Source organism: Bombyx mori, chromosome 10 (genome assembly GCF_030269925.1).
Source record: "Bombyx mori chromosome 10, ASM3026992v2".
NCBI classification, from domain to species: domain Eukaryota; kingdom Metazoa; phylum Arthropoda; class Insecta; order Lepidoptera; family Bombycidae; genus Bombyx; species Bombyx mori.
In genome coordinates this window covers 17,523,916-17,596,004 of record NC_085116.1, presented here as the reverse complement: position 1 = coordinate 17,596,004, position 72,089 = coordinate 17,523,916, and the positions used below count along the sequence as shown (strand labels likewise).

The 72,089-nt window shown below is 40.0% G+C and overlaps 1 long non-coding RNA gene across 1 annotated transcript; it reads right to left on the bottom strand.

Annotated features, from left to right (window-relative positions):
* Positions 1–31,381: 31,381 nt before the first annotated feature.
* On the bottom strand, positions 31,382–55,358 carry LOC134199573 (uncharacterized). The gene is made up of 3 exons (XR_009974126.1): positions 55,118–55,358; positions 51,142–51,284; positions 31,382–31,500 (listed from the first exon to the last, which is right to left on the bottom strand). It is a non-coding gene; the product is annotated as an uncharacterized LOC134199573 (long non-coding RNA).
* Between the last annotated feature and the right edge of the window lie 16,731 nt (positions 55,359–72,089).

Below are 72,089 nucleotides of genomic sequence, written 5' to 3'. Positions count from 1 at the left end.
TTAAACGTCGGAGGCCTTGCTAGTAAAAGAATCGTTCTCATTGAAATGTTTACATTCAGTCGAGCAGTTGTTATGAGACGAGCCAGTTGGTTCAGCCCTTGGTACCGCGGAGGAGGCATTGATCGCAGGATCACGTACAGCGCTAGGATTCGACTGGTTTAAGCGTTATTATCCCGATTTAAATCCTGCACGCGCCGGCCGGCGGCCCGGGGCGACATTCCGCCGGAGTCAGGAGATCGCTGAGCTGTGTGTGCTGCAAATGCATAGATTCTTATAGTCTGTCTACAGCATTATTAATACGTAGATAAACGAACTGACGGAGTAGACACTACACTAAGCGGTACTGGTACTCGTGCCATGAGAATCAATCGTGCCGCTCAATAAAAAAACTTGAGATCAAATTGTACATCTTTTTTTTTTTTATTGCCTTTGTAGGCAGACGAGCATACGGCCCACCTGATGGTGAGTGGCTACCGTCGTCCATGGACATCAGAAATGCCAAGGGCAGAGCCAAGCCGCTGCCTACCGCTTTATACTCTCCACAAGCCTCGTTTGAAGAAGGACATGTCATAGCGCTCGGGAAACACCGTGGAGGGGAGCTCATTCCATAGCCGGATGGTACGTGGCAAAAAAGATCTCTGGAAACGCACTGTGGATGACCGCAGTGGCTCCAGGTAGTATGGATGAACTCTACTCGGGTGGCGGGCGGTGCGATGGTAAAAACGAGACGTTGGTATCATCTCGAATAATTCCTCAGAGCACTCCCCATGGAACATGCGGTACAGAATACAGAGGGAACCGAAGTCCCTCCGCAGACCCAGAGGCTCCAAACGATCCGTGAGAATGGGATTATCGACAATCCGACAATCTGCCTAAGTCTGTAAAGAAGTCACGTGCACACGTAGGTGTTGGTCCGTCGCTTACTCTCGTCGTAACTGTAGCTAAACCTAGTGATAATACTGACACACGAACTACGAAGGCAAGCAAGATTTCCTCTTGCTAGTAAGTAATGAAAAAAAAAAGTGATATATTTTAAAATTAATATTACAGTGACAGTTTGTTGAGTCTTCCCATTAAGATTATTAGATTACTCTAATATATACTTGTGGTGGAAATTACTCGCCACTTCCCTTAACTACTAAATTTTAATTTTTCAATTTACACAAGCAATTACAGAAGAAACTATGAAGCCAGAAGTATTTAATAAATCACTTTACAGCGATGTAACGATAACGGATGTAACTAAGTACAGATAATTAAAACTGTGGTGCTACTTCGTACTGAGTGATCTAATTTGAGTGCTCATAGAGTGTACCCTCTCGTCAAATATGGCTCAACATTATTGAGGAGTTTATAAAACAGCATATGAAGTCGTCGTGGCCTAAAGGATACGATGTCTGGTGCATTCGTGTTGAGCGATGCGCCGGTGTTCGAATCCTGCAGGCGGATACCTATTTTTCTAATGAAATACCGTACTCATCAAATGTTCTCGAATGACTTCCACGGTAAAGGAATAACATCGTGTAATAAAAATCAAACCCGCAAATTTATAATTTGCGTAATTACTGGTGGTAGGACCTCTTGTGAGTCCGCGCGGGTGGGTATCACCTCTCTGCCTATTTCTGCCGTGAAGCAGTATGCGTTTCGGTTTGAAGGGTAGGGCAGCCGTTATAACTATACTTGAGACCTTAGAACTTATATCTCAAGGTGGGTGGCGCATTTACGTTGTGGATGTCTATGGGCTCCAGTAATCACTTAACACCAGGTGGGTGTCTTCCAATTCAAACGGTGAGTGGCGGCATTCACGTTGTCATGTGAAGTAAGCTCGGTTAACCACTCAACATCAGGTAGGTCGTGAGCTCGTTCACACAATTAGGCAATAAAATGAAATGAGACTGTCGTTTTCATCTTTAACGTCTTATCTGAATATTGTCTTTGTCACTTTGCAATTTTTAATAAGCTCCTGGTGCACCGTAGCGCGTGCTCAGAAACGGACCGAGTTGCAGATGAGCAAGCTTTCAGCAGGGCTTCCTTTGTTTGCAGACCGAGGTGTGGAGTGTGTAGTGGGACTCCAAGACTTCGAAATCGCGTACTTGTATCTACTGATTAATAGTCGACCACCTTTGGCCTGAATTTCTGCTTTCAAATTGAGTTTACGAAATACTCGTTTGATGTTGATCAGCTCACATCAACCAAACAGCACACAACTCCCTTTGAAGCAGTCACTAACCACTTACCGTTTATTGCGTGGCACGTACAGAGCGCACACAGAGCGCGTAGAGTGGGACCGCGTGTTACGATTCATAAACGATATGCAGCAATCAAAGCGAGTTGTAAATCATGGAGTATATGTGCAGTGCCGCAACTTACTGTGTTGCCAGATTCTCAAATGTGTAAATCAAATTTTTCGGGACGTGTCGCTCATATTATACATACAAAAACATATTACCATCGACAGGTTTGATGTCGAGTATGTCACTTAAGCCAATATCATTACTAAGATAGACAAATCCTATGGTCGACGTGATACCAGGTGATTAGTACGTGTTATTTAAAACGGCAACCCAAGAGCTTGTGACCGATTTTTTTATAATACTTCATTCCAACCGGCGGTATAACCACAAGGAGGGCCTGTGAAGCTACTTGACTAAACATTTTTTTTTTGATGCCGTAGAAATTTTATTTCCAGTCTTCATTGTATATATGAGTAAATTATAATACATATTACTTACATGAGTCAGCTCAACACTTCCGAGTATTATTTTTCTAATATATTATACTGCAGATATTTTTCAGTGCATGACAACACACGAATTGTCGATTAAAGAGTGTGAAGATATGAGTTGTGGGTATTCAGACAGAGCTGTTTAGTGTTATCTGCAGCGTCGGTGGGAGCCGCTTTCTCCAGTCACTGCTTCATGTATAAAGGTCGGGTCTTAGTGTTGAGTAGTAGCGATAAAAAATCAAATTATTAAATGTGAATTTATGTACTCGTATTACAGGTGTTCCGTATATCCGACGTCTCACTGCATCGTTTGAAACATTTTGTTAGTTTTATCGAAAAATCGAAATGATGGTGCTACATACATAGCGAATCCTGTATAACTCTTGATTTAGTTAGAGGCATTTGTCATCGAGTCTTATATATACCTATAATACGTACTAATTATTCGGAAATATTTTAAAGTTTTTTGGAGCACGCATTACGTAATTAGTAAACCGCTCCTCTCGTCGCCAACACAGAGCGCTAAGTGTTAGTATCTGCGTCTGTTCTCGTAAAACTTTAACAGCGAAGATAAACACAGGCCTCGTACATCTTCCTTCATTTAAATGTGTTTAATAGATTAGATTATTTTATAATGATTAGTTTTCGTGTTCTAATACGTGGAGATGGATCGTTCACATGACTCGTGACACACAAAACAAATGAACATTGACATTGACAGGCGACAAGAATCACAACATTTCCTACTAAGTATATTAAATGAGTAAAAGATATATTTGAGTCGTCTATTATCAAAGGAGGCAATCTGTGCATTGGGACAAAAAAAAATTATTGATATGTCAATACAGATTGATTTGAATATAATCGTCTCCTTCAAAGAATACGGTTCAAAACCTGCATTAAATAAAGGTTAATAGTTAACCTGTTATTTATCTAAGATGTCGTTCCGAAGAGTTTTGTGACTGCCAATGGAATACAAAGTCAATAATTTGTTTTTCTGATTTACCAATCATTGTCCAAAAGTCAGATTGCCAGCTTTGATAATAGTCGACTCATTTGGTAATAAAAATGGTTTTTATCCACAAAAAGTTTCGCAACTGATTTAATGTTTATGTTTAATTTTAGTGCAGCCCATAAACTTGTACAAGTCTTTCAAACAATCAGCGCGAACCGCGCCCGCGATCGTTGGCACTTCATAGAGCTTATGCTTACTTATTCAATATGCTGGCAGTCTATATTTTAACGGTTGAGATACCAATATTGAACAAAAATCCCGTACACATGAACTCAAATTTAATTTAAAAATTTTTATTTTACTTTTATTTTCTTTAGGTAAATGAATGGCCATGGTACTGGTGGCTAAAGGTATGGCGAAAAATGCTAGGAATTCCCAGGACAGCACATCGCACCAACGTGTCGATCCTCCAAGAACTCCAGATAAAGACTAGGCTTTCTACCATCTGTCTACGTAGAGTTCTGGAATACTTTGGCCACATTGCAAGAAAGGATCACGGCAGCTTAGAGAAGCTAATGGTGACTGGCAAGGTGAACGGAAGAAGACCACGAGGTAGAGGCCCGACACGTTGGACTGACCAGACCCGCACTACCCTCGACACCACAGTTCACGATACTCTACACTCGGCGGCAGATAGAGGCAAATGGCGTAGAATGGTCCGCAATAAACTCTTGTTGCGAGGAGGTGGTCACGACCCTCAGTATTGAGGAAACCGAAGCAAGAAGGTATATGAAGTTCTAACACTAATGAGGAATGAACTCATGACATCAATATATACAATAAAGTAGCAGAGGCAGATGTGTCTGTAGATTGAAGAGTTCCAAACCTAGAGAGGAGTTAAATTAACAACAACTTTAAACCATTTTAAGAATACAATTTTGTCTGTTAGTTTTGTTGGTTTGCGTGCATCTCAGAAACTTTTCTTTTACTACTATTTATTTATTTCATGTAATTTTCACAAGTAGAGAGACAGAGAGAGAGAGAGATTAGATGAAAGTTACTCTAATTGTTACGTTTTCACTTCCAAGCCTCTGAACTTATTTTGAGAAATTTCGTCCCAGGAACAGTATGAACCTTGGGAATGAATGTAGGCTACTGTTGATTTCATTATTAAGCACGGATCTGAGACCACGCCATATAACCAAGGTGAAGCTGCGGAGGAAAAGATTCGTAAAAATTTTACAATGACAGAAATAATTAAAATGAAGTGGCTACCTAGTTGTACTTGTAGTTAAATTTTTTGTATAATATTCACAACAGATCCGACGTGAAGCAGTGCACGGAAGATAAGCAACGACGAGGTTATATTACTTGTATTGATTCAGGACAATTTTACAAAGCACACTGAATGAAATTTTTTTCCTCCCTATACTGGTAGCCGTGAGAGGCTATGCCAGCGTAACCGAATGAGTAGGTGGGCTCACGGGACTCTAACCTGAGGACGTTTCTAACACTAGTCCTAACAAGAGCAGTGTTTCTGTATCCTCCTTATGATTATTGTTCAATACTTTTGTATATAGCGCGCTGTAAAAGGATTTTTTAAGTTTATGTAAGTTTGCATAGGTGATGATAGATTGTATACATATGATAGTGTTTTAAAACTAACTCTTTTTCTAGAATCGTCTTTAGATAATAGAAGACCTGATGATAGACTGCAACAACGTAGGCCAGGACTCTTCTGCTCTGTTCAAAAGCCATAGTCTAATCTTCATATTGATTATATCCGAAATGTAATTACAAAAGTATTCATACAATACTCTCGGTTGTAGGCTGTGGTTCCTTGCAGTTCGGAGTCTACTGGGCATATTGTTTTAATCAAGAAAATCCATGAATATTATTGTTCACGATTTGATAAATTATTCAGAGTGTGATAACTTTGCCATCTCGTGCGTAAAGTATTTAGAGAGCTTAAAGCCTACGTGTTATAGCGATGTATTGTGGTCTTTCAGCGTCTACACATGTGTGAAATCCCAGCAACCTAATCGAGTATATTCATACAGTATTCATTGTTTAATTAGTGAGCACACAGGCGGCGGTAAGCTAAGACGTCACAAACATGCACGTAATCTTGTCGTGTATTACATATAGTGTTCTACAATACTGTCTACAACACTAATAACAACAGTAACATGCAACAAGAACTACTACTAAAACAACATTTTTATAAAAACATGCGATATCTTATCGATAAGAATATGTCATTGTGCACTTACGTATTGCGAATATCGTGCTGTCTCTGTCTTACACGTCTGCGTTAAATTCTTGGTGACGTCATGATCCATTATAGATCCTTTTTTTTTGTAACTTTATTTTTGCTGTCGCCTCCAGTATTTAATGGACTGACGAGCTTACTGCACACCCGATGTTAAGTAATTACCGGAGCTAGCAGAGAGTTAAGGTCGTCCCGCTGCTTGAGACATGAGCATGAATGGCCAGTCCCCAGCCGAGCTGGCCTGTGAGAGCCACAGGGAGCCTACTGCCCGCCAGTGCATAATCTCTGTTGAACAACAACAAGCGGCTAACTCCTCGTCAGGTTTGAGCCCCGTTTGCTCACCTACTATCCCGGTGACGCTGCATGGTCTCTCTAGAGCTAGACCATCAGCTTAGGTAGGAAAAAAAAGGTTAATCTATTCGTGTACATTGCTTTGGTTAAAACGTCTGTTTAAAATATATTGTAGATGAAATGATCTAGAGCGCGTAGTGAATTTATTTAGTTTAGAATCGATCTTCGTTCGTTGTATTTACGCTTGCAGTAAGTAGACTGCGCGTATGAGAGAATGCTATCTCTCAATTTGTTTTACAGTTTTCGACATTCAGTTAATGATTTTGTGTTGCAAATTACACTGCCCAGATTAATTTAAGTTATCTGGAGATTTTACCAGATTTTAAAATGACTTCGATCACAAGATGAAGGAGAGTTCCTTAGTCACAGGTATGTTGCCAACATCAATCCTACTGGATAATTTCTCGCCTAGTGATTCGGTGGGGCCTTCTTTTGTTAGCCTTGATGAAGTGACAAGCTCGTCTCCGGTGTTAGCGAATATGAACACCTGTGAAGGCTACACCTCGAGACACGAAGCCGGAGCCTTAACTTGGGTAAATGTAACGATGAGGTCACATGATGACTATGTCTCACTGTCGGGTAAAGTTAATGAGACGCGGTGGTCAGTTAAGTGACTAAAGCATATTCTGATTATAACGATTATAATTAAAACGCAATTTTTTTATTTATTATTAGATGTGTGGACGAGCTCACAATCCAAATCAAATCAAATCAAATCAAATCAAAAAAGTTTTATTCAACATAAATGAAAGTACATGCTTGTTGAACGTCAAAAGAACTACCGCCAATTCACAAGAACTAGCCTCCGTCCTGAGAAGAATTGGCAAGAAACTCAGCGGGCATGTTTTTTTTTTTTTTTTTTTTTTTTTTTTAATATTAGATTTTTATTTTTATTTTAAATATTATTTTTTTAAATATTCATATTACAATAAGTAATTATAACATAATAATTTCCTGGTGTTATGTGGTTACTTAGGTAAGGCAGAAATGCCTGTAGCATCGCTGTAATATAATACTCGCTTATACTCGTATGTACAATATACACTGGTGGGTAATATGCGCACATAAATGTAGTCTTTGCTAGTGTGCTACTACTCCTAGATCGCTTTATGCACACAAAGGAACGCTTCGATAGAAAAGTAGTTGTATGAGTTCAGGCGACGGATTAAATTAATTTCTAAATGTTCTTGAAATAGATTCATAGACTTCATTCACAGAGCCAGACTAATGCTAAACAAAACAACCATAATATCACTTTTTATTTATAGTTTACCATATATCTGACAAGGGGCGGAGAAGCGTAAGTTTTTTAACGCCAACAGACAGTTTAATCTGCCTCGTGATGGGCGCTAGTTGCAGATCTTCCACTAAATATGAACGGTGCAGCCACGTGTACTTAAAGTCGTCATTTATTTAAAAACGGAGTGTCTAAATCTAACAGATTATAAAAGAGAAAAAAAATTACCAGTTCAGGCACGTGCGTAGTCTGCCATTTTAATACTGAAATAATAATGTGTTTCTTCGAGTATGTATTCTCTTTAAGGTCAACTTTGAAAGATATCCAATGGAAAGCATCTTCCTGATGATAATTGAAATCTTTTAAATTACAAAAGCTAAGACCGGAGCATGCCGGCAGTGGTCGGAGAAATAATCATTGACTTTCTCCATCCAAATGAAACACGTTGCCACCGAACTCAGTTTCCTATTGTAAAATCGCCAGCAAATTCTGTGCAGGCATTAAAAAATGTCTATTCAAAATACCCCTAACAAAAGAATGAATTTGAAGGGGGTTTTATGAGTGCCGAATACACCAAAGAGCTTAGTAGTCACGCTTGTTGATTTGCAGAACCCAGCCGGGGTGCGCCCGTGTGTGGGGAGCAGTGTGCACACGGGCCGGAGAGCACGTGTTAGATGCAGATTACACTAATCTAGAATGCTCCACGCCTTCATTATTCTCTTTCCTTCCTACTGTTCGCTTGTGGGCACGTGCCATTTCGAACTTTTATATTTTCGTAGTGGAAATAAACAATTACACAATATTTTATAAGTGTCTCTAAGGATGTTGGAAGTTGTTCCCGTTAGTCTACGCAACAAGCGCAACCGTACAAGTATTATTTACTAGTGTAATTAGTACAAACCTTCAAAAAAAACAGCAAATTCTACATTAATGGCCTGGTTCTTCGCCGCGACCCATATATGTTTTTAAATTCGCACAAACGTACATTAACTATTGTCAAAATTATTTAATAAGAAATTTACTAGGGCATTGTGAAACTACGCTGGAACATACAGCCTCCGTCACAATAATTGAGATCGATCCACATAAATTGATTCACAGAAATATGACATCATTATAACTCTTAAATGGATATAACGACGCAAGCATATTTTGATTTATAACTTCTTTATCGTCAATTCTAATATCGGATGCCATATTTTAAACAACGACAGGAGTTTATCAGAAGTGCGTCTTCACTGGAGGTTCAAAGTGGAACTTATCTTGAGTTCATTGTACTGTGGACACACACATCTGCATTTAAATTGAAATAATTTAAACATATGCAGTTTCACACCCCCCGGCTGCCCTCAACGGATTTAAAGTTAGGGTAGTTTCATGACAGTACGTTTGTGACGTACTTAGGTGGATTTTTCAGAGAAAATCATAATTATTAACTTGTTTATTATAAGTTTATTATAAAATTATTGTGATTATATTTTCTTAGTTTTTTGCTATTTTATATCCTAATATATTATTTTTCATAAATGGATGCATAAGCTAAATGTAGACGAAAAATTCGAAGCGCTGCGGGGCGACTGCTTCTCAGCAAATAATGTTGAACACTTTTGTATTTAAATAAGAGGACTTCGCAAAAATGCTTCTGGCCGAGTTCATCTTGAGTAATATGATTTTGAGAGAATAAGTAGATCAGATTGGATACCTCTCAGCTCCTCAATCCGTCCCAATAAAATTAGCACGTCCCGCTAATGAATACCAGATTACACAATAGTAACAAACTAAGGGCACGTCCACGGAGGGTCGTGTGTGAACTCCTCCGGGATCACGTGCTGTGATCCGAGATGTGAACTGAGATTTTGACAGATGATAGAACACAGAAATTGAAATATGGTCCTGTTCTTTACTCGAAAAATATACTAATAGACGCGCAGGAACTCCCTAACACACAGACACAGAGACTTTTAACAATTCCATTTGATGTACCACAGTCATTACTACTGAATTTACTACTGTTCTTATAGTCCAACTGGTTCTGGGCGGTCATCAAAGTCCTTTAATACAGCAACTTCAAGATGAGACATGTTGTCTGTACATAATGTCGATGGGAGGTTAGTTAGCCAGTATTTAATTCTGGTCGTCTTTGATAACAGAGATCGCAAGTTGGAAACCAGGCGTTTTGTAGTTGTTTTCAGTCTCAATGAATGTTGTACGAGTATTATGTACGGAACGTGAAATGTGTGTGTGTGTGTGTATTTTATTGATTTCCATTAGATATCCATTAGATGAAAAGTTCCCTTTGGAATCGCTTGGTTCGTTGGGAGCATCGGGCTCGTCCTCCGGTATGCACAAATTCTTCTGAATTTCGACGCTTTGGCTCAACAGTCTGATTTTATTGATTCTGATTGTCTGATTATTTGGCGTAACTGCTAAGGATGGTACTTAAGTAAGGATTTGAATTATTCTACTGTCTCGACGTAAGCTCGATACGAGCGTCTTACTCGTTAATAGAATATGTTAACGAGTAAGATGCTCGTAACGAGCTGTTCGCCTGGTATTCCAGGCAAATCTTTATTTGATGACCAGGAACTACGAAATATTTATAGTAAAAATGTGAATATTTCAGTCAACAAAGTAAATGTATTAATATGATCTTAATAGCTTTGGAGCTAATTGCTTTTGTGTGTATTTGGATACACAAAAGTAAAAGTATAAGGAAAAGTATTAAATGAGGAAAAGAGAGTTATTAAATTTATTCTTTTGAGAGTCACCGTATGGTTCCGAGGGCGATTGGGACTCTGTACTCAAGCTGCTGACGGTATCTACTCACTGGCAATATCTTTGACACAGTTCATAAAGATTTGAGACGGTTGATGGTTGAGATACTAATAGGATGTATTGATGGTGACGAAAGCCAGTAGATAAAACGTAGTGCAGTCTGGCATTTCAGGGCCAAGTTGTACATTACACAGAGGAGCTCTTGGAACTGCCGATGAACGCAGCGGTTTCAAGTAATACCAACTACTGCTAACGGAGCTACGCCTCGATCAAGATGAACTGTTGATTTGCCACCAGCAAATACTACTCGTGGTCGAACGTCCTGTGAGTCCGCACGGAGACGATGTCCTTACTGGGGCCGCTCTAGACTACAATAAGTTATGACAGACAGCGGCGACAGTACGTTACTGAGCATGTAGTCCGTGTGAACTGAACCAGTGACGCAAAACATACAGACAGTAACATTATTAGCAGACGGCGCCATGCAACGCTTCTTTATTTTCTATATAAAGCTTTTCATGAAAAAAAGCATTCCAGCGTATGTTGTGTTCGAACTGGTTCTAATAACGTGCTTGGGTGCGAGTGTTATCGTATGTGTAGCTCGCGCATTATGTGGCTGGTTCGATACTGGGCAGGAATGTATTTTCAAGGTGGCATGACGTAGAGTTATGTCATTCACAGCGGTTACATTTCGATGCGTGCACCTCACTGCGTTACTACTAGACCGTTAAATGATATTGGTGTCCTTGAATTTAGAACATTTAGTGTAACCAATAAATAATTAGGATAAACCAAGTGCGTGCTCCGATTCCCCGGAGTCCAGGCGACGGCCCGACCTTGGGATTGATTCTCGTTATAAGTGAGCGGCCAGCGCACACAGAACAGCTGTCAGTTAATGCACATACTAACATCTCTTTTATTACACGTAGTGTTGCTAAACTTAAAAAAAAACAGAGTATTATGTAAAATAAAATCAACATTTAATTATTAACCCATAATCACATTTATCCTTTATTAAATGAAAAGACAAACCACTATTTATTAGGTACATAGGTCACTTTTCCTAGGTTTATGATAAATTAGAGGTAAATATTTAATATTTAAAATTTTAACCCATTCAAAGTAAAATAATTGTAATTTTCTGTACAGGTACTTAAACAACTGACAATAAAAACAAAATAATAATTATAACTTTTCTTGGTGTGGATTTACAGAATGATAACAACTATAATCTAACTAAATACTATCTAACTATCTATCTAATCTAACTAACTAAATATAACTATGTTGAGTACATTGCAGTCCGGTTTCAGACCTTGCCACAGCACTACTACCGCACTCCTTAAAGTGATTGGCGATATTAGAGCAGGTATGGAGGACACAAAGGTTACGGTATTGGTTCTGATAGACTTCTCAAACGCTTTTAATAACGTCAATCACGACATCCTCTTATCCATTCTCTCCCATCTTAGGATGTCATCTGGAGCATTGGATTGGTTCTCGTCCTATCTTTGAGGTCGTCAGCAGTCGATACACATCGAGTCTTCGTCTAGTTGGTGTGATCTGCACTCTGGCGTTCCTCAAGGCGGCATTCTTTCTCCTCTACTATTTTCAATTTTTATTAATCTCATTACCGATAATCTTCAATGTGCGTACCATCTATATGCCGATGATTTGCAGCTTTATGCTCAGGCTGGAGTCGATAGTGTGTCTTCGGCAGTTGGTAAAATAAATAACGACCTGTCCTACATTAAATCCTGGTCTGACAGTTTCGGCATAAGCGTGAATCCCGCCAAATGTCAGGCTATTATTGTTGGAAGTCAACGCTTGTTGTATCGGTTGGATATGGCATATGTCCCATCGGTTATATATGATGGCTCAACTATCAACTGGTGTTCAGTTGTAAAGGACCTAGGCCTACTTATTGACTCCAGCCTGAGTTGGCGAGCCCAGGTCATTTCCGTGTGTCAGCGAGTTACACTTACACTCCGTATGCTTTACCGCCTGAAGAATTTCCTTCCGCCCGAGACCAAGACAATGCTCGTTCAAACTTTGGTCTTCCCCATGATCGACTATGGTGATGTGTGCTACTTTGACCTGAATGCAGATTGCTCCCCATTCGTCAACGCCGTAGCTTGCGTGCTCTCAGTACTCTTTACTCTTTGTTGCACTCCCCAAATCCACCTGCTTATTTAACTACTTCCTTTCAATACTTAGGGTCTGACCACAGCCGAAATCTTCGTTCATCTCACAATCTTCTTCTTCGCTGTCCTCCACATAGTTCTGACTTTTTACATTCTTCATTCACAATTCAGTCTATTCTTATATGGAATGCGCTCCCACTCAAAATAAGGTCGGCCACTACACGTGAAGCATTTAAGACGAAGGTTCGAGAACTGTTTCTCAGAGAGTTAGCAGAGTCATCTAATTGATAATATTTGTTTATATATGTTTTTATATGTATATATTTATATATATCTATATATTTATGTATATGTATTTATTTAAGTACTATGTATTATGTATGTTATATATACACATAATATATGTTTAAGTAATATTCCCTTCACACTACACCTACCAAGCTTCATCTCTGCACTCCCCTAAGGTAGACTGTTAGAGAATGCCTATGGCATTAAGTCCGCCTTTATACTTTCTAGTATAAGAAGTTATAAATAAATAAATAAATAAATAATCGATAGTTTATTCCACAAAAACTTGAATATAAACAGAGATTCGTATTAGCGGTAGTAGTGTTCACAAGTGTTGCAACACAAGTCAATCTCGATCAGCGATATGGTACAGTCGTTACTGTCTCTGGCGCACCTTCATCCAGTTTACTGCCAGATTTATGTCCCACTCGAGTGCCGAGTGTTCGGACGCTGTGTCTTGCAATGTTTGGTTTTTACACCTTCAACTCAATTTATTTATTGAATTAGATAGAGCATTTGGGACACGATTTTTTCCCATATTATAAAATACAGAAAGCGTCTATTTCATTTTTGACATGGATTGGTAGACAGGTCCACGACTGGTCTGCGAGCGTCAAGCATCTTCCCATGTGTGTGATCCAGCCACACGTACAAACATACATACCTACATACGTATTCGCACACATCGGTTCCACGCGAGATGATAACGAAACTATTTCCTGTTCTCGATGAGTTCACCTCCTACTAATTAATCGCAATCCGATGTTTATCGGGAATGTTTCAAGAGGTTCTATTTAGTTATTTGCTGATTTCAATCACTCATTTCGGAAATAAATTCTCATGTCTAACAAAACGCGTGCGCATGTAAATCAGAACAAAAAAAATAGTTTCCACCGACTAGTCCTACGGACGAGCCGATAGTTAATTAACTTTAATAGTTTAATTAATTATTATCATCGAAAAGCGTTGTTTTTCATGCGCTACTAAAAAAGTGTAATAAAACTAAATACAGGTTTGTGAATTATGAGAATATATATATGTAAACAACGTTTAATGGGGTTGAAATGCATTGCAAAATACATTAAAAATATATTTTCTTATTTGCCAATACCGTATATTTCGTCTTTCAAGATGTAAGTGATCAGAACTGGACAAATGAAGTTCAATTCAAAGTAAAATAATAATTACGAACCGATTAAGCCGATAGGAATAATATAAGAATCAGGTTGCTAAGAGAAGAAAGAACATTAGCTAATTATATAAAAGAGCACTGCGAAGGATGAAAGGCGATTGCATGCAGCAGAGATGCGAATGTTGCGATGGATGTGTGGAGTAACGAGAATGGAGAGAATACGGAATGAATATGTTAGAGGAAGTCTGAAAGTGGCACCTGTGACAGAGAAGCTGAGGAGTGCGCGTTGGGGATGGTATGGACATGTGATGAGACGAAAAGAAAATGAGGTTGGTAAGAGAGTGTTAACTATGAATGTGGAAGGATATAGAGGAAGAGGTAGATCTAAGAAGAAATGGATAGATTGTGTGAAAGACGATATGGGTAAGAGGGGAGTGAGCGAAGAAATGGTATATGATAGAAGAGTATGGAAGGAGAAAACATGTTGCGCCGACCCCAAGTGACTGGGAGAAGGGCAGGATAATGATGATAAAAGAGCACTGCTACAGGCGTCCCAGCTCGGGTTCGAACCACTCACTTTTATTTTCTGTTGAATGAACGGGATAATAGTTATTGCCGACATCAACTCCCTTGCTCACTGATGTTGCTTCAACAGAGAATGAATCAATAACATGAAGCATTAAGTAACCTTCTCGCAAGGTCACAGCGCTACTCCGAAGTGAATAAACACACAAGGCTCTAATTGTTTTATCATTCGATCTGTAACGGCCAATAAAGCGAACTATAAGCTGTTCCACTTGGATCCGTCGGTGCGTGAGTCAGTAATTATCGACGGAAACCAAGGCCGAAGTCACTAAAGGATTTTTATTATCATCGATAGTCGACCGCGCTGCCGCACCGGCTGGTGTTAGCCCGAGCGCATCAGCTTAGCCAGATCTTCTGTATTTTTGGCACGTTACAGATTCAATTGAAAAAAGCCTTTTATTTTCGAATGAAGACAGATGGCCCCACACCATTCTTGATTCAATTAAAAATTGATGTGAAGACAACTGACATTTTTGCGTTTATGGAAACGGTTTAGACAGTTTCTGAAGATACTAATCACAAGTCATTTTTATATTTGTTCATAGAAAAAAGACATAAACTGATATTGACCTTGTAGAAATTTTGTCTGTAGATTAGTGTTTACCAGATGACAAGTCTCAGTATATTACCTGTGCTTGTGATTAGTCCAATAGTATATGCATACTTAGGTATTTCTAAGTAATGCCTCCAGAGCATACACTGTGGAAGTGCTCAAGCTGTCTCTGGAAGTTCATCATATCAAGAAAAAACTGTTGAAAAAAAACTTATTCAAAGTGCGTCAATTTAAAGATTTTTTTGCCTCAATAGCCTTAGTTCTGCCCTGTCTGACTTTCTTACTCAAAATCCTAGCAAGTCCTTGTGCGGCGACCGACTGGCCCGATTGTTGAGCCCCCGTGCCTGCGAATGTTTGCTGAAAGCATTCCTATGTTCATTTCCTGCTTGAAGTCACTAACGCTCAGACACTCACAAGGTTACAGCTATTGATCAGTTTACCGTCCTCCTTCAAATGAGACCAATGTAAATATCTCTATCGCTCTACGCGATGAAGGTAGCAAGATTTCATAGCTCTCGAAGCTACGATTTCTGAGGCACATGTTAAATCCTTAGACTGCTTGGAAGGACAAGGAAGCTACTGTTGTACACTGTTCTGCTATCGGCTTTAAAACTTTATTCCAGTCTACAGCGAGTCGGTTCCACTTTATAAACTTTTATTAATGTACTTGAAAACATTTCAATTGTGTGTTTCTTTTATGTACTAGGAGCTGTATTGGGTATGTTTGAACGAATAAATAAACACAAAAAGGGGTAAAAGTTGAAATTTATAATTTGTTTCAAATATCGACAAAATTAAGATAAAACTTGAGCAGTTTTATATTAGGTACGAAACTGTCGTATACTATAACACAAAGAAGAAAGTTAAAGGTTACTCGTATATAAATTTGTAGTCTACATTGATGAAAAATATACAAATGTGATGAAAACAAAACACCATTCAATAAACAAATGACTGAATATGAAATCAGAATTACATTTGTTTAAATGAATTCATTTAGATTTACAATGTGTTGGCATGCATGACACATAAAGTACGTTTCAAATGGCCAGTATTGTACATATAACGGCAACTATACACGACGTACGTGTTATTTATTAGAATAATTGAGATGATCTATAACATATTTATTTATTTATAACATTTATGTCTCTCTGAATAGATACTAATGTAATCTCATAGAAAGTTATGGGACTTCTTTTGAACATAGAGCATATTGTTTATTTATTTAATAGTGATGAGCGCACCGATTTTGAGTTTAAAAACATCTGTAGGGTAGCCTAGACCTATTTTTTCTGCATTCCGCTGCTATAAAGTTGAAGGCTGTAAAAAACGTAAAACCTCGGTAGCAAAATTTATATGCAATGTTTTATTATGTATGCGATGTATGTAGTGCACGAAATCGTAGCTGCATATGTAAGTTAGCACAGTCGATTGTCATAACGGTAACTTAAGAAACGGGAGAGATTCCGATAGAGGCACCCGTCACGTGCGGACGTGCTCATCGTCCACTCGATCGCCCGGTCTTTGTTCGCCCGGCTTTTGTTAGCCCGGCCATTGTTCGCGCGGCCTGTGTTTGTGGTACATCTGCCGACTAAGTGCTCTTCCTGGAAGTTTTTATTTGTTTTGTTTCCTTTTGTTGTTTCTGTGTTCGTGGTACATCTGCCGACAAAGTGGTTTCCTGCAAGTATTTATTTGTTTTGTTTCTTTTCGTAATTTCTGTTTTGTTGTGCTTTTTCTTTGTCCTGTAGTAATCGCGCCGCATTGCCACCTGTGTTCAATAGAACCGCTCAGGTCCGAGAAGTTGGGGCCTCGCCGCAAGGCGAGTGTTTTCAAGACCCGGGGCCGCCCCACCTGGGTACTCAGCGATCATGGACGCTGTATTCGCGGAATTCCTCCGACTTCGCCACCCACAGCTCGCCTCGGAGTTTTTGGCCTTCAAGGCCAATCACACTGCGAGCCCTCTCGAGGACTCCGCCGCGCTCGCTGCTCCTGCGTCGCCTGTACCTGCGTGCAGAGCTTCTGCATTGAGCACCGCAGCCTCTGTCGTCCTCGTGCCTGCCGCTCCCGTGTCGCCTATACTGGCGAGAAAAGCTGCTGCGTCGTCCGCCGTGACCATCGTTTCAGCTGAGCGATCATCCGCGGCCTCCGTCGCGCCCTCTAAAACACCTACACTTGCTCGTAGGTCGCCTGCACCCGCCTCCTCGTGCTCCGACTCTGACTCGGACATGGAGGTCGACCTCGCCCCCGCCTCATCGACGGATGGATTCACCCTGGTACAGAAGGGTAAGAAGCGTGCCGCGGAGTCTCGAGCTCCCGCGGCCGCTAAAATTAGCAAAGCCGTGAACGCGTCGCGCCCCCGCCCTCAGACTCCCGTTGCGCCCCCAGCCCGTGCCACTCCGTCGCCGCGTCCGGTGGCACAAAATAAAACCCAGACCCCTCCCCCGGTTATCCTTCAGGAGAAGGCAGCTTGGGATCGAGTTTGCCTGGCCCTTAAGGCCAAAAATATAAATTTCACGAATGCCCGTAACCTCGCGAACGGCATTCAAATTAAGGTTCAAACACCCGACGACCATAGGGCCCTCTCTTCTTACCTCCGTAAGGAGCGTATAAGTTTCCATACGTATACGCTCCAGGAGGAGCGCGAACTCCGCGTTGTAATACGCGGAATCCCTAAAGAGTTAGATGTAGAGCTCGTAAAAGCCGACCTGTTAGAACAAGGCCTACCAGTGAATTCTGTGCACCGTATGCACACCGGTCGCGGTAGGGAGCCATATAATATGGTTCTAGTTGCTCTCCAGCCTACCCCCGAGGGTAAGAAAATCTTTAACACACAGACCGTCTGTAGGCTCTCTGGTATCGCTGTCGAAGCCCCCCATAAAAAAGGCACTCCTAGCCAGTGCCATAACTGTCAATTGTACGGGCACTCTTCCCGTAACTGTCACGCGCGCCCCCGATGTGTTAAGTGTTTGGGCGATCACGCCACGGCCCTCTGCGCTCGCGACCAAAAAACCGCGACGGAACCGCCTAGCTGCGTCCTGTGTCGAACACAGGGTCACCCCGCGAATTACCGTGGTTGCCCCCGAGCCCCTAAAATAAATCGCCGCGTCGCCCGCCAAAACCGCCTCCGAGCTTCCGGCCCAGACATCAAAGCCTCGGCACCCTCTGCGTCGCAGGCTAAGCCAGCGTTCGTTCCGGCGGCGGTGCCCAGTGTCTCGGCCTGGGCAAAACCGCTGCCGTACACGAACACGGCTACAACTCCCTCCTCCGCGATTCGTCCCGCCCCCGCGACTCGTCCCTCTCCCGCGACTTGCCCTCCGACCGCGTCCGACAATCTCGCTTTAGCGATCGACTTCTTTCAGTCGATCAACTTTGAGCGCGTTAACGCTTTGGGCGACGCCATTCGCGCTGCCTCCACTGCACAACACTTTATCGCCGTTGTGCAGGAATACGCCGACGTATACGCGTCATTAAATACGTACGTCCTCCCCTCACTCCGCCGGTAATCAATGGCGTATATAAGTAGAATAAAGCCCCTATCCGTAACGATAGGATTTTTTAACGCTTACGGTCTCGCAAATCAACGTGATCAGGTTTCTGACTTTTTGCGTGACCACCAAATTGATATCCTTTTAGTGCAGGAGACCCTACTTAAGCCCGCGCGCCGTGACCCTAAAATCGCGAACTATAACATGGTCAGGAACGACAGGCTCTCTGCCCGTGGTGGTGGTACCGTCATTTACTATAGAAGAGCCCTGCATTGCGTCCCGCTCGATCCTCCCGCGCTCGCTAATATCGAAGCATCAGTGTGCCGAATCTCACTGACGGGACACGCGCCGATCGTTATCGCGTCCGTTTATCTTCCACCGGATAAGATCGTTCTAAGCAGTGATATCGAGGCGCTGCTCGGTATGGGGAGCTCTGTCATTCTGGCGGGCGACCTAAATTGTAAACACATCAGGTGGAACTCACACACCACAACCCCGAATGGCAGGCGGCTTGACGCGTTAGTCGATGATCTCGCCTTCGATATCGTCGCTCCGCTAACCCCGAATCACTACCCGCTAAATATCGCGCATCGCCCGGATATACTCGACATAGCGTTATTAAAAAACGTAACTCTGCGCTTACACTCGATCGAAGTAGTTTCAGAGTTAGATTCAGACCACCGTCCCGTCGTTATGAAGCTCGGTCGCGCTCCCGATTCCGTTCCCGTCACGAGGACTGTGGTGGATTGGCACACGCTGGGCATCAGCCTGGCTGAATCTGATCCACCATCGCTTCCGTTTAGTCCGGACTCTATCCCGTCTCCTCAGGATACCGCTGAAGCCATAGACATCGTAACGTCACACATCACCTCGACATTAGATAGGTCATCGAAGCAAGTTGTAGCGGAGGACTTCCTTCACCGCTTCAAATTGCCCGACGATATTAGGGAACTCCTTAGAGCTAAGAACGCCTCGATCCGTGCGTACGATAGGTATCCTACCGCGGAAAATCGTATTCGAATGCGTGCCCTACAACGCGACGTAAAGTCTCGCATCACCGAAGTCCGAGATGCCAGATGGTCTGATTTCTTAGAAGGACTCGCGCCCTCTCAAAGGTCTTACTACCGCTTAGCTCGTACTCTCAAATCGGATACGGTAGTAACTATGCCCCCCCTCGTAGGCCCCTCAGGCCGACTCGCGGCGTTCGATGATGACGAAAAAGCAGAGCTGCTGGCCGATACATTGCAAACCCAGTGCACGCCCAGCACTCAATCCGTGGACCCTGTTCATGTAGAATTAGTAGACAGTGAGGTAGAATGCAGAGCCTCCTTGCCACCCTCTGATGCGTTACCACCCGTCACCCCGATGGAAGTTAAAGACTTGATCAAAGACCTACGTCCTCGCAAGGCTCCCGGTTCCGACGGTATATCCAACCGCGTTATTAAACTTCTACCCGTCCAACTCATCGTGATGTTGGCATCTATTTTCAATGCCGCTATGGCGAACTGTATCTTTCCCGCGGTGTGGAAAGAAGCGGACGTTATCGGCATACATAAACCCGGTAAACCAAAAAATCATCCGACGAGCTACCGCCCGATTAGCCTCCTCATGTCTCTAGGCAAACTGTATGAGCGTCTGCTCTACAAACGCCTCAGAGACTTCGTCTCATCCAAGGGCATTCTTATTGATGAACAATTCGGATTCCGTACAAATCACTCATGCGTTCAACAGGTGCACCGGCTCACGGAGCACATTCTTGTGGGGCTTAATCGACCAAAACCGTTATACACGGGAGCTCTCTTCTTCGACGTCGCAAAAGCGTTCGACAAAGTCTGGCACAATGGTTTGATTTTCAAACTATTCAACATGGGCGTGCCGGATAGTCTCGTGCTCATCATACGGGACTTCTTGTCGAACCGCTCTTTTCGATATCGAGTCGAGGGAACCCGCTCCTCCCCACGACCTCTCACAGCTGGAGTCCCGCAAGGCTCTGTCCTCTCACCCCTCCTATTTAGCTTATTCGTCAACGATATTCCCCGGTCGCCGCCGACCCATTTAGCTTTATTCGCCGACGACACGACTGTTTACTATTCTAGTAGAAATAAGTCCCTAATCGCGAAGAAGCTTCAGAGCGCAGCCCTAGCCCTAGGACAGTGGTTCCGAAAATGGCGCATAGACATCAACCCAGCGAAAAGTACTGCGGTGCTATTTCAGAGGGGAAGCTCCACACGGATTTCCTCCCGGATTAGGAGGAGGAATCTCACACCCCCGATTACTCTCTTTAGACAACCCATACCCTGGGCCAGGAAGGTCAAGTACCTGGGCGTTACCCTGGATGCATCGATGACATTCCGCCCGCATATAAAATCAGTCCGTGACCGTGCCGCGTTTATTCTCGGTAGACTCTACCCCATGATCTGTAAGCGGAGTAAAATGTCCCTTCGGAACAAGGTGACACTTTACAAAACTTGCATAAGGCCCGTCATGACTTACGCGAGTGTGGTGTTCGCTCACGCGGCCCGCACACACATAGACACCCTCCAATCCCTACAATCCCGCTTTTGCAGGTTAGCTGTCGGGGCTCCGTGGTTCGTGAGGAACGTTGACCTACACGACGACCTGGGCCTCGAATCAATTCGGAAATACATGAAGTCAGCGTCGGAACGATACTTCGATAAGGCTATGCGTCATGATAATCGCCTTATCGTTGCCGCCGCTGACTACTCCCCGAATCCTGATCATGCAGGAGCCAGTCACCGTCGACGCCCTAGACACGTCCTTACGGATCCATCAGATCCAATAACCTTTGCATTAGATGCCTTCAGCTCTAATACTAGGGGCAGGCTTAGGGACCCCGGTAACCGTACTCGTCGAACTCGACAAAGAGGTCGACGTGCAACCTAACCCATGCATCAGCCCGCTGAGTTTCTCGCCGGATCTTCTCAGCGGGTCGCGATTCCGATCCGGTAGTAGATTCATTCGCGAAACAATTGCTCTTGAGTTGTTAGGTCTCCTTCGGAGGCGCTCGGGCAGTTGTTAGCAAATCCCACCCCTCTTGGCTGAGCCTTTGCTCGCCCACCTGTCCTGGTGAAACTGGAAAGGCCTTCGGGCCACCAGTAAACTTTCAATCATAAAAAAAAAAAAAAAAGAAACGGGAGAACGCGCGTCGGCCAGCGCACGGGGGAGGTCTCTACAATTGTCAGATAATAATTAATTTGATGCATCTTTTTTGGTACTGAACTGTTAAGGACTTGCTATAAAAATTTCAGCTACTCAACTTTACCGTTTACCGACATTGCGCTACATCGAATAAACACTTAGCAACGTTAACATTTATAAACCTCCACATCGCGTTGGGCCCATCTAACTGCACCCCACCCGCCGCGCCATGAGACGCCACGGCACGCGACTCTCAACCCTCAATCACCCACACAGTGAATCTTCTTATAAGTATATTTTTTCATATTACCATCGGTTTATCCCAGCTTATAGAATACATTCTCAGATATGAAATATATAGTATAAGTAGTACATGGATTCAATTTTTTTTATGACTGAATGATTACTGGTCGCCTGGAGTCCTTTCTAGTTTCACCAGGACAGTTGGGCGAGCAGAGCAGGAGGGGTGGGATTTGCTAACAGCTGCCCGAGCACCTCCCAAGGAGACCTAACAACTCAAGATCAGCTGCTTCGCAAATAAATCTACTACCGGATCGGAATCGCGACCCGCTGAGAAGATCTGGCGAGAAACTCAGCGGGCTGATGTTTAGGTTAGGTTGCACGTTGAGCTTTTTGCCGAGTTTGCCGAGTTTGACGAATACCTATGGTTACCGGGGTCCCTAAGCCTGTTCCTATTGTTAGAGTTAAAGGCAACTAATGTAAAGGCTATTTATTGCATCTGATGGATCCGTAAGGACATGTGATTCAATTCTATGTCTGACGGACAGCGAAGAAAGACTTTTCTTTAACAGTTGTACCTGTAATGTTAAAATCGACCAATTTTAATAACTCAATAATGACTACGCTCATGTGTCAAAAGACCCCAGGTCTTAAAATTTTAAGCACCGTTGCGTTGTATCTGCCCCCACTGCTTTAAACTAAAATATATTCATACAGCATTGTTTGAGCTGATTATAATTATTCATCGTCACAAACACTATGGTGCGGGCGTGTAACAGAGATGGCGAGATGTTTCTATCGCGCACGCACTCTTCCATCATATAAAGATGTTCATTGCTACGTTTTAAAAACTAATAAAATGTTGATGTTAATGTTAGCAGTCTTAGCCGGGTACGCGATGTGCCAACAATTGAAGCTCAAGTATTGTACCGCAGCAAACTGCGTCTGGATCAACTGAAACATCTGCTACAGTAAGGCTGCACTGTGGTCGTCGTTGTGACGTCACGATGATACGCTGCCTCGGAGCCGTTGAAGGGCGTGTCCTTGAACTGTGACGTCACAGGGACGAATAAACAAGGTCGATGACTGTGCATGTGTCATACTCGCCTCTACTGAGCTTTACGGTTATGTTAACAAAGCTCGTTTACGGTTAGTATTTGAACTAATGTTATGTACATTCTATCGCTTGGGTTCGTTTGGGTCCAATTCAACCGGAATTCTCTTAAGTCAGTACGAGAGTGTCGAGTGCTCACTGAGGATGACCTTGATGCCCGCCCGGGTCGACTCCACCGTCCTGATCGTTAGTAGCGCTTCATTAGTTCCGATATCATGGCGAGTCAACCGTTAGACGATACAATTACAGCTAACTTATATTTCCGTATTCACGAAAGATTTTATTTTTATTAATTATTATAGGTTCGGTTGTTTTAGTTCAGTTGCTGGTGGAGCACGCGTGGGCCCGCACGGATGTGTATCGCCGACCTGCCTGTCTGCCTGTTGAAAGTCAATATTGCCGGTAATTTATTCATGGCACCCCAGATCTACCGAGGCTGTAGTGTTCGTCGCTTCTTCGGAGGCCACTACTCTCACTCTTGTCGCGGCCAACACAGTTTTCGGTTTTAATTCACCGCTACTTGCCTGTGAGCGAACACAATGTTTTGATCGCTGTACGCTCTGTGTTTACGTAAAACTGAGCGCAATCATGAAGGGACGCGCTGTTGATTCACCTGTCTGTCACTACAATCATAACTATCTAAGTGATTTATATGCGGCTTGAAGGGTGTCCGGCGCACGCATAAAATATAGTGTTTCGATAAAGATGCCATATCGTTTTAAATTTATTTAATATATTAATATTGTAAATGTCACTTACTTATAATATCGTCATAGAATAATGATGACATACATGATATAGACAAACCGTAGTCAGGTAGAATCAGTCCTATACCAGGTGGATGACTCCAGTGAGGAATGCGGGGGAGTGGACTACGGGCCCACTGGCACCGCAGCATCCTCGTAGAGTCTGTCATTTGAACATGCAAGCCATACTGGTGCGACGCGGGCTGTCAAGTAGTCCACAGTAAAATAAAATATTTAAAGAATTTTTTTGGAACAAGTTTTATGTTTAGTTAGTTAAAAAAACTTTTTATATGTTTATTTATCTAAAAATTCGGCTTACAAATACAATGATGCCATTATCACTGCAATAAATCAGGTGTAAGTAAGTATATTGACATGTAACATACAAGCGATGTAATGGATAGCTGCATGCACCAATAACATATTTGTTCAATTTAGTCGCATCGCATTTTAATGGAACTGTCAATAGCCTCCCTTGAATCCTCAATTCAGCGGTAACTGCGAGCGCAGCCGACACGTCGCAATAAGAATGAGCTGTGAGCGGATATTAACCGTAACAACGAACCGAACTTGACCCGCTGCTCTACATTTTAGAGAACGCACACTAACATACGCGCGCACAATCGTGTTTTTGATATATGCCAATTCACCACTTTACTCTGATCGCATAGCAGCAGGAACGGTCTATTGACTGACGCCTCTTACCAGGGTCGCAGGAGACTAGTGCTGTCTGAGCATGTCCAGACGGATTCAGATCCAAACATTCAGGTCCAAAGCTGGCCAGCTTTACTTTTTGGGAATTGTATAAAAAGCACCTAGTCCTAAGATTTTCATAGATTAGATGCTACTTACCAATGATGGAGTAGTAAATGGTTCGCTCATCTTCAAGTAGATGTTCGGAATACTGGATGTTTTAGCCTGATTTGCCATAAAACAAAAAAAGATGTGATGCTCCACACGGTACATTAAAATATAAATATTTAAATAATTAAAACCTTTGCTATTGTATTTTATTATATAATTGAAGATTTTATTACATTATACATATTATGTAAATTGAAGATATAAGTTAATATTAAACCATAAAAGTAGTTATTGTATTACGTCCATTACGGAGCTCCACACCAGTTAGACAGCAGAGATAAACGTTAATTCGTCTCCAGGACTCGCTTGAAACCGACGAGGAGCACAAGAAGCGACGGGGACACAAATATCTTCTTGACAAATTAACATTGTAATGTGAGCCGCTAAAGTACAATACAAGTGGAGTTCACGGCAGAGCTCACGACACAGTTAATCACTAAAGCGCCGAGCGTTGAGAAGCAGGCGATCCATTACAAAACCTTCCCGATAAATAAAACCCGACTGAAGCTAGAATGTGCCAAGAACGGTCACGTAATAGAGTTTAATCTCGCATTCTTGCTGTGGAATGCCGATAAAGACGCAAGTCGAATGGTTTGATAATTGGAGCGATCCTGGTCTATTTTTAGATGATTGGTGGTGATTCTTACAATATTAATTTATACGAACCAAACAGTCGAGACCGCCACGTCGAGTCGCGTTTTGATTCCGTGCACCCCGCGTCCTTCTCCCTGGTAGACCTACCTGTCTTCATGAAACTGGAAAGGCCCTCGAGACCCTAGTAATCCTACAAACCTAAACTCCTGGTAGCGTGGTGAGTGTGCATGCGCGGGCACATCGCTGCGTGACCGTACATTGTTCAGTTAACGGATGAAGCCAGTATCGTCGGTTCAGATGTTTCAACTCAGGATTCTGTTCTAAACTCACTTTAGAAGGAGCTTATTTAAGAGATAAATGGTACTTTCTAAAAGAGACCTCTGGGAGCGCTTTATGGTTGAGGTCATGGTTACAGATAGTACAGACAAAACTACTTCTCTGACAGTGGGACGATGATAAAACGATGACATTGTCGGTACAATAACTTAAGGGAGAGAGAAGCATTCAATTATATTCCGCCATCCTGTCAAACTCAGCGGCTTTGATAATAGTCTTCATTTTCGGAATGGGGAAAGAAATAAATGTTTGTATAAGTAATTTAGATGCACGTGAACAGATATCACGTGTTACATAGAAAAATTAATTAGTCTTCCTACCTTACACGCGTAACTGAGGGACAAGGAAAACATTTCCAAGGCGTATCTTTAATTTGGTTTAGTCTGTTTGTTAAAAATAATAAGGAAAAAAAGAAGCATTTCATATTAGAATCAATAGTTGGCATTGTTCAAAAAGTGCTTCTAAAGTTGTAAACTGAATGTAAAGGACATGCTATATGATGATACCATTTACTATATTTATACTCTATGTTGATTACATTATTCTAACGATTCCTCATATTATGGATTGCTTTTTGTTTATCTGTTCAGATATTTAAATGGCCACAGAGCGCGCCTCAACAAATTGTTGAAAACTGAAAACAGTGGACAGTGACACGCGTTGGCCGCGCCAATGTCGGCCCTACAGCTCACAGACAGACAGCTCATCTGCCGCCGTGTGTAACGTCGGCGCTTTTTTTTGCCTACCTATGCTGATAGCCTTGAGAGGCTATTTCAGCGTAACCTTAACTAGCAGATGAGCTCACGGGGCTCAAACCTGACGACGTTACTAACACGAACCCTAGAAAGAGCCGTGCTTCGCAGAATCTACCACCGGATCGGAAACGTGACCCACTGAGAAGATCCGGCGAGAAACTCAGTGGGCTGTGTCTGTGGGTTAATTTACTTGTCGAACCCTTCGTTGCAAGCGACGGGTTCGACGAGAACGATAACCGGTGCTTGAGGTACCTAAAAGCACCGTTAGTGGATCGGGAGGATCCGAAATGACGTGTCGTCGGCGCGTGAAGCGACACGACCCGTACAAGGCGATCGCCTTGAGTGCTAGTGGGTCAGCGGTCGCGACAGCATTGTGAGTGCGCACCCAGCCGTGACTACTCACGCTGCATTGTACTGACTCATCAATAATAATAAGAGCTATTGTAACTTTAAGTATATCTCGCGATATTAGGACACTGGGTCGGATGTCAAGGATTTGATGTTTTAGGTTGAACATCCCATAATTGGATCCGATATATGAAATGATGTTCGTTGGTAATGCTTTCTCTCGAGAGCCCCCGGAACGCATTGGCTATTTTGGGTCTTAAAATTCTCATAGCAGTCCAGACGAGGTTCTTATCTATCGGCTCCGCTAGTGCTTCGTCTATCATCATCGTGAGTCGTCGTGCGCCTTCTGCCTGGGGGTGGGCAATGTATATCTCGCGAATTATCTGAAATCGTCGTGGCCTAAAGGATAAGACGTCCGGTGCATTCGTGTTGAGCGATGCACCGGTATTCGAATCCCGCAGCAATTTTTCTAATGAAATACGTACTCAACAAATGTCCACGATTGACTTCCACGGTGAAGGAATAGCATCGTGTAATAAAAATCAAACCCGCAAAAATTTTTAATTGCGTAATCACTGGTGGTAGGACCTCTTGGGAGTCCCCACGGGTAGGTACCACCACCCCGCCTATTTCCGCCGTGAAGCAGTAATGCGTTTTGGTTTGAAGGGTGGGGCAGCCGTTGTAACTATACTTGAGACCTCAGAACTTATATCTCAAGGTGGGTGGCGCATTTACGTTGTGGATATCTATGGGCTCCAGTAACCACTTGACACCAGGTGGGCTGTGAGCTCGTCCACCCATCTAAGCAATAAAAAAAAAAAAAAAAAACTTCGCGAATCTTATAATACTGTGAACTGTGCTCGAATTAAACAGATAAACATTCGTGATTATAAAATTAAAAATACACGCTTGAATAGCAAACCTAACGAGCAACTGTTGATACTGGTCAAGATATTAGAATGTGTGGAAATATCTTCACCTCGTTTTGAATTTTTATCATTTTCCTTACTCCTGTACTGATATGCCAATTAAATATTTACCGTTTTGATTGTACTAGCTATCTAAGCTACTGAGGAGGCTACGACCTGCGACTGAGAATTGAACGGCGGCATGGAGGCGTCGCTCAAGACGACTCGCCACACCGTGCCCCTCATCCGCTATGCCATGACACCCAAACGCTTAGTAAAAAAAAACATTTTCAGTTACCTTACCATTATAGGCTTTGAGCATTATTGGAGTCACCACATGAGCTGTTTGCCTTAAAGTGTAGGTCGATCTCGGTCCAGTTGAAGCGGCGGCTGGCTCGCGTTGTGCGGAGACTGGTCGCTATGCGAGTGTGTCCCAAATACTCGTTGTTAAACGTTTATTTAATGAAATAAGGCCTGTCATTGATTTGTTTCGTTCTCGTCGAAGTAGCCGGTACTTACAGTTTTTATGGAACTGCTCGAAGTAGCACTAGTCCGGAGTCGAATAAGTAGATAAAGAAGAAGGTTCCTCGGGAAGGCAAATAAAAAATATTTAAAATAATAATAAATTAGACTAAGTACATATTTATTTTGATTTTTTTTATTGCTTATACTAAGACTATATTTTAAGGATGGGCCTTACAGACTCGATCAATATTCGATTTTCGACAGTAATACGTTAGGTATTGTTATTATTAATTAAAACTACCTTATATTATTTTATCAAAAAGTTGGAATGCAGTTTCACTACTGAAAAAAATTGGCTAGAAATTCAGAGTTTGCATTTTCCCAAAATAGGTTGTTGCACATCGCTACACCGACATTAACGACATTTATGACAAAACGTCTCACTAAAACCAGAACAAGTCTACATTACTGAGCAATGAATTTAGCAAGTCACGTAAATAATGTGATTGTTTTCTAATACAAACGGAAGAATTTCTACGAAATAGCTAGGAATGCTTGGAGATCGTCGATCAGAATATTTTTTATACAATGAGTACTTTATTTCAAACATTTATTGCATAGGTGGGTGAACAAGTTCACAGTCCAGCTGGCGTTAATTGCCCATGGACCTCATAGACATGTATGCTACTACATACTTCGAGACATGAGATCCAAGTCTCAATTGTGTTATATACCGGCTGTCTCACACACTAAGCCTTCCCGGCAGAAACAGGTAGACTGGTGCCATCAATCATGCCGTCATTAGTTAAAATGCGGTGAACCGATGAATGCTCAGTGTACTAGGCTACTAGAAGTTATGCGTAATTAAGTGTCATACGTATTGTAAATATAATATGATGTATACGGGATCCACTCCTTGTCTGTAACCTGTATGATTTTGGCCATCAGTAGCTCGTGTGTTGACGTCAGACGGAACTAAAAATAATGTTATTTAAGTCTGTTTTTTGTATAAATATATTTCGAGGCAAATATTCACCAGTAAGTTTACGTTGCGCATCCAGTACGTCTCGGCGGAGCTTTAAATTGTCTAAAGTATTGCGGGCGGGGACGGGCAGGACTGCAGGACTCGGCTATACGCGACCCACGTCATTCATTTCTGTTATTTTGTTCACCGTGTGTGTACTCATGTGTCGTGCTGAAGGTAGCCACTGTTTGGTTTTTGTTTACTTACATTAATATCCTATATGAATGTATTATTCTGTTAGTTTCCCAAATAAAGAAATAAAATAAATAGATAGTGTTGTAAATGCACATATGCATTTAGCATACGTTCTTTATATAAGTAAATTAACATCGTAAGATGCTGTATAAGTCTGCGTTGCTTGTGTAACTTCCACGTAACAACATTTGTCGTACCATAGAAGGACGACCACACATCAGGTGTAAACGTAATAATTATTGTAAATATTTAAAATAATCAAACAATGGCACTATTAGAGAATAAAATCCAGAGGTTCAGTCATTCGGTCACGGGCGCTTCGGATTCGATATTTTATTTTTTCGTCCGAGTCCGACCCTGGAGTTCACCTGAATCGAAAGAAAGCGAAATAAATATAAGAGTCTCGGAGAAGAGAGCAATCAACCGGCAACGCGTCATGCGAACCTTGCTCCAGATGCTCATTCTGTGAATGATGCTCTTTCAAACACAAGCTGCGCGTGATAAAAGCTGTTATCTGCGCTGTTCTGGCTCACACTCAATCCCGTCAGCGAGACGGCGATTTGTGTAAGCATCGTTGAACTTAGTCCTAAACATTCAATAAAGATTATAACGGGGGAGGGGGGTGAAGAAGAGTGGGCGGGGAAGAGCTTTTTGTTGTCTCTCGCACTTTTGCACCTGACGGCACAGCGGCAGTGACAACTATCGTTATCTTCTTTCATTGAAAAAATCATTGTGAAGAATATAATAATATATTAATTAGGTCATCTTCAACATTATGTGAAATATAATAAATGTTACATTTGATATTAGAGTATTCTGTAACCGCAAGGCGAGTCAGTGCTTAATTAGGCTACGAGATGAGACGCTCGGCGAGACGTTTAAGGTTCAGTTACATAATGTTATAATCTACTTCGTTTATTAATGAAATACTTTGTGAAGGATATTTAATCTTAGATCCGTCTCTTGTTTTTTAGAAATAGCAACCCGATACCAATAATGAAAAAACTATTTAGTTGTTACAAGGGTCTTTTACTAAATGTAATTAATTTATCATTTATTGAATCTAATTTATTTTTATTTTGTAAACGGCTCAGTGGTGTGGATTGGGAGAGGCCTATGTCCAGCAGTGGACGATTGTGGGCTGTTGATGTTGATGATGATGATGGTGATATCACGATCTACCTAATCTAGTGCTAAGAGGTTACTGGGGACCATAGACATCAAGATGAATGCTGCCATCCCTACCTTGTGCTTTAAGGCAGATATAGACAGAGGTATTTACCCGTGTGGGCTCATAGTGCGCCTTACCACCGGTACTTGCTGGTCGACGAGCGCCATATCCCGATATGATACTCAGAGAGCGCTGCTGCCTATTCTCCTGTGAATGCCTCGGTGGTCTTTTACGACATCCACTGGCGAACCTTGACCTGTCATACATTACTGTAATAACAAATATGTGATTATCATGAGTAACTATTTGCTGAGTAGTATTGATATTTTATTATTCAGACGTCGTGCGAGAAACTCATCGTTTTAAAATGAACTTACGACATGATCTTAATCCCTTGTTAGAGTGATAACGGTTGAGTATAACACGATATAAGCCGAGTGCACACCGTGGCGTGCCCGCCCGCACCGTCTCCGTATACGTTACAGATTCAATACTAGTTTTTCATATTATTTACGTATTTGAATTGGAATTTTAGCAAAATTTCGAAACCATCGTTAATTTCTAGTTAAACCTTTTTTATAATAACAAAATATAATAACAAAATTGTAACGTTAACAAAACTGCTACTGGTGATAGGAGCTCTTGTGAGTCCGCGCGGGTAGGTACCATCGCCCTGCCTCTTTCTGCCGTGAAGCAGTAATGCGTTTCGGTTTAAAGGGCGAGGCAGCCGTTGTAACTATATTGAGATCTTAGAACTAATATTTCAAGGTGGGTGGCGCATTTACGTTGTAGATGTCTATGGGCTCCAGTAACTACTTAACACCAGGTGGGCTGTGAGCTCATCCAACTATCTAAGCAATAAAAAAAACTTTTTTTTAAAACCATTTTATTTTCAAACGAAATAAGCATATTATTTTCATATTCGAATGTGTTCATATAACTAACTACTGTGAAATTGGCATCTATATATTTATTTATCCGGAACAGAACGATGTTTTTATTGCTTACGCGAGTAGACGAGGACCAAACGGAGCAAGCAGACTCCTTGACGGGCCGGGCCTACTTCGCCATCCAACCTGAAAGCGAATTCTCGACGTTAGTGGAACAACGGCTAAGCCGGAATCAACATTGTTTTCATTCATACTTCAAAGTGAGCTTTTATTTATTTACGTAAGTGGGACTTTATGAAAGCTCGTTGTTGTTACCCCAAGTTTTCCATTTGTTGTGAAGTTAGTAAATAAATATTCCCGGAAGACGGAAAAGGTTTCTATTATACTTGTTTATGATTTTGAGGAAGTTCTTTTTGGCTAAAGAATACGAGATTACATTACCACGATCCGCTTGATGTTCCGTTGCTTAATGTTCGGGCGAGCACACAGCTCATTTGGTGTTAAGTAGTTACTGGAGCCATTCGTTGTCATGCCACAAAAGTCGTCATCTACTTTCAGAATAAATCTACAGTCTGAATCTGAACTATAATGAATACCGGCTGGATTTACGGAAAGCTCGTGCACTTGCGTGTACTCTGAACACGTCTGAATACCAAAATCAATGTTTTTCCAGTTTTTGCAATGATTCTGTAACTATATCTATGACGTAAATGTAAAATAATACCAACTATATTTACTCGTGTAACATTGGTCAAGATATGCTTTAGAAATATTACGGTAGACTGTACGCTATTGGAGCAGGGGCTGTCTCTGCCCGCGGGGGACAGCGTCCGGTTTAACAAGTATTAGCTGTTCATCCTGTTGATATTGATAAATTAACTAAATTTTAACATCATTTCAAGAAAACATAAGAAACAAGCGCGCGATCGAATCACGATTTGAAAGCAAACGCCGTCACAAGACTGAACTTTAGACACTCTACTGTTACACAAAAGGCTAGACTGTTGGACACTTCGCTAACGGCTACTTCCGCGTGCACCAGATAACAACAAGCCTCGACAAGGATACAGACTACTGGCAAACTTGGTTCGGAATGTTCGGAATGTTCAACAGATGCCAAGGTAGCACTTTTGTCTCCCGGTAGTCGGAATTCGACTATAATTAATTGAAATTATAAATTTGTACACTATTATGATTCTATTGTCGAAAACTATTATATTTCTATAATCATCACAGATTTCGCTAAGACTACACTATAGACAAATATGAATAAGACAAACAATATTAAATTTAATTTAATCTCAATTTGACCAGACTTTAAACAATAAGAAAAGTTTGACAATAAACAAATAGTATGCATGCGTGTGTGTGTCAAATACATCGTAGTGTGTGTAATGTTTTTATTTATGGATTTAATGTATTTTTATGCAAAATTAAAATTATTTAGCTTGATAGATGCCTTATATCCATTGACACGGAGACCGGCTCATCATCCAAATCGGAACGAGTGGTTGCTGAGTGGCCCAAATGGTTGGGTGGCGGTTCGGTGAGGGCATGCGACATGCCTTTCGATTATCCCACTTTTAATGTCGAGAATAAGTGGTTAGGTAGGAGGAATATTGGAGAGTCCGACCGATTATGGAGGGGGAATTTTTTATTTGATGAGCAAGAGGGAGATAGACTGCCTGAAAAACTGAGCTACTACTAAGCATATATCAAAGTTACCATACCGCTAACATGACCGCTTTGAATGACAGAGACCGTTGTTTACTTTGAATCAAGACATGATAGACCATGTCAGTGTGCTGAAACAAATTTATAAAATGTTATGCGGTAAAATCATAGCCTATTCCTGATATAAAATTAAATCTGTAAACTTTAATATTATTTTTTAACGAAATGCAGAAAACTGAGTATGTAAATTATTGTCATGTCATCATTTTATCAATACAGTTAAAATCCCTGGAGAGCATTCGCCTATGGTTTTTTCTCTTCAAAGGCTACGAATAGGGTAAATGTAATCTTATTTATTTTTTGTAGTAAAACGTAAAATAAAAATAGCTATGATAAAATATGATATGTCGCGTCCATTGCCTCGCTGAGAGAGTCTCACTACAAACCTGTGGTTGCGCGGTGGTACTGTGGCAGCAACCGCGGCGTACGCACGTAGGTATGTAGCGGTCATGTGCTCCAGTTCAAAGAGCTTAGAGCAGACATTATAGTATGCAATTGAGATATAGACCTCATGTCTCAAGCTGAGCGACGGCATTCACATAAAGACTGCTATGTGCTCTGGCTATCAACTGATTCCTGGTGGGCAGTGACTTTAAATACATATAAGTAACAATTAGTAAAACCAGCACACGACAAATAAGCAACAAATGTTACGACTCTGAAATATATACTTAGTTATGGAACATCCAACGACATAGGTGAAGGCTTCGCACGCATGTACATATATATTAACATGTACATACATACATACATACATACATAAGTGTTGCGCCTCACTGTGGGTTCCGACGTGACAAACAATACCAAAACGGTAAACAATATAACTCGCTTTTAGATTATCCCAGCTAAAAAAGTATTCGCATACATATGAATATCCTCTAACAGTATTACTTTAATGAAATTTGAATGGAATCGTCGACCCGTCAAATTGTATTACGCGACACGGAAGGACCCTTCTTACATTATACATATTTGTTTGACAAATAAGAATCCCACTGCAAACAATCATTTCCACGCCGCAGGACTTCGCAAACCTGTTAGCTTGTGGCCCGGGAGCTGCAGGGATATTCCTATATATCCTCCTATATCTTATATATTTGTAGACTATTAACATAATAGCGCGATTTAAGAGGTTAAATGGATCTATTCCCTATGTGGATCTTCCATTTGAATGAATATGGTAACTAAGAGAAGTAATCACTAGCTGCACTAGATGATACGATAAAGTACTGTACATATATAAATACATATATATTCGTCGAGGAGTGGTTTTTTAAATATATGACTTTACGACGCACCGCTAAGTAGTTGCGACTCCACACCAAGCTGATCATCTTGATCCGCATCACACACGACGGTGTAGACTACAGTGCTACAAATCATGTATGTGGTTTATGATAAAAAGCCAGACTTATTGTGGAAAAACGCAGAAGTTCGCTAGAAATACATATTTTATTGTTCTAACTAAGTTTTCAGAAACTTTACAATATATATCGTTACAGTCTTACTTCCATTTTAGAAACGGTTACTTAAAATTCTCAGAGATAAAGCTTATCTGGATTTAAGTGACGTCTCCGAAGATTTAACGGCCAGCCTTGGGATAAAAGCCGTTCCGTATCGGGAGCGGGACCGACGGCTTTCTGAAACCGGGTCGACGGATACATTACAAGTGTAATGTTTTGTTGGTAGGCGGCTAGCTGAGCTCCTATTGTAATCGTTTTACAGTCATTCGCTTCAACGGAGATACACACACACACACACGCACAGCCAAACATGCAAACAAGATAAATATCGTCACTATCATCCATCATTAGTACTCATCACGGCTCCTATGTGGGCGTCGCGTCCGCGGGTAGTCGGATGAAGAAAACAGGCATGTATGTACATTTACAATCAGATTATAATTTGAAATATCAATTACGAACACACGATGGTTCAAGGCCTATGTCCAGCAGTGGTCAGATAAAGGCTGATGATGATGATATGGATGATGATGGCTCAGGGATAAAAAAAAATTGTCAAGTTATTTTTTTCCCTACTTATTCACTGGTAGCCAAAGGGATTATACCAGCTACGCGTGGACGGGTAGCGGAAGGGGCAATTCACTTTGCTTGCAAATCATGTAGAATCGACTAAGTAGGAGCACGGCTTGTTTGTGGACTGTTTTAATGTGGGGACGATTTGTCATCTCTCTGCTAAGGGCGACGCCTAGGTACTTGGCATTGGAGGCCGACGATATGGGCTGGCCAAAAATGTTTATGGCGGGAGTGGCGTTACCACTCCCAATTCGGGACGAAATACTAGCAGTGGTGTCGGGCAGACGAACCTTTTCGAAGAAGACGGCTGTGGCGTTGGTGTCGATACGCCAATTCTGAAACCACCATTCTAAATTAGTGGCCGTGGTCTGGAATTTACTGTGGATAAACAACATCTGCCTACTCGAATGGTATCATTGACGAAGAGGACTCACTGGGTCGCCGGTGATCGGGATATTTCATTAATGTACCAAGTAAACAATAACTTTAAAAAAAACTAGTACCCAAAAAGTATCCGTTAGAATAATGTAAACATTAACTTCATTATTAAATTTAAATCTGAAGCAATCAGATAAACGATCCAGGGAAACTTGTTCACAAACTTTAGGATATCTAATAAACAACGTTTTAAAGAACATGAGATATATGTAACCTACAATATGTTAAACTAGTAAAATTTCTATGGGAAGTGACTTGTGAATGATGGACAGAGGATTATCAGCAGGTAGCTTCGACAGAAGTGCCCTATGCCAGACCCTGTCGAAGGCCTTCGCGATATCAAGGCTCACAGCAAGAGCCTCGCCCTTGCTTTCCAAGGCAATATCCGTAATTTATCAGATTATGAGAGTATGCGATCCCAATATCAATATCAATATTATTACTACCTCACATTACCCCATGAAATCCTAAGGGTGATTGATCTTACTTACTCACACGATTAACAACGCGGTATACGATGAAGAGCTCAACAAGGACTTTTTTTCCTACCTAAGCTGATAGCCTTGAGAGGCTATTTCAGCGGAACCTTAACTAGTAGGTGAGCTCACGGGGCTCAAACCTGACGACGTTGCTAACACGAACCTTAGCAAGAGCCGTGCTTCGCAGAATCTACCACCGGATCGGAAACGCGACCCATTGAGAAGTTAAGACATACCCATCTGTTGTATTAAATGAATACTTAAGAATTAATAATAATATATTATATTAATATTAATATATACCAGTGTGTTGGTGCCAACAAGTCACATTTTTGTAGTTTTTCACTCCACGAATGGTTTTGCAAAATTTTTCATAAATATATTTTGTATTTAATTTTAGAATTAGATTTCCTTCACTCTGTAGCAATTTTATATTTCATATGAGTTTTATTGTTTTTTTAATTTTATTAAATATATTTTATAAGCAGTCGCCGTGGCTTAAAGGATAAGATGATCGGTTCATTCGTATCAAGCGATATGACCGTGTCGGTGTTCGAATCCCGCAGGCGGGTACCAATTCTAATAAAATACGTGCTTAACAAACGTTCACGACTGACTTCAAAAGAGTAACATTGTGTAATAAAAATCAAACCCGAAAAATTATAATTTGCGTAAATACTGGTACCACGGCCCTGCCTATTTCTGCCGTGAAGCAGTAATGTGTTTCGGTTTGAAGGGTGGGTTAGCCGTTGTACTGTAAAACTGACACTTAGAGATCATGTCCCATTCCCACGGTAACCACTTAACACCAAGTGGGCCGTAAGCTCGTCCACTCACTAAAAGCAATAAAATAATAATATTCGAAACCCTTAAAGAAGGTATATCTTGTCAATTCAAAACATGAGGAAACCTTCTCTTAGCTGCGTCGCATATTGTACTCATAGTCTGCCTTATCTCGACCTCCAAGAGCAGTACAAAGTTAATAAGAGTCGAATTAGTTTCAGTTATTCAATGATCTGGGTCCGAGGTATTGTTCTGAGCCATTCAGAGCGATGATTCTTCAGTGTCGTAAACAATTTGATGACGGTCAAATTATAACTGTTTCCATTCTATGTAATAAGTTTAACAAGCATGAACTTTGTTCCATTTAACTCTGGTATTTAGGTTTGACGAAAGCGATTATGGTAAGAAGGTAGATTATGTTTCGGGAAAAGCAGTCTTAGTTATTTCCGCTCCGTTTAGATACGTAACAGTTAGCGGCCGCACGCACACACGCCGCCGCGGCGCCGGTACTGTGATGTTTTACGTGTATTCAATGTTTTGTTATAACATTTAATTATGTTTTTGTAAATGTAAGAAGTCGGACTCCTTTTTAAAGTATTTTAAAATGCTTTTTCTTGGCGCAGCTTATGTTAAGCGGGTATTGGAACTGTTGTTACAAACTAAATATCTCCTATTTCGACTTTATATTTCAACTAGCTGTACCCGTTCGCTTCGCTAGTCATTTAAAATTAACATTATTATTTCTTATCCCCACAAAGATTCTCATCATTAACGCCCCCGCAACTGGTGTAGGGAGTCCAACACTCATATAAATATTAGCCTATCCATTAAGTACATGTATTTTCTACACGGATACAAAGTTTGAAGTCAATCGGATGCATGGTTCAGTAGTTATAACCGAACATCCGTAAAAACCACTGTAGATTTATTATTGTATATTAGTATAGATTCTCCACAAGCGAGCTACACATTGGGGCCAGAAGTAATGTCTCCATCGCACTTGAATGACATGTACTGTACTTTGCAATTGTAGAGCACGGTGGTCTCAGTGTGACAGCAGGTGGCGAGCGCGCCTCGTCCGCTCACAAGCCGCTCTCACATTACATTGTTTGCGACACGTCCTTGTAAACTTACACTTTTATATCGAAACCGTGTGCAAGGCCAACCAGGTGTGAGTCATACAGACGTAATATTCGTACGACTGCGCCAGACAATCCTACTGCAAGATACCTTCATATGTTTTCCCTAAATTATTTATTTTTAACCCTGAAGTTTCCACTACTGTCATAGATTTTACATTCTGTTTAACTAAAACACATTGTTCACTACAATAATTGGCACACACTCGCTGAGGGAAATGTGTTTCCTGTAAACAACGCGGTGAGTAGCTAATCCGAGGTGGTTGTTTTATGTAAACAAACACCCTGTAGGGGAATCTAATAGTTGTGTTAACTGTTATTGTTACTATTAAAGTCAATGGATTGTTAGTTTAGTAGCGGGAGGAAGGCGAGCAGAGCAACAGCTACATATGTGTACGGAACACTACACTCCTGCCCAATTACATTGTACATTTACCCGCATTACGCGGTTTTACTTTAAAATAAACAAACGGTCTATATTTAACGGCTTCAAGAGAGGATGCGTTTCCTGGGAGGATGTGTTGTGGTGTGTACATGACATACATATACGAATAAGACATCATAATAAGTCTTGCCAAGAATTTAACCTGGATACTTGAACCTAGTACAATAGTAGAGGTCACTAACCACGCGACACGCGAAATGTATGTAGCGAAGACGAGTTAAATAATAAGTAATAACACTCACGTACTTAGAAAGATATTTTTTTTTTTTTAGTACCTTATCACTAAGTGGGACGTGAGATCGTTGTTCACCAATTTACGCAATAAATAACGAAAAAATATCCTAAATAAGTATTATATTCCTAAAACTAAAATTTTTTTAAATGTTATTTATCTTAAAATTATCGGTATAGTAAATAAGCGCATCACCAGTATTCTTCATCCCAGAACGGTAGTAGCACTTCTTACTCGTGAAGGGAAATATAAGTGACGTGGGCTGCCTACCGATCGTTTACAGATTTCAGACTTTTAGCTTATCTCGCGACCAATCTAACATATGTATTATCCTAGCTCGGGTAAGTGTCTTAGATAACCTCTCGCAGCAAAGTACTCTGAAGACTGAGCCGACAATTAAACCTAAGTCAGTACACCTGTACAAGATTTACGACTTCGTCCCACTTGCGTCGCGGAGACAAATCACTTTTCTGTGTTTTTCACGTCGAGCCTTTAACATAATTTTTTCGCATTACAGGTCAATGTCTTCAAAGAACTTCATTTGAGGTGGATTTTTTTTATTGCCCTTGTAGGCAGACGAGAATACGACCTAACTAATGGTGAGTGGTTACCGTCGCCCATGGACTTCAGGATGCCAGGGGCACAGCCGCTGCTTACCGTATTACCAAGATTGCCTGAAAATAATGTTGGCTATTCTGTTTCGCGATTTTCAGGACCGATTGAAATATACGTCAGTAGGCTAGTGTTCGCAATGCTCCGTATACTCGGCATATTATTATATAAGTATATACCCCCGTATACTCAACAGTCCACCTGACGGTGCACGTTCTTTGAGAACAACTCAAAAAGCCGTTTTTATGCTTCAAATTAGACGTTGCCACGATCCGTCCCAGTGAAGGCAAAAACGATGCTTAAAAAATACTATTTTATGACGTTCTTTATCAAGACACCAAACATCTTTCGTTATTACGAAGTCCTGGAGAGCCACGTGCAATGTGCAAGTTCTTATCGCGAGAGAGATGCCGCTGGCTACTATACTGACAACTATTCGTTCTCTATGAGTGAACCTATCTAATCGATAGTAGCTGAAAAGTCGCCGAGATGAGGCTGGCCTCCCATTCTCTGTATTTCAAATATACATTTCCATATGAAACACAGCGTGCAAGCTAAAACGACTTATTTCATCCTCAGTCTATTCTATTAAAATAATTCTAAGCATTCAATAATGCAATATTTTAATTCAGATCATCCACAATCATCCCCTAACCCCCTTGTTCGGGTTTTATGTCTGACAAGTAGTTGTATTATCCAGCAAATCTTATTTAAAATAATACATTTCGTTTCTCCGCGAATATCAGATGTAGCATTGATGAAGACGTCTAGTCTCAAGTTGAGAAGAGTCAGAAAGAGAATGCACAATGAGTGAGTGTTACAACAATATAACGTACTTTCTATTCATACCAGATACAAAAAAATCTTTAATAAGTAGCACCAGCCTGGTATTATGATTACGGAATGCTACAATACCTTAAACTATTTAACTGTACGTTAAATTAGTTAATGCTGCAAAAAATATAAAACATTATATAAATTAATTAGGTTGAGAGAGCTTAATGAATGCACCCCGCGGCAATATAATTCTCACAACAACAGTCTGCACGCTCTGTGTGTCCCGAGGTGTACATTTATATTATTTATTCACCTTCTTTGTTTACGTCTTGTTCAGTTTAAGAGTACATTCTGATCTTTTATGCTCGGTTTCATCATTGGTATCGACGGGGAGACTGAGTATATTGATTTTCTTACCTATTTTTCTTGAGAAAATATGCACAGCGTGAATTTTAATAATTAATGCTTTCTGCGGTCTGCTATAGTCTCGTCGTGTATGACTATAAACCGAAGCGCATGAGTGGGTTGAGGAATGAAAGGAAATAGAGTACTTATCTGCACCCTCTCACGAAATTCTCTCAAGTTCAAGTATCGTATTGAAAAATAAATAAAAATAATTACCAGGCAGCTTGAAGACGATTTTAACAAAAAAAGAATTGCATTAGTAGTCTTTGAAAGTGCACCTTAACTCCTTGAGGCTACTGAGCATGCCTCCTGCTCGCCTGATCGCGCGTGACGCCTATCAACACACATCTCGCGTCACAGCACACATACCATCCACCGGCGGACGAGTGGTCGTGCTCGCATCGACGCAGTTGCATAGAATACTGATATCATTATGTGTTGCGAGATTCTTGGTTTATATTATGATTATTACGTTTTTGTTTTCAAATGAGCATTGAGCAGAACATAAACAACGGCATTGTCCATATTGATACTGCCATCCTAGGGGGATGCCTTCTGGGATGTCCATTTTCCATTTTGCTTTCTTTTAGATGATTGAAGAAATAGTTGTTACTACCTTAGTTATTTACTCGATAGAGATGAATCCTGGCTAATACGTTAGCAAGTATTAAGGAATGGTCTGCAAGGTCAAGGAGAATGACAATACGTCCATTATTGAAAATTGTCAGCATTTAATAAAAAAATTATTGCTTAGATGGGTGTACGAGCTCACAGCCCACAGACATCCACAACGTAAATGCGCCACCCACCTTGAGATATAAGTTCTATGGTCTCAAGTATAGTTACAACGGCTGCCCCACCCTTCAAACCGAAACGCATTACTGCTTCACGGTAGAAATAGACAGGGTGGTGGTACCCACCCGCGCGGACTCACAAGAGGTCCCACCACCAGTACAAAATATAGTTAGTTATATAATATAGTTAGTCTTAATATACGGTATATTTCAATGGGAAAGTTTGACCGACTCTGATTGCAACTATTATTGTTAACAGTAAATTTTCTTTAACCGCTTGATCTGAAAATTATACAATAGTAAAATAGATGTAGACCTTCAAGAAAATGAAACACGCGAATCCGCATTGTAGCGATTCTTATCAAAAGAGACATAACACCTTGTACCTCTCATATTGAGGTATATTTACTCTAGATAAGGCAAGAATCATATAAAAACTATGTTCATTTGATTAGTTTGGTTATGATCATAAAATGTTGTGTCTATATTGAGTGCGAGAATCCGTTAACTTTACTTGCATGACTAGTACTGGCGGGGCCGGCTTAGCGTAGTCCGCAAGAAACTTTATACAGAGGTATCAGTATTTTTTTAAAGTATAATTATCTTAATGGAAACAGTCAGTTCTAGCGTCATTCCCGATATAATGATGAATATGCGATCCCGACTGCCGAGCCCCTTCCCTGCTGCCCTCGTCCGCCGTCCGGTTTGTTGGTCACTTAACCCCCTAGTGCTTAAGCTAAGTATCGGTGTCATTGTTGGTATTTCGTATAGTGGGAGCTTATGGTTATAAGAAAATTGTAAGCCTGTAGGGTATATCGTGTGGTGTGTGGTATAATCCTGTATATCCTGCTATAAATTTGTTGTGTAGTTGAATTTGAAGGATAGGACTACCGTAATATAATAGTGTTACGCCGGTAAGAGTAACGCCATCTGTCATCGAATAGCAGAAACGAATGTAAAAAGAACTAGTAATATCGAGAACGCTCGAGAAGTGTAACGCCATCTTTTATTAAATAGTGGAAACACACATCAAAATGACTGACCTTGCCTCGATAATTGTATTGATGTCGTATCGACTATAAAAAAGCGTTGCATATATGTCACGACGACAGTCCGCTCGGGTAGCCGTTAGCAAATCCCACCCTTTTTTTTTCGCCCTGTTAAAACTGGAAAGGCCTCTGAGCCACCAGTAATATATCAAACAATAAAAAAAATTATGAAGACAGTTAGTAATCGATTATACTTGAAGCGAAACAGCGAACGGATCATCCGAAGCGAAGCGGAAGAAGTGAATTACGAATTTTAACGTGTTCTGTGAGTTTTAATTTGTGATTTAAATGAGCTCAGGTAATCACTTCACACCAGATGCCGGGTCAGGCACCAGGACTGACCAACTAGCGACAAAAGTAATTAAAATGTAGATCTTCTGTAGTATTAGTACCGTTGACGATGACAACCTGTAAGATAAGCAGAAGGTCCGTTACTTGGAATAACATAATTGTACGGGACGGGCTCCACTTGTTGCACACCTGACTATGAGCGAAGCCGCAGAACTACACGACAACGTAATCTTTAGAATTAATGCATTTTTTTAATTGTTACCACTTTAGAAAATGGATAAATCTTTGTCCTAAATTGTACTACTGCTTGTCCGGCATTACATTTATTAATTCGCATTATGTACTTATTGATGGAAGAGCTAGTTGTAGTTGTTGTAGTAATGACCGGACCAGCTCTCGGTGAACCTAGTGATAAGTGGTCACTGGAACCGACCACAACGTGTAGTCCACCACATGCATCGTGACACGTGAGGTTGAATTCTTAAGTATATTGTAATAGCGGATACGCCATTTTATCCAGTAAGTGTGCGAGCGCAGAATCAACTCTACCAATAATTACCAAGTCAATATATTTTGCGGACTTAGCTATTTACTAAGCATTTTACTATTACTCCCTTCTTAATTAGATTCTCATGTAGACTTCGACCTGGTGTGGTTAAGTGGCTTGCATCTGGAAAATACTAACAGCAAATACATTGTGTATATACAAATATCATATAAAAACTGAAAACTAATGACACATTTTTACAAAACAATCACTTGAACTTTTAAAATATAAAAGTATGAACTCTTATGGAGTGCGAGCAGGTTCCAGAACAGTCTTAACTTTATTATTCGTAAATCGATCCCGTGAATACCGAATGTTATCCAAATATAATGTATTCATTATCTACTCAATTTTCATGGTAAATTAGCATTATATTTCTTATTACATTAAAACAATGTCTGCTATATCAACTGATTGGAAAATAATATTGCCTTTATCCTGACAATGTAGAACGTGAGTTCAAAAAGGTCCTAATTATAGATACAGTATATTTAAATTGTGAACGTGGATTGAACACAACCTTTCCCCATTTGAAAACAAACCCTTTGATCTAAATTAATTTGAACGAATTCAAATAACAAATTACAAGGTAATTTAGGTAAAGAGGTGTTCGTTTCTAAATACACAATTTGTTTGAAGTCGTGGGTTCGACCTTTCCATCGATGTGTGTTGTAGATGGAGAGTTGACTACAACGGGAGGACGCGGAACACTTGCAACGAGATATTGAAGGCGTCGGTGGGTAGGAACAGTATGAGCACTAAGGTAGGGAAATTTGAAATAAAAGGTTCTTTTCTGTGCGATACTAAAATAACATCACGATCGTAGTGAAATACAATCAATAGCTTTAAAATGAGAGCTGCTTTATAAAGTCACCGGACGTAAAGCGGTACAGCACACATTTTGTTTTAAGTAAAAATACTGCATTAAGAATGAATGTCAGTGTTGTGTAAAGGCGCCCTCGGGCAACATGTACGTAGCAGAACTCTGCGACAGACGTACATACCTCCACACGTCCACTGCCTGAAGCACGAGTTGTTTTTAGTATTATTGTAGTCGGGTACTGTTAATATAACCTTTGGTAATTACGTGGGCCTATCGCCTACACTCTCAGAAACTTTAACTCTTACTTTCATAGGTCATGTTGTTATATGAAAATATTTCAATAAACTTTTTAAATCTTGTGACAAGCTATTGGTGTACTTAAAAGTAAAACTGAAAGGTCATATGTACAGATGGCCGTATTCCAAAAGGTATCGTATGTCTGGGACAAAACGATGATCATAGTCCGAATATAATTTCGTAACCTTCTTCTTCTGAGTAAATTATATTAAAATAACATTTCCTCATCGAGAATTCGTTTGAATTTTCTGAAATAATTTCTAATAAAGTAATAATTAATCACACTCACTCAGATATATAAATTATAGTTCCATTATACTTTATTAGTCTTTCAAATTAGAACAATTTGAACAGTTATATTTATGGTTTCATATTGATAGTGCTGGAAAATAAGAACTGAAGACAAATAATCTGATGACGTTATTTACATAGTATCAATTGAACGTTTTAGTGAAATTAACTTTTACATTTAGGTACTGTGTGTTTGTGAGGGTGACGCACTTGATCACATTCAAGACGGAAAACAGTCTCGGAAGAAAACACCCACATTGGACTGATTTAGGAATCACTAGAGTACAATCAAGTCACCGTGAAGTGAAATGGAGGACATTACTGGTGGTAGGACCTCTTGTGAGTCCGCGCGGGTAGGTACCACCACCCTGCCTATTTCTGACGTGAAACAGTAATGCGTTTCGGTTTGAAGGGTAGGACAGCCGTTGTAACTATACTGAGATCTTAGAACTTATATCTCAAGGTGGGTGGCGCATTTACGTTGTAGATGTCTATGGGCTCCAGTAACCACTTAACACTAGGTGGGCTGTGAGATCTTCCACCCAACTAAGCAATTAAAAAAAATCTTCTCTCAAAATATATTTTAAGCACGACCTTCAGTAGAGAGGAATCAGTGGAACATAAATACATAGATTCAATTAATATAAGACCAGCCGTAAGTATCACGTCGGCTATCTGTGTTGTTGTCATGATCCTGCGTTACCCTGTCGCAAGTTCAGGAAGCAAGTACATTCCTATTTAACCCATAGCATAGTTGTCAGTCAGATTTAGATATTTCTTGGGTGTTTCCTATATGGAACTTGCAACCCTCATTTACAATCGGAAGATTTTACAAAGCTACTGTACCGAGAGCACCTCTACAAAAACTGAGGCACACCAATTACGGAATCTACGAGTACATAACGTTCCAGGAAATTGAAAAATGTTCAGTTTGGAGAAGTTTACGACGAAAGGAAGATCTTCCACCGAGCGGGTGATATTTGCTCGGTAGACCGACGCGGCGAATGTTGTTGTTCGGAACTTGTATATATGCGCTTTATCTTGAAAATGTCGTGAGCGAGATTCAGGCATCTGTCAATTATCTTGCGTTGTATGATGGCTACCCGCCACATTCAGTAATGAGTGCCAAAGCTGTAGTGCCGAGCGTTGTGTGGTTTCACTTGATTAGCTCTGGCCCGACGACGCTCGACGCAGACATACTCCTATTGTGAATGTTTTCTCACTGTAAGTAATGGCATAACATTATGCGATAAAGCAGACGGATTTCGAATGTATATTGTTACGTATTTACAAGTCGCAGACCTTTTTAACGAAGAGATAAAAAGTATTTCTCCGAAGACTTTTACGGTTATGTCGTCATAATGATTGAATGTATTCGTAATCCTGTAGCGGGTAACCAACTACAAAGAGATTTTCATAAACACGGGTTTTGTTCCAAGTGAATGTACTACAAACATTTCAACCTCATATTTTGTGAACCGAAAGCAACCAGAGCATTGTCTCATAAACCAAATGAATGTTTATATTTAGTGTTCAACAAAATTAGATGTTCTCATGCATTACCCACCGACATTACCGACATTATTCTAAAATACGAGTAGGTAGGTATATCAGCACTGGTGCCTGCTCCGATCAAAACATACAACTTCAGATATTGATAATTGATTTAAGACCGACCGTGATCTGTTCGCGCAATGTTGCTCTGTTATCTACGAACCCAACGAACTATTCGAATATTTTGACATTCATACAATCTATACGAACCACGTGTGCTTTATATTCTTCGCTTGTGGAAGCGGCCGTGTAAAGTTTTTGATGTCGTTATGTGCAGAAGCATCGGACAGTTAATGTATTTATGTATTTTATTTTTCAACTGATTGAGTAATACCGTACTTATCTCAATAGCATCGAATAAAAATGTATTCTAAAAGAGTAAAATGACAGTTACCATTTTTTCCAATATAACAATCAGATCAATATAAATGCAGATCAAAATTTAAAATTCTTTATTTCGGTAAACTGGAACCCTGCAAAGTTGTTCTGTCCTAGATTATACAGACGCCAAGAGATTTTTTATAAGATGTGATGTAGCGCGCTTGAATATCTCATTCTTGATGTTAACTGCACTTTAATAGTTAGTAACGATGAATGAATCTTGAAGAATTACCGCCGCTAATATTATATGTGTTATGAGGTTCAGAAAAACAGTTTGGAGTTTTTAGTTCGTTTTTTGACGTGAATAGAAAGGAAGCTTCAATATAATTATTTTTGTTTTTTTTTTTGAGATCTTTTTCGGTTATGTCGATAATCCAGTTAGTTTTTTTAAAGGAATTTCAAGTTTTTAAACAATCCTGCGCCGCCGGGTGCGCGCCGCTGGCTGCTCAAATCAGTCACGAACTTACATTGTCGACCACTTAACAACTAAGCCGCGAGTATTTTTTTCCTCTACCTGTTCGCTGGTATCCTAAGGGGCTATTCCAGCTACGTGCGGACTAGTAGGTGAGCTCACGGGCTCAACCTGAGAAAATTTAGTAGCACTAGCCCTAGCAAGAGCAGCACTTCGCAGAATCTACCCCCGGATCAGGTTTGCAACCCACTGAGAGGATCTAGCGAGAAAGCGGTAGGCAGCGGCTTGACTAAGCGATAGGCAGCGGCTTGGTTCTGCCCCTGGCATTGCTGAAGTCCATGGGCGACGGTTAACCACTCACCCTTAGGTGGGCCGTGTGCTCGTCTGCCTACAAGGGCAATAAAAAAAAAGAAAAAAACGCAATGTGTTGTGTCTATGGGTCAGTTCACTCGTTGAACTCTTCGCCGTAATCGACGAGTTGACCCGAGAATCGATGTGTCACGACAGTGAGCGGTGTTTGAAGAGTCCAAGAGCACGGTGGATCCAGGAAATTCGATGAGACATGTTTCAGTGGCAGTCATGGCGCCTTTCCTTTGCCCTGTCGCCTGGGTCGGATATGACCGCGAGTATGACACTCACGCCATATCAACAAAACAGTTGCGGTAGCGACTGAGCTGTCAATACAACACTCATACCCGATACCGAGCGCATGGAAAATGATAATTAATAAAGGCTACCTTGAACTAACTGAGAACTAAACAATGAAAGATATTTACATTCAAAAGACGTATAACATCAATTTGTACGAGGTCAGTAAACGTAAAGAAACAAACAAACATAACAGAGCCTTAATTGACTACGTTAATATTAACAATTGTTATTCAATGATAGCTAAGCCTAAAACTAACAAACCTTTACTAATAACAATATAAATTACATGATCAATAAAATATTGTTCAAATATGTTTTATAACAGCTTCAATCAGTGCTTGATTGGGATCATGTTATGCTCGAATGGAACCCCTGTACCATAATAAGCCTGACATCGTGGTAGCGGATCACCATTCCTCACAATAAGAATCTCGTGAAGAATTAGAAACGATATATAATTAATAATGATAATAATAATTAATAATGATAATTTATGTAGACCTGGCCTAGACTAGGCTGGACGAGACTACCGCCCTTTAGTATGTTGATACACCTATTATTGTCCCAATGGATATGTCACTGCACTGATGGCGACAAGCTTTGGCCAAGACCATAAAAAGCTTTCGTTGTCTGGCTGGATTGAGGCTCTGTAGCAGAAAGCAGTCATTCATGACACGGCGCGTATTGTGAGTATATTTCTCGCTCTGGTGCCCTGGCCACGGGTGGCTTGTGTCGCAGTCGTCGCCACCGGTGGTCATTTAGCTAATGAAAATTATATGAGCTAATCCTTTTTTTAACATTGCACAAATAATGAGAATTAAAAAAAACAATAGTTTTAGTTATGTACTAACAGTGTTAATTAATTGTATTTTTGTGTTTTGTTTACATCATTATTTTGATATTTAGCATAATTTTTGTATTTTATATTTATTCACATGAAACACTTATATTTTGACAGTAGGTATATTTTTATTCCGTTTTTTTTATTGCCCTTGTTGACGAACGTTTTATTGACGAACATGTGGACCACCTGGTGGTGAGTGGTTATCGTTGCTCATGGACTTCAAGAATGCCAAGGGTAGAGTCAAGCCGCTACTACCGTTAAGTACTCTCCACAAGCCTTGTATGAAGAAGGACATGTCATAGCAGTCGGGAAACACCGTGGAGGGGAGCTCATTCGAAAGCCAGATGGCACATGGCAAAAAAAAATCTGAAAACGCACTGTGGATGAAAGCAGTGGTAGGTAGTATGGATGAACTCTGGCGGGCAGTGCGATGGTAAAAACAAGATGATGAGATCATATCAAACAATCCCTTAGAGCACTCCCCATGGAACATACGGTACAAAATACAGAGAGAAGCGGAGGTACCGCAGACCCAGAGATTCCAAACGATTATCGGCAATTCGAACGGCCCTCTATTGCATGGAGCTAATTGGAAGTAATTGGTACCCTTTAATTAATATTGGGAGCCTCGACCTAGAGGTGAGAGCAGTAAGTACTCCACGGGCTTGTCGTTTGCAAAATCTTTCTTGAAGCCTGAATTACCGCTTCGCTCTGTGGAGAGCTCCCAGCATTTTTAACGCCGATTTGCTTTTGCTTTCCAAATTATTCCGATATTGGACATCGCTTAACGTGGCCCCAAGTATCCTAATACCCAGGGAAGGTTGCAGGGATACTTCTTGGAATTGTGGCACTACGCCGAAAAGACGAAAAGAAAAAGAAAAGAAAAAAACAGAGACTGAAAGAGTGCATCTCAATAAATACACACTGTCCTCACTTCCGCGGAGCCTTAGACATCTTAGCGATGTTTTATCCGTTACTTCGACCTATTTTCTTGATACTTTATCCTTTATTCATTGGGTTCGGTATCGATGGCCGGTGCGGAACGTAATTTACACTAATGCGACACGCGCTGCGCGTGCCGAGGCCAAGTTCGATACCCGGACTAACCTTGTCAATTTGGGTAAATAATGACCTGATTATGGAAGATAAAATATTCCATTCTTATTAAGTGTTTAACATAATCTGGAATAATAAGATGTTTATGATAACGAACGTGTTGAGACAGTGATGAGCTATGAGAAATTATTACGAATCTTTTACAATGACGGTAAAGCTGAAATTTCAGTTTAAAAGTCAAATTTGTATATTTTAATAATTTTAAAACTTGTGGCTTTAACGAATTTCAGACATTGATAGTTTGCGTTGCAGATTCTTAATTTTTTTTCAAATTGTGAGTATCCTAATCATAAGCCTTTTTCAAAAATTTATTATACAAATTTTTTTAAATTTATAGAATAGTAACTGTATATCCCGCTCAATGTAAAAAATAGACGCTGCTGCAGCTAGTGCTTTTAAAAATGTGACGTGACTTTAGTTTTACGTTAGCCATTCGTTGAGTCGGTGAACCAATTGCATTCGTTATAATATTATAATCAAACTGTTTTATAAAGTACTGAATTAAAGAAAAAAGGTGGAATTGTTTGGAAACTTCATATATTACAAAATGTGTGCGAGAGATTACGAGATTCGATCACAAAACATAAATAAATGGAATATTTTTTCGAAACGTTCCCCGTAGAAATATCTCGCCGTATTTCGCTATCCTTAATATTCGTTAGAAAATCTCACTGTTCATAATGAACCGGCTCACGCATAAGTCGGCCTTAAAGGTATACAAGTGAAGTACACTGGCGGACGGAAAAAGTATAATAAACAAAAATCAACGTTGAATTACTCAACCTGATACAATCCAGAAAATATGTAACAGCGTTTATTTATTTTAGGAAAAACTTTATTTAAAAACGGGAAGTTTCGTAAGCAGACACAACCGCTAATATCTCGAGGTCGCGGACGACTATTTCTGATCATCTACTTATCTACATTTAAACAACATCAAACAGAAATAATACTCTTGTATTTATTTATTTGATTTATCGTATAACATCGTCTTTCTTTAGATATAAAGCAAACGATTGTTCCGGTGCGATGTAAGGCAGCCGGTAGAGCTACATGTGTATGTACAACGGAACGTTCTCATGCCTCTTTCTTCGACTTAGTTTGTTTATTGTATCGAATGTAACGTTCGCAGACAACCAGGGGTCTTACAATTATCTTTCGTTCAATCTACCAAGGAAGCGGATTGATGTATGTGAGTATTATTGTAACATTGTATTATGTCCCCAGAAACTGCGGTCTCTTGAGAGCCGCAAGCGCCGTCCAGTTCTATAAGCACGACCTCACAAACTTATTATCTCGTAAACAAACTCGCGGTTTCACCTAGTCCTATTTCAAAACTGTAACAGCGATGATTCATTTGTTATTTTCGAATTAGAAGAAAACGTATAATTCAAGTGTCATGATCGGTTAATCCACCCACGGAATATGATAGATTGAATGTCTTTTTTTTTCAGGTTTGCCTTACCTCATTTAAAATAATTTATAAAGCGTTATTAACCTTGCTTTCCGTATAAATGAAAATATAATGAAATAACCATCACTGACGATACTATTTAAGTGTTCTTGTTAGATCTAACATATGTGAGCCCCACTGTCGTCATGGTAGGTAATGAATGAGTCGATTGACTATATTCTGATTTGAAAGAATAATTGTTTAATAAAATTCAAAGTCGGAAAACTTATTCATTCATAATTACTTGGGACGAGTCAGGTCCGTCAGGACCAGGTGGTTATTTCTGTCTGTCTGCCGTGAAGTAGTCCGTTCCGTTCCGTTTCACTGTGCAGTTGAAATTTTGGTCTCACGTCCTTCTTAACGCCAACTGGATCGTAGATTCCTTTCCTATCGACACAAAAAAAGAACAATTTCTAGCGTCTACTTAGCATGATCACGGACGCCGGGAGGAGTACAGCGGCGCGCGAATATCGATGCCCGTACATCGACAGAGAGAATTCTACAATTATTATCTTAATGCAGATCCCCACTAATGTTCTAAATCTTATTCTGTCTGTAGAGCGCTGATGTGTTACGACAGAAGTAGTTTAAGCCAATCAACGGAAACATACACAAAATCAACAACTACAAATATTTTGTCAGTAAAATTAAGGAAGCCACATGTATTGTGTAGTGTCGTGAATATTACAGTAAGTCAACTCGGCGCGACCGTCAATGTGTCGACACGTTAATATTGATGATATTATTAGCGGATAAACAAACGACAGCTACTTTGTGTTGACACAGTTTAATTTAAAACAGTCGTGTAATGTTTCCTTAAGTTTTCTACTAGTATTTTGTTTGATTTTATTTCTATTTTAAAATTAAGCTTTTTGATATTTAATGTGTGTAAGATTTGATCGATTCGACTCTGGAGCACTTCATTTGCAGGTTTGCGGCGTCATCAACTCTGCGATGGGCTCCGTTAACAACTCAATATCATAAGTGTTGCCAAAAAGAGAAGTAAATATTTTAATGTAATGTAGGGAGAGCGGTGTCTGTGTTGAATATACTGTTACGGCACCGTGGAGTGGCGGGAAGCACGGCCGCGGTCGCGGTCCCGATGACGTCTCTACGACCCACTCGTCTACAACACGCATTCTTCGAAGACATTTATTGGCATGCAAGAAACACTTGACAAAATTAATATCTCGCTTGAGGTGGCAAGCGTCTAGTGGTTACCCAACCTCGTCATTACTAACATAAATTCCATCATATAAGCCGTGCCATGAGGTCCAAGACTTTCCCCTTCCCCTCAACTCGTGACGTTGTAATGCTACAGGGTGCAACAGATTTCACTTTTTATAAAAAATATCGATTTTTTTATTGCTTAGATGGGTGGATGAACTCACAGCCCACCAGCTATTAAGTCGTTACTGGAGCCCATAGACATCTACAACGTAAATGCGCCACGCACCTTGAGATATAAGTTCTGAGATCTCAGTATAGTTACAACGGCTGCCTTACCCTTCAGACCGAAACGCATTACTGCTTCACGGCAGAAATAGGCAGGGCGGTGGTACCTACCCGCGCGGACTCACAAGAGGTCCTACCACCAGTGATTACGCAAATTATAATTTTGCGGGTTTGACTTATTTTTATTACACGATGCTATTCCTTCACCATGGAAGTCAATCGTGAACATTTGTTGAGTACGCATTTTATTAGAAAAATCGGTACCCGTCTGGGATTCGAATATCGGTGTATCGCTCAACATGAATGCGCCGGACGTCTTATCCTTTAGGCCACGACGACACGATAGATATTTGCAGTGTACAAATAGCATAATTTCAATTGACGACTTGCCATGAAATCTAAATATTCCATCTATCTAATCTCTAATCTCTAGGAAAGCTAAATATTAAATGGCTCAATCGGCTCGTCCTGAAGCGTTTGCTGTTTCCCGCAGACCGGACCCGAGCGTGCCGTCAATTTGTTAAACAACTACTTTTTATATTAGAATCATTCTTAATACGACCTGTTGTTAATAGATATCCCGGAATTTGATTCATCATGGATACCGCCGTCCTCTTTTATAGATAAGGGTTAATATGCCCAAAGCATTACGTTATCGTAGAAAAAAATACTGGTTGTAGGGCGTCTTGTGAGCTGATTACCAGTTAACACTCGGTGGACCGCGAGCTCGTCCTCAGCATTAAAAAAAAACGACGATAGCTCGTTCGCGCTCACAGCACGACCATGACCAAAATTCTGGTCTTGTTCAGAGCCAAGGGGAGACCTAAAATGCTGCTACTGCGTGTTGCTGCTCACATATTATACACAATTAAAAGATCTACAAATGAAATCGAACATCAATGATTCACGATCTAAAAGTGCTTTGATAACAAAATGCTTCTTTGTAGCAAGTCTTGACCCGTTTTCATAAAACATATTTCGATTACCAGTGCAATTGGTGGCGCCGGGCGTGACGCACCGTTACGTCACCAAGCAGCACCGCGCTATCTGCTCTCAACACATTAAAGAGTCGTTCGCACTAGAGCTAAAAGCATTCAGTTTGATAAGCTTGATACGGCAGACCGTAATATTAATGGCATTCCTCTACTGCTTCATCGAGGAAGTAAGAAATCTTCCAATTTAAAACTATTTAGTGACAGGCGGCGCACCCACCTAACCTCGTCGTGACCCAAGGGGTAAGGTGGCCAGTGTGATCGTCGCCAATCGTGTAGCCAGTGGATATGCTGGCGTTGAACATCCGTAGGCCGGTACATAATAGATGTACCTACCCCCGTAGTAACAAGGATTAATATCATGTCAAGACGAAGAGTACCAAGTGCAACCGAACCCACCGAACCCACTTTTTCGCCAGATCTTTTCAGTGGATCCCGATTCAGATTTGGCGATTTCACCTAACTTGCTTAACCTTGCTAATGATAGCAATAATGATAGTAAACAATCCACACTAAGATTTTAATATAAGTTAGATTAAATACGAAAGTAACTCTGTCTGTTTCAATCTCACTTAATGTAATAAAACATTGAATATCTCTGCAGACATCAGAAGATTACATAGTGCCGCCCACCTAGTGCTACCTAGTACTGCCTAGTTAGTACTGCCTAGTGCTACTGTCAATTCTTATACACGATCCTGAAACGTTACCAATTATACCTTTTTTTCTCCCTACCTATTTGCTTTTAGTATAAGAGGCTATTCCAGCTACGTGCTCTCACGGGCTCAACCTCAGAGAATTTGTTAACGCTTGCCCTAGCAAGAGCAGTGGTTCACAGAGTCTACCATCGGATCGGAATCGTGACCTACTGAGAAGATCCAGCGAGAAATTTAGTGGGCTGTGTCTACGGGTTAGTTCTCTCGTCGAACCCTGCGAGTTCGAGGACGGAGTCCGGTGCTTGAGGGGCCCAAAAGCACCGAAAATGAATCCGGGGATCTGAAAAGACGTGTTTCGGGCGATGGCGACATTGTGTTAGCCCGTCACTGTCGCATAAGTAATTAGCAGCAACCACGATAAGAGGGTTTTCGTGTCGCGTCGCTTTGTCGAAGTAGCGTTCTGTCGCTTCCTTAAGATACTTACGTATTGTTACTATATTTAAGTTGGCGTGAAAATCTACATTCCTTACATACCACGGTGCTCCGACAGCTATCATGCAAAAACTGGATTGGATGACATGTAGAAAGTCAATGTGTGTACGGGCTTCGTGAGCGAGGATTACACTTGTATAGGTCATGACAGAATGAAGTTCCCAACTACCGTGTCGTTTAGGTACCATAACATATATGTATGTTAAGGCGGTATTCACCTGATACAATGTGCCTTCTCAATGGGTATTACTGTCGTCTACAGACCATTGCAACGAGAGAACTAACATCCCCATCCTCTACCCCTAGAAAAGTGACACTTTATATCGTTCTTAAAATATCGACGAAGCGAAAAATATCAATATGTGTAAATTAGTCAATTTTCTTAATAAACTCGCCAGTTAATATTTTCAACAATTAAGTAAGTATTATTAATATTAGTTTTACGGACTGAGAAGGTCACAGTTTCTGTTTACTTGAGACTATAAGCATCGTTACTGAAGTGCCGTCTGTGATGTTACAAGGCGAAGAGATGTTTACCGACATCTAAAACTAAAGCTAATGCTTTCACCTAGTTTTATATATGTAATAATGAGAATTAAACTTAGAATATTACTGAATATCTTACCTGTCATCCTTAATAATCTTCGATAGTATATTTGCACTGAAAAATTTATGAATCTTCATCTTCATTTCCAATTTGATTTTCCACAACCTAGTAAAAAACCATCCTCTTGGAATAAAATAGAAAAACACTTTATAAAACTTTTTGTAATATTTTCTTCAACACTACAATTAACATCTATGAATAGGCTTAAGATAAACGGTTGCAACATCCGAACATCTCTCGAATGTTAGTTGAATGGGCTGCGGACAGTTATCGGCTGGGGTCAGAGGGCCGGAAGCCCGGTGATGAAGCTCGATGAAAGCTACACGAGAACTTACGGTCAAAGACCTGTCATACAAAAGAATTCGCTCCGATGGCTTACTATGTTATCGTATTTAAAATAGGTTTTCAGATCTCGTATCGATTATTTAGTTTTGGGTGATATTTGTATCTTAGGACGGATTTGTGATGTAATTAGAATCATTTCTATAAAATCCAAGAAGTGTATATAAGACGAAAATAAGTAGGATTCGGAGCAGATAAGCTTTTATATGTAAAGAGTCGTCGAGACGTTGCTACTTAGTACGTGGTATTCTTCAAGAAAGAAAGAATGTGAAAGACAACGTATAAAAAAATATTTAAAATAGTTAAGCTCGCCTTTGTACATAGTATTTAGACATTCTTTAAATCTGTTTTTTATTGTATTTTCTTTGTGTGTACAATAAGTATAAATAAATAAATAAAATTAAAAGGAGCTTGCTTTTTACCGCTATCTGATTTAAACTCAGCAACGATGGTTGTGCGTAAACAATCAGCGCCGGTACACAGCGGCGGGACCACGACACGGACACACCGCGCACCGTCACACTTGCTAATAGTACAATATTTTAAAAAGCGAAATGCGAGATATAGATTTATAAGGCTATGCCTGGCGTCTCCTTCGTCTTTGTTTTCAGACAGCAGAATTGAAGCGATGAAAATATTCAAGATGGATTTAATTTGTTAAAATAATTGTTGATGAAACACTGTTCTTCCGCATGAAATAACTTGAATAACATTTTAATAAATTACACCTTCTGTGCGAGTTGCGTTGTGTGGCACTCAAGGCACATCTCCGTACGCGGTGTGCATGAGCATTGCATCTAGTACGCCCCATGTACAGATGCAGCGCGGCTTCCGTGTTGTTGTTGTTGTGATGCAGCTGGGAATCTTAAAAAGTACGTGTACGTGTAGTACCTTTACAGATAAAAATTAAAAGCTCTTTCTATGATTTCGAAGTAAAACAACGTGGTCAAACAACAAACTTTTATCTAATTGTTTTCTACCTGTTTATTGTTTAGGCTATCATCGAAACGAGTTACGTCACAGAATATAAGTCATTATACGCAATCCGTCTATTAATTAACGGTAAGCGTCCTCATTACGAGATCTCTAGTTGAGGTGATATTACGATTATTTTTATTTTTGGAGGAACATTTCGGTCCTTGTATAGTGTGTAGGACAGCTACTCTATGAATGTATTTAAAACTTCGATCTTGTATGGCTGGGTGGAGAGCGGCGTTCCAATCTCGTCGTTCTGGTGACAAGTTAACGTGATGTGGTCCGCGAGCTCGCTCAAATTGTTATAACTAATAAAGGAGAACAGACCTTATTAGTAGTTTGAATGGTAGATCTTTTGACCCGAAGAGAATTGAAATTCCTGCCTAAATATTGAATTGAAATCAGTGGATGATATAATTATGAAATTAGGTTACTTATGGCGACGCTTGTAGCTGAAACTAAGTAGGTATTGTATTTTTTGACGAAGCGTGTTGCTGATAACTCTGTTTCTATAATCTGACGAAGCGTTTTGTGGATAATAATATTATTATGTACGTTTAGGTTATTAAACTACCTTGCATTTTGATTTATATAAATAAAATTGTCTATTATGAAATGTCAAAGCTCACTTCGAGAACATGTCGACATGGACTTGGCTCATACTTACACTCTCTTCGTATTGTTTTCAGACCTGATCAGAATAAAGTATCTTAAGAACGACTGACCTTCAAACGGAATTGAAGACGTTTTCGCGATATTAACACGAAACATATCATAACGGGTCAAATGACCCAATTCGAACTTTTGCAATGAAAATGCACGTATCATCTGCCATTGCGTTGGCATATTTGACTTCATGACTTTTTCTTACCAATCAAACTACAGTTATTATACCATTTTGTTTTGTTTTGTTTATTTTGAGCAATATTTATCGTATACCGTTATCCTACCCGGTACGGTACGGTTACGGTATGATTATTGTTAATAGAAGACGCGTGGCGGCACCATCTGTGCTGGACGATCATCAAGACGCTCTGCTAACAATTTACTTTAAAAAATCGATATATTATTTGAGGGATTACATGAACAAAATATAATTTAGGTTACGAATACACCGGTCTGTTCTATTCATCGTTGTTTACACACCCGCCCTACATATTATCGGAAGTATATGTATGTTTGGTGTACATCACACGTGCTCATGTGGGACGCGATCGAAATATATTTTACATTCGACGTCTGATGCGAAAATATCCGTATTACGAAACCATAACAGAATTTAGGGTCAGCAGCAATAAAGTATCTCAGGGAATTTTGCGTAATTACTAGTTAGTAGTCAGAAGTAGAAGTATAAAGCATTTTAGAATAACCCTGGTTTTTGTGGTTTATTTTACAACATTTTCTAGTAATTTTTAGCAGCCGACAAAAATTATGAATTTTATGATGTAACCGGAGGGAAGGTGACTATGAGAGATGAGGGTAAAGAGTAGACCTGCAAATATAAACTCATTCAAGATTTACTGATTTATTTTAAATTTGTTTATTTATTTGGCAAATCAACAGTACAAAGCATCTATAAAGTATATTAAAAATAGATAAACAAAAAAAAACACTATTAAGATTACACTTAGGTAAAAAGTGAACAGAGAAGAAACATACATTAATAGATTACGTTTACAAAAAAGTAACCAAACACAACAACAATACTTAGAAATACACATCCATCTTTATTTCATGAGCATATATTTTAATACTTGATATTACACGTCGGACCTAACTCACCTTAAAAATATTCCAAAATTGCATTTATGTATCTATATGCTCCAAGTGGTAAACAAGAATGTCAACATTGGAGAACTTAGTCTGATGTACCCTACATAAACGTGATCTACGGACAAATATGTAGGTGTTGGAAGCATATTTTAATGACAATATCATTATTTATTATTTTCTTAATTATATCAAAGCATTTGATTCCTCAATAGCCTAAGATCGGCTAGAGAGATAAATGCTATCGGTTCTGTTGAGTCGAAGCGACGACAGCAGTATAGAAGATGTACATATAAAAAACTTTTTTTGACTCTTTCCAATCGCTCGATATAAATATGATATTGGGTATTCCAAGCGACTGAGCCATACTCCGATATACACCGTACAAAACTGTACAAGAGAATAAGAGTAGACGACCTTTTAGAGTCCTTAATAACTCTAACTATGAAACCTAGCATTCGATAGGCTTTATTTACGATTTCATTAATATCCTTCCAAATGAATACTCAAATCATGAACAACTAAACTCAATTCCAAAGTTGACCCATTAACAGTAGTCATAGAAAATATTAGATCTTTCACGCGAGAAAGTTATATTAAGTATTACACTTGTTAGTATTAATAACGTGGAAGGTATTTTTACAGTAATTAAATAAATTGTTCAAGTGATCCTGCAGCTCTAAGCAATCATCAAAGGACTTTAAAACGTTCTAAACAGATTTATCATCGGCGTACAAAATCATTTTAGATTTCTTGAAAACATGCGAAACGTCATTGAGTACATGTACTTATATTAAATAGCATAGGACCGAGATGAGAGCCCTGCGGAACTCCTGAGGGGACAGGTGCGAATGAAGAACAAAAACTTTTAAATGTATTATTAGCCTGACTGCGATTTCTCACGTAAGGCTCAAGCCGTCGCAGCAAATCCCCCCATTCCCCATTCAAAATGTCGAAATCTATTCGGTCAAAAATTTTAGTATAATATGTATATAAATCAGTATACACTACATCAATCTAATGACCGTTCTTAACGGCGTTTAATACATAACCAACTATCCAACCGCATGAACATCATCTGGATTTGGGTAGCTCTTGTACCGGAAAATCCAATGAAATTAGTTGGATGGTTAACATAAGGATCACAGTAATAAAACCACTTATGTACATCAGCTAAACAGTGAAGGTAGCCAGCGTGGACCTGGACCGGATGCGCGTCATACGCCCTGACTCATGTACAGACTATTCTTTTGAAACATTCATTGGTATCAGATCTAACAAATATAATGCACTGAATAAAGATTGATTGCAAACTCATTTACATATCTATTTCTTGCATTACCATTAAAGGGAGATACTAGTTTTTGTAATTCCTCATGAGGAGCGCATCATGAATACATGCGACCGGGAGGCGTGTGTGTGTGTGTGCGAGTGTTCTTGCATAGTAAATACATAATATATAGTTTGCATAATGTGTACCATGCGTGTAACTAGGGCCGCGCTATCGAGACTGTGTCGTTTACATCGAAGAGTTAAAATAATTTTAATAAATCATTAAAAAGAACATGTGCCCCCGTATATTTCTTCCGTTAATGAAAATAAACTTCAATGTCGCAGCGGTAGTTCGCGGTTTGAATTTACGGATGTGTGTCCATTGCCGATGTCCATGACCCACGGGGTATGAAGAACGCTGCGCTGGCCGGCCGCAAGCTCGCTTATACGAGTATTAAGACAGACACTAAACTGATGTCCTTTCTCCCGTGATTATCTCTAAATATGTTTATAACATTACAAAATAATGAAATATGTAGTTTATTCTGAATAAATTTTCTTGTAGTAATTCTCCGCTAACATCTGCTTGTTGGCACATGCTCTAAGGTTCAACCGTAATTTAATCTTAATTAATCAAACCAGTTCAGTTTTCCGTGCGGAGTCATAGAGATAGTTCAGTTTCAAATTAATTTAATTAATTCAAAACATCGGAAATAATAAAAGTGAAATGAAGCCGTATGAGATATTTTTGACGTTCATTCGCATCACTGAGAATTACTATAACATTTCCATTTCAATAATAAACTAATTATAAAAATATAGAGAACCAAACCCTAAATAGGAATCACGTATGCAAGTCTCAGAACGATATGCTTTGTCCCACACACGTGATGCGATGCTAATGTGGTGGTATGCGTTATTCAAAGCCCTGCGAAGGTCCATACTATTAATTAAATACTTTATTGATTACGGAAGTTAGCTGTGTTTTTATGGTTCGTTGAATTTTGCCTTTTTAATTGATCGCATTGTGTGACAAAGTGGCCAATTTCATTAGCCGAACTATCGTCGAAGGGCTTGAGCCGACTATGACCGAGGGCTGCCCGGCCATGCCAAAAGCATTAGATATTAGAATTTGTAATATTGTTCATCTTGAGTATTCGATATCTAGTTATTATGAATTTTAGAATAACTGAGCTAACATGTCAAGGATGGGCTTTAATTTGAGACCTCTTGCATCAATAACCTTTTAATTAATATGTAGTTTTTCGTTGTCAGTACTACTTAATTTTAAATATAATTTTTTTTAATCTTTGAGTTCTTCTACTAATGCTTCGCCATGGCCGGTTTGAATCATGACTCGAACAGTGTACAACTGGCATGGCTTTATCCCTTGCAATATGTCTATGGACGAAATACCTACTTGTTGCCACTTGTGATCATCAATCAGCATACGCTCGAGCCGTATAACTCATTATATTAGCGTAAACCAACCAACCATCTATAAAATATATTATTCATAACAATATAATAAGGAATAAACAAGCGAAGGGCCTAAGCCCTTTGTTATAAGTCAGTAGAAGTACAATAGGTCGTCGAGATAAATCTTTTCACCTCTGTACATAATTTAGCGCCAAGCCACTTATAGTTGAGATGAAATATTCAGTGGCCAGACGTGTGGTTGTGCGGATTCTGATTTATAACTTGCGATTTGTCGTTTCGCTTACAATTTACTCCGTCATATCTGTTCAAATTGAAAAGCTTTTTTTTGCTTAGATAACCATCTCCGAGCCTGGTGTTAACTGCTTACCGGAGGCCCTATGACCTTTTGTTGTGTTTATACACCTACAACGTAAATGCCGCCATGCACCTCGAGACATGAATTGTAAGGTCTCGGTTTCTACAGTACAACGTCTGCCTCACCCTTTAAACCGAAACCCATTATTGCTTTACGGTAGAAAAAGCTAGTGGTACCTACCCGTGCGGACTCACAAGACGTCCTATCACCAGTAGTACTCTGCGACTATGTGACTAGCTATGTATTAATTGTGAGCCCGCAAGGGTATGGAGCGCCATTCTCCTTGTTTTAGCCATGTAGCAGCCACGTGTGCTGTTTGGATCGTTACCTTAATACCGTTGGGACTTGAACCCCGCACTTATGAAGTTAGAGAAAATAAAAGTTAAATATTGAACAGCTAAATAATGGAATTGACAATTTTAAAAACACGACAGCTACATATATTCCATACGCGTTGCTGAACGAAAGCTTATTTATTTATGATCCTTTTACAAACTAATAGGTCTTATCTTGAAAAAATATTATTTCGATTTTTATAATTATTTGTTTTTAGATTATACAATATTATTTAAAATTAAATCGGAATTTAAATTCTATTTGTCAGCGGCATTCACGTGATGTTGTCCGTGTGTCGCACGCCAGAAGAACTGCCAGAAGATACAAGTAATCTTTGACACGATTAAAACAAATAATAAGAGAAAAGGTTTGACATCGTATCGCACGTAGTAAAAAGAACACAAGGGCAGTCCGGAGCTCATGGCAAAATTAGAGCGATCAATATATAACAGGAAGATTTTGTAATATATTTTCATTTCTCATAATAACGACGAGGCGTATTTAATAATGTTCTCATGGTGTATAATATTAGTAGAACTTTATACAGTTACTATATCGCTACCTGAGAGAATTTTTCAGAGATTATCTTAACGAGAATTAAAACTCTAACTTTAGGGCCTATAAACTCATTGAAAGTTTAATTCATGAAGCTAAAATTAAGAATAAAGTGTTCGCTCCGGCCCATCCCGTGTTACCATTGTCACATAGCCTGATATTTTAGAAATGTTCAACAGAGAAACCAACTGTCGCAATCTTTTTTTTGGAGTTTACTCCTTTAGAATCGATTTACATATATAGGCCCGGGGTATGAAAATTATGGGGACCAAAATCGTACTAGCATGTCACACGAAATGCGTTATGCGCCTGATTGGCTCCTGATTGCGTGATGCGTGCGCGCGCCAATCAGGAGCCAACGCGCGGCCGCGTTATCGCAGGTGACGCCGGGCTGCTGCGCCGGCAGTCCGCCACAAAGCCTCGTACTGATCGCGCGTTTCTCTCATTATTGTATTTTCATATATTTGTTAGTCGTTTGTTTTGTGTCTCGTTAATTTGTTAATAATCTGTAGTGTATCGTGTTGTCGTAATATAGAACTATTTCTCGTATTGTTTCGTTTAATTTTTGGAGTTTACTCCTTAAGAATCGATTTACATATATAGGCCCGGGGTATGAAAATTATGGGGACCAAAATCGTACTAGCATGTCACACGAAATGCGTTATGCGCCTGATTGGCTCCTGATTGCGTGATGCGTGCGCGCGCCAATCAGGAGCCAACGCGCGGCCGCGTTATCGCAGGTGACGCCGGGCTGCTGCGCCGGCAGTCCGCCACAAAGCCTCGTACTGATCGCGCGTTTCTCTCATTATTGTATTTTCATATATTTGTTAGTCGTTTGTTTTGTGTCTCGTTAATTTGTTAATAATCTGTAGTGTATCGTGTTGTCGTAATATAGAACTATTTCTCGTATTGTTTCGTTTAATTTTTTATATCCAGTAAACTCCAGTCGTGCGTCGGAGCGGACACACACACTTTTTTTGTTTACGCCTCAGAAAAATCACTGCTTTAGTATTTCATTGATTATTGACTTGAATAATAACTTAACTAGAAATCACCACAATAATATTATAACGATTTTCTAGAACTGGTAGAGAATAATTCAGCTTAATTTCACGCGCTATATACACACTGTTATTTAACGGGCTTTCACCACGATTGCTAAAAAACAATGCGTTCTCAAAGTGTTCGGAAGAAATTGTCGATACCGCGTATAGTGTACATTGTCGGGACGAGTCATCAAATGCCAATTTTTTTGCTCCAAAAATTCTACCCACAGTCTTCAGTCTATTCGTAGTCATGACCTTTGTAACACAAAGAAACATGGGGAGCTCATTTAAATGTGAAAATCGTGGTAAGAGCCCGCTAAATAATGCTGTATGTGTAGACAGGCGTGAAAGTTTAAAACAATTCGCGCGCGTCGTTCTAGGAACTGCGCACCCAAGCCAACATAGGTTTAAATGTTCGCACCACTAATAGACAGAACTCTCTGCTTAACTGGTTATTCGCAAATAACAGAGATTGTTTAGAAAGTGTCTTCAGAGACATACTGTGCTTACGATATGGAATTATACGGCTGCCAGATTACTTAAACAAGTCTAAGACCAAGAAAATGGTCATAGATCGAGAGAACCAAATGGCGTTAACTGGCGCGTTCAACCTACAGAAAGTGGATGACTTTACCTATCTAGGCGCTAATATCTGCAGCACCGGGTCTTGTGAGGGTGACGTTAGACACCAGTTTTGTTTTTGTTATAGATGCGTAAAATGGAGTACAATGTGAATACACACTAGTCTCGAGTTTCTACTGTATTGTAATAATAGTTGTACTGCCACTTGGTCTGAACACACGAGTGTTTCGCTGCAGATATACGTGGGGCGGCGGTACCTGCCTGTGCAAATTCGCATTACGCTCTACTGCTAGTGATTACACAAAAAATATTTCAGGCTGGAAATAGCAGTCTAATGTGATTCACTGGATGCAAGTTCACCTGGCGTTCACCCATTTTGCCATAAAAAGTTTATACACTAGAATTTGACATCCATTGTGATAAAGCATTTGATTACGTAATTATTGAAAACAGAAAAATACTAATTAATTGTTCTTCTATTCATTGACGTGAAAAAATTTACATGGTTATAAAGACAAGGTATTAATTATTTCTCAATGTTGAAAAGACAGCTTTTCCTAACGTAGCATAACGCTTCACGCTCATTAATAAGATAAACTACGGGATCTAGTTGGAATAGTTGAGTCGGCGGCAGAGGCGATACCTTATATACATAACCTTTTAGGGGGAGATTGGTATTGTTTCTAATAGCATCATATATGACCCCGGGCCTATGTATAGAGTGAAGGCCAAATCCTGAACTAAAAGATGTTGCTTACTGGTAGGCTGGAACCGCTAGACTAACGTGGACTTGACTATGACATAATCGGGGGCCCATATTTTTACAACGGACTGCAATAGTAAAATTAGTAAAAATATTATTTTCAAAAGATTCATTCCACATTCATATTTCTAGGAAACTGAACTAAACATCCTGCCATGTTTTTTTTATTCGAAAGAAAATTAAAATTTCTCAGTCCAACGTAAATTTATAAACAAAGGCAGATGTTAGATGGCGACGAGGAGTATCGAATATATGCAACAAGTCTGCGAGTCCGCGCTTTAAATCTGCCCCGGGCTGTTTCTTTTGACCACGCCCCCCACCCTTGATGTTAAGCTGTTTCCAGAGGCAACAGACACCACATTGTAAATCGTCATATAAGTTCTCAAGTCTGCGACCTTGTGTTTCAAGATGAGCGGATAGATTCCCATTGTGATACGCACAGGTTCCAGTAATCACTTAGCACCCGATGGTATTTTAGCTAACTACGTATAATATTCATTTGAAATATATTTCAGTTCAATCGCGTTTCGTGTTTCGGGGTAGAGTCAGAGCCATGAGCCAATAAGCCCTGTCATTCGATACTCTCACTCATTTGTTGCCAGCATCTCGCAGGATCTTTCAACTGGTTGCTCCACCTATCTGGATAACATCCTGCAGTGTAAACCGTTTGCTAAACAACCAGTCGTTAAGTATCGTCCATTTTTTGATAATTTCATTATTGAAGTACCACATCGCCTATTTCGTAGGTGAGCGCTGACACGAGCTTCGATATAAAAAGATACATTTATTTACCGGCGGCGTAACGACCTCACAGAGTGACGTGTATAATATTTACCTCCCTCTCTGCACCGGGAATGTATTCTTAACTGTATGTATGTACTACGGTTGGATGATAAACAGACTCCCACATAAAACATTACTTCTAAATAATTGTTATTCTGTTGTAGTTTAACATTATTTATGTAGTTGCAAGAAGAAAAACGAAATTATTAAATGGAAGTTGGTCGATATTGTATCGTCTTCACGAGTACAGGTGACAGCGTTATCGCGAACCCATCTATCTGTCTATTCGTATATCTAGCACGATAAAAATAGTTATAATAAATGTGACGCGATCATAACGTGAACAACACGGAACAACGCAGTGACTGCTGCCGGGTTCGATTCCACAGCTCGTGGGAGCCGCACCGGTCCACGCACCGCTGAGCTAATAACTAGTGTCGTATGACACCGAATGCAACATTACCTGCACTGTACCGCGCGTATGCACCTGCATTGTATAGGGCGACCCGAAAACACCATATTTGATTTGATTATGAAGCATCGGTCCAAATTTAACCGAGCCAGGTCGGTTCGGCACCACTGTCCCACCTTATGCACTACAAACCATTTAACTATATCAGTTTGATGAATTGCAAAACCACTAAAACTTAGATCTCTCATGTAGACGGGTGTTGTACTAATAAAAACGTCTGTACGTAACACAGAGCAGGCCTTAGAAAAGAATTAATTAAAATAGTTCGTGCGCCACGCGAGCACACACCACTCCGTCTCTCCAACACATACGAACCTAATTGTAATGAAGACTTCAGCTTTAATCTGAATGCACATTCGATTCTACTTAACAAGTTTCTTTTGATTATTCATTACAATATCGATATCCCGTTATCGGTACCGCAAATGACTTATCGATTCGTGCATGCATATAGTCAGTCACGTGTGTTCCATTCGAAAACATTAGAATGATTAATGGACCGGACAATGTACGGCTCATAGATGGCACGGGTGATTGACTCTGATGCTAGTTGGACCTGTGATCTCCTTCTCTTACCTCAGTCGAAACATTCAAAGTAAATGTTAAACAAAGTTATTTTTTGTAACATTAATTTACTAAGAGAAACGCGCGGCTTTGTGTTCAGTGTTTATTATCAGTGTTGCATTTTCTTAAATAAGTGATGTACATGGAAATGCCATATCTGTCTTATATCCATGTTCTTCCTTAATTGTCTCTTTATAAATTCATGTCGGTTCGTGGTTTCCTTGCCGCCTCCACCCGTGGAAAAAAAAGCCAGGGAAGGGCTGAAGGCTTTCGATATTGTTAAAAAGTTAAAACCAAAAAACATGCAACTTGAATGGTCAATCTGTTCTTTCATAGACCATAAAATATTGTATTCTTGCAGAAAAGTGTCATCGAGGTGTCTCAGAACCTCTCGCAGTGTTGTGTCTCAATACAATCGATAAATGTTGATTTTATAATATGAAGTCGTTTTGGCTTTAAGGATAAGACGTCCGGTGCATTTATATCAAGCGAGACATCGGCGTTCGAATCCCGCTGGCTGGTATCAAACTATCCCAATAAAATACGTACTTAACAAATATTTCAGATTGACTTCCACGGTGAAGGATCACATCATGTAATTAAAATCAAATCCGGAAAATTATAATTTGCTGATCTTAGGACGTCTTGTGAGTTCGCACGGGTGGTCTTCCATTTGACTCCATTCAGAAGAGAGCCATTCGAATTGTTGATAATTCTCACGGATAGTTTGGAACCTCTGGGTCTTGCGGAGGGACTTTGATCCCCTCTGTATTTTGTACCGTATGTTTAGTGGGGAGTGCTCTGAGGAATTGTTTGAGATGATACCATCATCTCATTTTTACCGTCGCACTGCCCGCCACTGGAGTAGAGTTCACCTATACTACCTGGTGCCACTGCGGTCATCCACAGTGCGTTTCCAGAGAGCTCCCCTCTGCAATGATTCCCGAGCGCTATGACATGTCTTTCTTCAAACGAAGCGTGTGAAGAGTACATAAAGGTAGGTAGCTGCTTGGCTCTGCCCCTGGCATTACTGAAGTCCATGGGCGATGGTAACCACTCACTATCAGGTAGACCGTATGTTAGTCTGCCTGTACGGACAATAAAAGAATCTCAGTTTTATCTTTTTAATCACAAAATTTGATGAATTATAAAATTAGGAACAATAATAAAGCATACTGTGCTGGCTTCAATCGACGGCCGTCTCGTAATAAATATTATTGTCTCGCATTCATTACGGTTCCATTGTTGTAATGAACTCAATTTAGCGATGAAAGCGCTTTAATTAACAGACAATATACCGGGGAAGAGTGAATATTAATTGTTTATAGCGAGACGAAATTGTATAGCCTTTATTACCTTGTGCCTTCTTCTGGTAGACTAATTAATGGCTTAGATACGTTGAACACGACTAGAGCGGGTATTATTAACTGTGTCAACACTTGGCTATTAACAGAGAGGAATCATGAACATACTCCACGTTTATATACATAGTGTAATGTAAGTGCGATATTTGTCGTCCTATGATATGTTTATGTTTAGCCCGCGGGGTGTATAACACTTGCACAAGGTCTTCCTACTACACTTTCATTCTTTTTTTAAATCATCAATTTGAAAATCCAAGTATTTGATGTTGTACAAAAATTTACGTACAAAATGTAATTTAAGAAACAACCCTAGTCCAGTAAATGAACTTGCGCCGTCAAACTACTTAAAGTAGTAGGCCTGGACAGAGTTAGTAAGATCTGGACCAACGCGTCACCGGCCTGCGTCAGATAGCCGTATTATCAATTAGCTCTTTATTTAAACCGATATTTGGCAAACCACCTTACTTTCGATAACCACTAAATATCCTAAACTATTACTTTAATTTTTCATTTCATATTTTGTTAATAAACATTACGCACGAGATTTGATGGATATATCCCGCAGCCAATTTGTGTAAACAAGTCGTTTACGTGAAGATAACAGGAAGAGGACGACCGAGTGTTGCAGATACTAAATAGTGTTTACGTTTCAATATTTAGTACTTTTCTGTGGAGTAGCCATCAAATTAGACAGAGCATATAAAAGTTGATTTTATCGAATTTCAATAAAAAGTAAAGAGGTTCTCAATCTGGGGCTTTGGTCGACTCAATTGGGTACGAGATCAGATTAGGGTTAGTTAGGGCTTGAACGTCAACCACAGCTTATACATACTGTTCACTTGAACACAGTATGGTCGGGAAACGACACAGAAACACGTCTGTCTACCTGACGAACTTCAACCATATCAAATGTTTTAAAGGTCGTTGCGCACCCAACGAGCCGAAGCCAAGATGCTGCACACCGTTATGGATATCGGAAGTATGCACTTACGGGACTGCACACGAATACACCAGGGCGTCAAACATCTACAAGCTATTAGTGTTGCCGTCCAACGACCGTGAGCTTATAGGTCTCGTATGTATGTACATATGTAGACTGTTTTACAAAAAATTATAATAGATAAGACACGGATTTACGGTTATTTTCGATAATAGTTTACATTATAAATAAAATAACTATTTTCCAAAGTGCATTAGTGGCGCTTAGCAATTATAATAATGTCATCATTTACGATTATTGTTTTAAGCGCTTAGTGATCGTAGCCTAAATAAATATTAATGACATTTTTTGGCAAATTTTTTTTGCATTCCACTAATAAAAACTTACTCAAATCTCAGAAATTTTATTAGTTTGTTTTATCGCTTGAATATGACAGTCGTATTTACGGTCCGTGGGGTTATATGTTTACAGGAGTTGATAGTATTAGAAAAGGGAAAGCCGCCAATCATCTTGATAATTGGACGTTACAAAGTTTTTATAATACTGTACTACCCTTTAAGTCAAAACGCGCAATTGTTTCCCGGTAGACATAGGCAGGACAGTGGTACTAAGTCAGGCGCGTTAACTTCACTTAAATTTGACGCACACAGGAAAAACAAGGAGGGCAATCGAGGAGAAGATATTGCTGTTCATATGCAGTAGCAGTAGCTAATGGTGGGATGGGAGTTAGTTGAAGAATTGATCGAGATGATGCCACCATCTTCCTTTTACAATCGCAGTACTCTCCGCAAGAGTACAGTTCATTCATGTGCTACCTGGAACCATAGCACTAATCCACAATGCGTTTCCAAAGATCTTCATTGCTATGTACCATGCGGTACTGGAATAAATTTCATTAACTGGTATTTTCGGTGGGCTACGTGACTAAGTGGCTACGTGAAGTTGGTCTTCCAGCTCACGACCCTTGACTGCATAAAGTTTAATCATCAATTTATTGCAATGCAAACAGTTAATGGTGCTTTCAAATGAAAATTCTTAATTAACGAACGAGTAAATATTCCATTCATTAATTTCCTCATCGCGACTGAACACATTTGGCAACCGCGGAAGACAAGTTGTAAATTATCTGGTAATCTTGGTAATCTGACGAAGCATGTTGCGGATAATAACATGTACTTTTAGGTTAGGAATATTATGTTCTTTTTTTATAATAAATAAAGTTTAATTTTAAATGAACTCATTTAGACATAATGACTGTTACATAAGCAATAAAAAAATCTTACTTTAGTTCTTAACAAACAAAAGTCTAACAGTCTAATTAATTTTACCAACGATGGCGATTGTTCTCAAATTATTAATATTAGTTGTAAATAAATGTAGATTAATAAAATTTTGGCATGTATTATTTTTAAATGTATATGCCATTAATGAGTCCGTTATTTCGCTTTGTAAGCAAAGCCGACACTAAAATATAGCCGGCACCATGCCGGAGATATTTTCGGAGACTATATATCAGCAAATTCCAGTCAAAAGTTACGAGAGCTGCCATTTTTCCCTATCATCATAATGAAGTCAACAAACGACTTCCTACAACACATATAGTATGTCCGTCAGTGCGTTGCGTTGCGGCGTCAGAGCGGTGACACAAAGAGCCGCGCGGACGCACGCGATACGTCACCGCACTTTAGGCTCACAATTCATTAATCTGAAACTGTCTTTGTGTGCATACAAATGTAGACCAGAACTGTCTGGCAAACTCAAAGCTAGGGCACGCGTCGTGACAGAAGCAACTAGAAGAGTAATACTTGTCTTGTAACTACAAAAAGCTTCAGGAAATAATAGAAGTGCTTCCCTTTGTTAGGATTTTTTTTATTGCTTAGATGGATGGACGAGCTCACAGCCCACCTGGTGTTAAGTGGTTACCGGAGCCCATAGACATCTACAACGTTAATGCGCCACCCACCTTGAGATATAAGTTCTAAGGTCTCAGTATAGTTACTCAGTGTAGTTACAATAGAGCTTTCTCATGCGGCACTGCACGATTATACTCAAATGACACGACAGCACGGGTCGGGTAGCGGTGCTCTGTCGCGTGCGAGGCAGAGCGTGCTGTCACACGGACCACGACCAGACTCTGACACTGTCACGGGCGATTATCACAAGTGCTTTCTGCTCCAAAAACGATAGCTTCAAACGATTCTGTCTGTTATGCGGTGGCCAGAGATGTCACAACTGCATCGCATAGTTAGCTATTTGCTAAAAGTACGCACATCTGCAAATATTATTGCAAATGAGAGCGTATATTTCCAACAGTTCTAATTCTGATAATTTATTTCAACTTTCTTGTTGAATGTCAACATAAACTCAACGGTCTTATCTATTGTAACACTGATCTTATGCTGTTGAAAATTACTTTGTAGGTTTAGGTAAGTAGTTATTTTATATAAATGATTTCGCGTTTCATTCTTTGTTTATGAATTAGGCCGCACAGGGATATTTTGGAATTTATTGAGAAACATAATAACTACGGCATAGCCGACGAACCGATGCGGTTGAGATATTAAACTCTTAAATCTAAAGGTGTGCAGCTCAGAGACCACTGCACTGCCGGTGAATCCCGTGCTCATCTGCCCAAATCAAATCGTCTATCGAAAGTATATTGTTCTCCATACTTATAACTATAATAGCAAACAAACTAACAAGCCATTTTAGTATCAATATCATTTGTGACACTCAAGTGTACTTACTTATACACACGCGCGTGTAAGTACACTTGAGTGTTCGATTTGCTTGTAAGATCTGGAGGCCTGGATCTAGTGCAGATTAGACATGTGTTCCGGCATAGAGACTTCTTGTTATTTATTATTTATGTTATACAATTAATACATCAATCTGGTGTGTTATGTATGTGGCAGCCCGTGGTGGTACCTACGGACTTCGTTATCCCCTTATCAGCAGGTGGGCCATAGACTCGCCTGCCTATCTACCAAATAAAAATAAAACATGCCAGTACATACCCTGATCCAGGGTTAAGAAAGGCTCAGACAAGGGAAAGCCCATCTCTCTTTATTTGGTTAGACAAATTTACGCAATACAAGTTAAATTGTTTCGTAGAAATTCTCAATCTCGCATAAATATCCGACTAATGCTAAAATACAAAAGCTATTTCAGTACATTTCCGCAATTAATCTCAGAACAACATTGTTAATATAATATATATATATTCGTTTAGTATTTCTGGTTATAATTATTATGGTTTCCGGAACTAGTTAATCACAAAGTATAAAGTGAACAGTATCCATTTTAGTGTGAGTATTTTATAATAATGTTTTAGAAACATCCAGTCAAACTGAAAAGGACGATCGAAACTTCATCTGGAGGATTCTCTTTTACATTACTACCTACATTTCTAAGATTAGTCTACAGAAGAT